The sequence below is a fragment of the Pangasianodon hypophthalmus genome, chromosome 9 (assembly GCF_027358585.1).
Source record: "Pangasianodon hypophthalmus isolate fPanHyp1 chromosome 9, fPanHyp1.pri, whole genome shotgun sequence".
In the NCBI taxonomy this organism is placed as follows: Eukaryota; Metazoa; Chordata; class Actinopteri; order Siluriformes; family Pangasiidae; genus Pangasianodon; species Pangasianodon hypophthalmus.
In genome coordinates, this window is record NC_069718.1 from 24,070,058 (window position 1) to 24,141,234 (window position 71,177).

The 71,177-nt window shown below is 38.9% G+C and overlaps 5 protein-coding genes across 7 annotated transcripts in view; 1 reads left to right on the forward strand and 4 right to left on the reverse strand.

Annotated features, from left to right (window-relative positions):
* The first annotated feature begins 1,728 nt into the window (after nucleotides 1–1,728).
* ppib (peptidylprolyl isomerase B (cyclophilin B)) lies at nucleotides 1,729–6,781 on the forward strand. Its single transcript, XM_026919395.3, has 5 exons — nucleotides 1,729–1,914; nucleotides 4,921–5,034; nucleotides 5,158–5,251; nucleotides 5,890–6,074; nucleotides 6,383–6,781. Exons 1-5 carry the CDS (start codon nucleotides 1,780–1,782, stop codon nucleotides 6,503–6,505), a joined length of 651 nt encoding a protein of 216 aa, XP_026775196.1. The 5' UTR covers nucleotides 1,729–1,779; the 3' UTR covers nucleotides 6,506–6,781.
* A 4-nt stretch (nucleotides 6,782–6,785) lies between these two features.
* Nucleotides 6,786–22,180, reverse strand: snx22 (sorting nexin 22). The gene is made up of 6 exons (XM_026919396.3): nucleotides 21,856–22,180; nucleotides 12,555–12,740; nucleotides 12,365–12,459; nucleotides 11,503–11,541; nucleotides 10,303–10,370; nucleotides 6,786–8,180 (listed from the first exon to the last, which is right to left on the reverse strand). The coding sequence occupies exons 1-6, from the start codon at nucleotides 21,934–21,936 to the stop codon at nucleotides 8,002–8,004; spliced, it is 648 nt and encodes a 215-aa protein (XP_026775197.2). The 5' UTR covers nucleotides 21,937–22,180; the 3' UTR covers nucleotides 6,786–8,001.
* Nucleotides 22,181–26,015: 3,835 nt separating this feature from the next.
* On the reverse strand, nucleotides 26,016–36,618 carry snx1a (sorting nexin 1a). The gene is made up of 15 exons (XM_034307473.2): nucleotides 36,413–36,618; nucleotides 34,778–35,450; nucleotides 34,261–34,397; nucleotides 31,973–32,042; nucleotides 31,524–31,567; nucleotides 31,225–31,366; nucleotides 31,048–31,126; nucleotides 30,861–30,936; nucleotides 30,057–30,170; nucleotides 29,847–29,940; nucleotides 29,261–29,466; nucleotides 28,801–28,944; nucleotides 28,303–28,383; nucleotides 28,092–28,163; nucleotides 26,016–27,956 (listed from the first exon to the last, which is right to left on the reverse strand). Exons 1-15 carry the CDS (start codon nucleotides 36,530–36,532, stop codon nucleotides 27,906–27,908), a joined length of 2,103 nt encoding a protein of 700 aa, XP_034163364.2. The 5' UTR covers nucleotides 36,533–36,618; the 3' UTR covers nucleotides 26,016–27,905.
* A 6,701-nt stretch (nucleotides 36,619–43,319) lies between these two features.
* Nucleotides 43,320–53,316, reverse strand: cpeb1a (cytoplasmic polyadenylation element binding protein 1a). Its single transcript, XM_026918599.3, has 11 exons — nucleotides 53,048–53,316; nucleotides 52,722–52,919; nucleotides 51,755–51,960; nucleotides 50,423–50,672; nucleotides 50,148–50,261; nucleotides 48,579–48,668; nucleotides 48,273–48,409; nucleotides 46,830–47,028; nucleotides 46,649–46,743; nucleotides 46,437–46,517; nucleotides 43,320–44,587 (listed from the first exon to the last, which is right to left on the reverse strand). The coding sequence occupies exons 1-11, from the start codon at nucleotides 53,073–53,075 to the stop codon at nucleotides 44,477–44,479; spliced, it is 1,509 nt and encodes a 502-aa protein (XP_026774400.1). The 5' UTR covers nucleotides 53,076–53,316; the 3' UTR covers nucleotides 43,320–44,476.
* A 3,588-nt stretch (nucleotides 53,317–56,904) lies between these two features.
* cracr2b (calcium release activated channel regulator 2B) overlaps nucleotides 56,905–71,177 on the reverse strand; it is a 19,573-nt gene continuing 5,300 nt past the window's right edge. The window contains exons 3-19 of one of the 3 annotated variants that reach the window (XM_053236713.1): nucleotides 69,389–69,615; nucleotides 69,180–69,291; nucleotides 67,891–67,984; nucleotides 67,598–67,753; nucleotides 67,364–67,454; nucleotides 67,162–67,257; nucleotides 66,886–67,073; nucleotides 66,070–66,141; nucleotides 65,046–65,100; nucleotides 60,720–60,799; nucleotides 59,929–60,037; nucleotides 59,503–59,629; nucleotides 59,311–59,392; nucleotides 58,831–58,945; nucleotides 58,549–58,656; nucleotides 58,380–58,456; nucleotides 56,905–58,269 (exon numbers count right to left, since the gene is read on the reverse strand). In XM_053236713.1, coding sequence (XP_053092688.1) covers nucleotides 58,182–58,269; nucleotides 58,380–58,456; nucleotides 58,549–58,656; nucleotides 58,831–58,945; nucleotides 59,311–59,392; nucleotides 59,503–59,629; nucleotides 59,929–60,037; nucleotides 60,720–60,799; nucleotides 65,046–65,100; nucleotides 66,070–66,141; nucleotides 66,886–67,073; nucleotides 67,162–67,257; nucleotides 67,364–67,454; nucleotides 67,598–67,753; nucleotides 67,891–67,984; nucleotides 69,180–69,291; nucleotides 69,389–69,613 — 1,875 coding nt within the window. In that variant the 5' untranslated portion in view covers nucleotides 69,614–69,615 and the 3' untranslated portion in view covers nucleotides 56,905–58,181. The remainder of the gene's footprint in view (nucleotides 58,270–58,379; nucleotides 58,457–58,548; nucleotides 58,657–58,830; nucleotides 58,946–59,310; nucleotides 59,393–59,502; nucleotides 59,630–59,928; nucleotides 60,038–60,719; nucleotides 60,800–65,045; nucleotides 65,101–66,069; nucleotides 66,142–66,885; nucleotides 67,074–67,161; nucleotides 67,258–67,363; nucleotides 67,455–67,597; nucleotides 67,754–67,890; nucleotides 67,985–69,179; nucleotides 69,292–69,388; nucleotides 69,616–71,177) is intronic. The other 2 variants (XM_026919773.3, XM_026919774.3) reach the window with 2 other exon arrangements.

Below are 71,177 nucleotides of genomic sequence, written 5' to 3' on the forward strand. Positions count from 1 at the left end.
TGCTACTTCCAAAGTCCAGATGTTGTGCATCATTACATCTATCTAGTTGCAACCTTTTTTTTTCCCCCCAAATGTATTATTGGATTTTCTTTCATTTAAGTACAAAATATGACATTCTTTTCAGGACATCACATATTTGATCATACACTAAATGTAATACATCCAAGTACAAACAACAATTGCTGTAAATAACCATAACAGAAAAAAAATATATAAATAGACTGGCTTTTTAAATGTGACAGAATGGACTCCAAATGTCCAGAAACATATCTGATCTCCCTTTAGTTGCAAATGTTAATTTCTCTATTGTAAGTGAATTTTTTTGTATTATTATTAACACTTGATAATGTTATTTCTTCAGCGAATATGCTTGAAATGCACAAACGTGGACAGAAAGGTTTTGTGCTGGCAGTGATTATGTGAATATGTGTTACATTACTCCTTTGGGCACAAACTCACAGAAACTGGACAGTTGAAGACTGGAAAAAGACCAGGTGATTTTTCCCTAATCTTCATCTGTCCAGTTTGGGTGAGTCTGTGCCCATGATAGCCTCAGATTCCTGCTCTTGGCTGACAGGAGTAGAACCTGATGTGGTCTTCTGCTGTTGTAGCTCATCCACCTCAAGGTTTGATGTTGTGTGTGTTCTGAGATGCTTTTCTTCTCACCACGGTTGTAAAGAGTGACTATATGAGTTACTATATCCTTCCTGGCAGCTCAAACAAATCTGGCCATTTTCCTCGGACCTGTCTTATCAACAAGATGTTTCAGCCTGCAGACCCTCTGCACACAGGATGTTTTTTTGTTTCTCGCACCATTCTGTGTAAACTCTAGAGACCGTTGTGTGTGAAAATTCCCCAGAGATCAGCAGTTTCTGAAATATTCAAACCAGCCCATCTGGTACCAACAACCATGCCACAGTTAAAGACACACAGATCACACATTTTCCCCATTCTGATGTCTGATGTGAACATTAACTGAAGCTCTTGAACTGTATCTGCATGATTTTATGCATTGTGCTGCTGCCACATGATTGGCTGATTGGATATCTGCATAAATGAGCAGGTGTGCAGGTGTTCCTAATAAAGTGGATGTGATTGTACATATTGTATATTATATGTATCTAAAAATTTGCTGCATCAGGTGCGGCAGAGAACCAAATAATGACTAATCTTTAAAGAAAAAACATCCCAGAAGATATTTTTTGGAAAATTTTGTACATCCAGACGTGTGTTAGTTTGAATTTTACATCAAACATTTTAATCATTATCATGATTTTACCTTTGCATACAATAAGACTTTAGAAGTGAATTTCCCTGTTTCTAGCTTTTCCACAAACAAACAGTTCACTGCAGCAAAAGGAAACCAGCAAGTGGTGGCACAGGAGCTCTCAGGAGTGCATTTGTTTCATTCCTGCTCATTTTCTGACCAATGATTTCTTGTTAAGACCATTAAAAGCTTCATATTTGCCATTTTGGGCTTAGCTCAATTTTTGTTGCTCAGGAGTGTAGACTTAGCTGCCAAAGTAGTTTGCAGGCAATAAAGGAGCAGTGCTTCATTTCTGACTCTGACATTCACATAAAGCCAGTGATTGGACAGCACACAAACTACCAGCCAATCATGGCGCAGGAGGCGGGACTTGCTGGGCTGAACATGGATTTGGCTGTGTTGAGGTTCATGGCTCCTCCCCGGATGCTCAGGCTCTCCACCCACCTCCCCGGTGTTCCCCCTGCAACATTTACCCCTTTCACACACACACCACGTACAGTTTTGGGTGTTTCATGGTGCGGGCTTGTGAGAGGAAGATGAAGTTCTTGGTAGCGGTTACGATTATTGTGGCTTCAGTGTTTTTCCTGCTGCTGCCCAACGGGTCTCAGGCTGATGAGAAGAAGAAAGGACCCAAAGTCACAGCCAAGGTAAAGAAACACTGCAGACAAAACCTCCTGTGATGCTATCTATAGGTAAAATCTAGTCGCAACACACACACACACGCATACGCATATATGCACACATACACACACACACACACACACGCACACACTCCTAAGCATTATATAGCATATAAAGCTACTAAACATTCCTCCAAAAACTGCTAAACATATCTTTACATGTAACGCCTATATGTCTACTAGATTCTATTTTATTTTTATTTTTACATTTTATTTCATTACATTCTGCTTTATTATGTATCACTGTTGCATTGTGGGATGAGACACTAAGGAAAAACATTCCTCTACATTAATACCTCACATGTATGTGACAAATCAAGAACCTTGAACCTACACACACACACACACACACACATATACAAAGAGAAAGATTGCACACACACACACACACACACACACACACACACACATATACAAAGAGAAAGATTGCACACACACACACACACACATAAACACTGATTGTCTTTCTCTAACATTTTGCCTGTTTATAATCACTCTATAGCTCATGACCCTGTGTGCTGCTGGTGCATGTGGATGAGGTGTAGTGAAGCTTGTAGCTTGTTCGCTGATGCATCAGTAAGTTTATTAGTTAATAACAGTGCCGATGGTGAGTGTGTGAGCCCATGCAGCAGGCCTGTCCCTGGGTTTGTCAGTGCTGTGTAATGGCGCGTGTAGGCCACGTCTGCGTTAACCGGCTCGTGCGCAGTGCGCGTTTGCGCACGAGCCGAGTTTCCTGCTTCGCTCCTGATTGGACTGAATGCATTCATGCTGCCTTCACGAGCTCCCGGAATTACCGTGAATACGCGTTTCCCACTAGGAAACTGGACATGAATGACTCCTCGAGTCTTGATTATTTATTTATTTATTGCAATTTTTCGTGTGCAACAGCAATACATTGTTTATATTAGAACAGTAGGGTCACGTGCATGAAAGGACAAATCAAAACAAACAAGAGAGGAACAAAAATCATTAATAAATAAATAAATTAATTAATTTAAGGGGCTTTTTTTGTAAATCATGTTATTCTGTGTGCTAAAAAGATTTATTGCATTTTTATTTTTCATCACCGTTTGTATAAGAAAGAAACTCATTATGAAATACACAAAACCGAGGTTTCACTTTCAGGTGCTTTGATTTGTGTTTATAAAAATTTTACCTTAAGTCGTAATTACGACTGGGAGGAGATGGGCGGAGTCTTTAGTTGTGTTCCAAATGACTTACTGTGCACTTACACTATACACTATTTACTCACTCTACCGTCTAGGGTATGAATTTTAGAAGGGTCTCAAATGGAACACTTAACGGTTTTTTACTAACCGGAAGTACAAGCCGTTTCCCCGTCGATGGTAAATGACGTCAAACGCACGTAATGCGACGCTGCTGGCTTTAGCCTAGAATAGCCAGAGTCAACGAAAGTGAATTTCTTCATTTTACTGTTTATGTCAAAGTTATCTTTTATACCCAACATGACCTTTTTTTTCTGAGCTGAGCAAATCTGTGCCAACGTCAGCGCCTGGTAGCCCCGCCCCTCTTCCCTTACGTAAGCAAAGCTGCGACCGTTGAGTGCATGAAGTGTTTTCGGTTGAATAAGTGCATCATCCGGGTACTTGAAGTGCACTTGTTCTGTTTGGAATTTTCAGTGTGAACACACTACTCACACTAGTTAAACTACAAAATGGCGCAGAATAGTGCACAAGTATGCGATTTGGGACGCACCCGTAAACTTTCAACATGGCGGAGGAGAGGATAGTTTCTGTACTGACTGACAGGTTTGGTTCGTTTTTCTGAATGCAGCTAATTGTTAGCGCTTGCAGTTTTGCTCTTTTTCATATATGTATATATTGTGTATATTTGTACAGCAGTCATTCTGTGCATTTTTACACTGAAAATAGCTTGTATTTGATTATAATTCCACTGTTTTCAGCAAGCCAGCAGTAATGTGTGTTATGGTGTCAAAATAAAAGTAAAATATTAAAAACAGAGAGAAAGAGAAAAGAAATATGTATGAATGATGGTAGTCTATTTCTTTGTTCCATCATGGTGTAATAAAACTACATATCCCAGAAACACCCGCGTTAGAGTATGGCCCCCAAAAAAAAAAAAAAAACTGCTAATTTGCAAGTCTCACTACTTCTTTCCTTAGCCACCCTGAAAGTGAGCTTTGATCCACTGTGTGGAGATACAGAGATTCTGATACCCGGATGAGGTTGCTGGAGACTGGACGTGTAGTTCGCAAAAACAGGCTACTACTACTAATAATAATAATAATAATAATAATAATAATAATAATAAAGTGTAGCATTTTGACGCCTTTGAAGAAACATGGACACTTGAACATCACATCCATATGTGCTTTTTGAACATCTCATTCCAGATTTATTCCCTCTTTGCTGTTAGAATAAGCTCCACTCTTCTGGGAAGCTTTCCACTAGATGTTGGAGCGTGGCTGTGGGGATTTGTGTTCATTCAGCTACAAGAGCATTAGTGAGATCAGGCGCTGATGTTGGTGAGGAGGTCTGGGGTTCAGTCAGGGTTCCAGTTCATCCCAAAGGTGTTCAGTGGGGTTGAGGTCAGGGCTCTGTGCAGGACACTCGAGTTCTTCCACTCCAACCTTCACACACCATGTCTTCATGGAGCTCGCTTTGTGCCCAGGGGCATTGTCATGCTGGAACAGGTTTCAGCCTCTTAGTTCCAGTGAAGAGAAATTGTAATGCTACAAAATACAGAGACATTCTGTACAATTGTGTGCTTCAGACTTTGTGGTAACAGTTTGGGGAAGAACTGCATATGAATGTGATGCTCAGGTGTCCACAAACTTTTGGCTATATAGTTTATGTCTTGGAGCGTCCCAGCTCATGAAATTTATCCGGATTTGTTTTTGAGCACTCCTTCATCCTGTTCTGAAACGATCCTGTAGGTTCCCATTTCTGTACATGACATGCTTTTACCCACAACCCCTCTGTCCTGTCTCAGGTATACTTCGATATCCGAATTGGAGATGAGGACGTAGGGCGCATTGTCATCGGACTGTTTGGAAAAACCGTCCCAAAGACCACCGAGAATTTCATGGCCTTGGCTACAGGAGAGGTGCGAGCTCTCATCCTTACTTACTCGACCAAATTCACTTACACATTAAGATTATTGTCTGTTATGTAATGTACTGAATAAATGCAGAAGCGAGTTACACTGAGTGCTCTTGTGCCTCAACAGAAAGGATTCGGTTACAAGGGCAGCAAGTTCCACCGTGTGATTAAGGACTTCATGATCCAGGGGGGTGACTTCACCAGAGGAGATGGAACTGGTGGTATGAAACCTGTCCTCTATCTACACCTTTAACATCATTAAATATTTATTTTTGGGTGATGGATATATGTATTAGAGCATATTTTTGCACCTCTTTACCTCTAAAATAAATTAAAAATCCCCTTCGCCACAGATTTATCTAAGGAACATATAAATATAAATGAACACAGTCCAACATTTCACATATTAGAGCATTTTATTCCTGACCTTTCCACCTATAGAACACATTAACTCTAAGGTGACATTACTTATAGTCTTACTTGTCTTTGAGTTTTAGATTAAACACACTCAATTCAAGAAACCAGTCAAATCAGCTAATATATAAGAACTCAGTGATGAATATGAATTTAGTAATCGTAGAGTTTGATTTCCACCCAAAAAATTCAGGCCATCAAGACTGTAATTTGAAGACCACTGCATTAGATTTGAAGACCACTGCATTAGAGCACTTTTAGGTCAATGTTACAGATCATATGTTGTTAAAAAAAACAACAACTTTATTTTACAATTTAAGTGCATTAATGCCCCTTAGCTTCTCTACAGGCCATGTCTAGTTTAAGTGTGGTCTAGTTGAAGTGTCAGATTAAAACGTGATCCCATTACAAGTGTGTAAGCGGTTCTGTTCTGCTGTTTTGGTAGGAAAGAGTATCTATGGTGATCGCTTCCCTGATGAGAACTTCAAGCTGAAGCACTATGGCCCAGGATGGCTGAGCATGGCCAACGCAGGCAAAGACACTAACGGCTCCCAGTTCTTCATTACCACTGTGCAGACGCCATGGCTCGATGGGAAACACGTCGTCTTTGGCAAGATCTTGGAGGGCATGGTGAGTTTTCTTCATTTATCTTCAGAATCTCAGTAAAATGTTATAGGAAATGGATTTATCATCCTTTAACATCCTGTAAAACCGTTATAATTATTTGTCAGTGATAAGTGGTGATGGAGTCTTGTCTTGTTGGAGTCCAGGTCCAAGTTGCACCATGGACCTGGAGAAATCGCATTTTGTTCCAATGTATACAAGCTACATAGCGGAATAACAATAAAAACCCACTTGATTTGACTTGGAGTACCAGCGTTTTTGCTGCTCCTGTTTATTCCTGAATCTTTGTATTTACTTGGCCTTTTTTCCCTCAGGATGTGGTGAGAAAGATTGAGGGCACAAAAACAGACGGCAGGGATAAACCTCTGAAAGACGTCATCATCCACGAATGTGGCAAAATCGAGGTGGAAAAGCCTTTTGCCGTCCCGAAGGAGTAAATCACCCCGAGGGGAGAAACAGGACTGTGGGGTTCTGGGGTTTTAGCAGGTGTGCTGTACCACTAATATTTTAGTGGCATATATATGTATGTACATGTGTGTGTGTGTGTGTGTGTGTGTTTGGCACTTAAACCCAACCCGACTCACACTCCTACATCTGTAGCGGTCCACCTTGGGTCCATTTCGAACAGGCATTCCACGCGGTCACACACTCTGACCCACTTAACACCTGCTTTTTGTAAACAAATCTTCAATAAAGGATCCAGGTTTTGTTAACCGCTCTGTGTGCCTCACTTTAATATTCACACCACAGACCATGAACACACACTCACTGTTTCTTTTAGGAAATATTTACACAAGAAACCACATGGGTTTAAATATAAGTGAAGTGAGTGGATTAGTTTATGGATTAGCAGAGTACTGACTGTTAAAATTAGTACAAACAGACTAGGAATGAAATAAATCAACATTCATTGATTCGGATGTTACAGTGGAAGTCTTGTAACTCCTCCAAGTTACAACAGAGACGTTCTCTTACCCTCTTGTTCTGTTAATTCCATTATCCCAGGCCATCTTTTTTTTTTATTTTATAGCAATACCAATTGTAAATGTACTTAAAATACACAAAATAAAACAGTAAACATAAAAGCCTCTTCACATGCTTGAGGATCCTCTGAATGTCAGGTGTGTGCAAATACAATATAGAGGTAATGTGGTGGACAAAAATGCTTTCAAATTTATATTTTCTTTTGTAAATGAGTCATTTTTAAAACAATTTTGACCAAACACTGGTCAAAATCACCTGAAATATTCTTTCTGTAATATAAATTATATATTTAATGTTTACTGAAGTGAGCCAAGCTCAGGTTTCACATTTCACATTTCTCAAATTTTAGTAAAACTTTAAAATAAAGATGAAAGAACATTGAAGATAAATTACATCAATATCATATGAATGTTAAATTAATCATAAATCAGATTCAGCGGGTAGCACTGTAGCTTCACAGTTCCGGGGTCCTGGGTTTGATCCTGAACTTGGGTTCATGTGCATGTTCTCCCCGTGTCCATGTGAGTTTCCTCTGAGTTCTCCAGTTTCTTCCTCTCTTCCAAAAATATGCTGGTAGTTGGATTGTCTAAGATAAAGGTATGAATGTTTGTGTGCGCATGCATGGTGCTCCGAGATGGATTGTCATCTCATCCATGGTGTATTCCTGCCTCACACCCAGTGCTTCCAGGAAAGGATCCACCGTGTCCCTGACCAGGATAAAGCGCATACTGAAAGTGCATGAGCGAGAGATACCAAATCTCCAGAACACTCCAAGTTCCAAACCTAGCAGAATATGTAAACAGTACTGGCTTTCCCCTTCCTGCCTTACAGAGATGACCCTAACAGAAGCCATATCAATGCTGAGGGATTTTATTCCAATAATAAAAGCACCATTTCCACCAGCCCTGGTCAGTCTGGTCAGTGTTGGAAAAGGTACCTGTCCCGTGTCTCAGGTTGTCTGCGCTTCTGGTAATGAGCTCAGGCTGGCTCTGTCTATGACGATGGAGGGAATAGAAGGAAGTCTGCGAACATGCCTAATGCTGGGCTTGGAGCATGTCCTAAAGCCCACCTTATTGTCTCTGGGGAAGAAGCCCTGCAGGACACCGGCTACAACCACGTCCGGCAGATCTGCAGGAAGAGATAGAAAAACTGAGGTGATGTATTTCATGAGTTTTCATGAACTTGATTTATCTTCAGCAGTATGCTACTTAATTAGAACTTTTTTTTAAATAATGCAGTTATGATGCTCTTTACAGAAACTACACGATATTTGTCAAACTTGTATACAGTACATTCAAATATTGATCAATTTAGCATCTGTACGATCAGACTCATGTCTGGTGTACATTTGAGTGTAACCTGAAAAAAACTCTTGTTTTGCAGTTAAATAATAAAAATTATCAAAAATTACAGCAAGTACAATATGTAAGCCTAGTACATATTAACAACGACAAAACAACAAAATACGCTGATAATCACAATTGTGCATGCGGGGACATCGAACTAAAATACAGTCCAAAATACAATGTGGCTTAATGTGAACATGTGATGTGTAAATGTTAATCAGAAAGCACAGATGTGGATCATTATTAGTTCCTCTGTTGACTAATAGGCGCCATTAAGCTCTGCCTAGGATGCAGATGGGTGTTATGTTTATATGAAATAAGGATTTATTTACTTGTTCAGGATAGAAATTGGCTCCCTGGTGCACTACAGCACTACACACCTTCTTAACTACGATTAGAAGTAGTTATATATAGCTTCCAAAGCTAATTTAAACACAAGTTAAACCATGCACTAATCATTGTGAAAATTGGGTTTCTGATTTACACGTTACATATGACGCTTTATACTAGCTTCACTGGAAGATTAGCACAGCAGGATAAATGTACTAGTTATGTACACTCACCAAAAGCACTAATGATCTCTGCTAATTCCTTTTCATGTTTCTTTGCTCATTTAAAAAAAGAGGTTGTATATTATAGGATAAGACGAAACCACAGTTATAAGTCTTTCTCAGTTTTTTTGTGTATCAAACAGTAAACAGGAACTAATTGCAGGTAGGAACTAAAGTTGTGCGTGGGGAACTGAAGAAACATCAGACCACATGAGCCACAGAATCGGTCCGAGGAATCATTCGAGCCAAATTTGGTTTTATTGCTTTACTGCGTCATACCTAATTTGCACAGAATTGAGAAAATCTCAGTTCATACGCCACTTGTTGCGATGTCACATTGTCGCTTGCTGGTGTTGCTCCGTGTCACACACGTACATAGAAAATGAATGATCACCTGCTGTTTAGTTGCTCTTTAGTGTTAATGTATGGTAAATTGATGTTGTATATTCTTTACACATATGACATGTGGACAGGATCTTGTGTCCATGCAGCTCAAGCTGATCATCAGTCGCATTCAAAACACTGCTCATTTTTATGTCGTGCAACTGTCATGAGTCAGGAGCAGATTTCTTTCGCAGGTCTGTACTCGTTTCAACTCAAAGTTGAGAAATAATAGCCAACAGCACTGACTGACGTTCTGTGTACTCTTTAAATATTTCACAGTGTAAGATAAAATGGCAATTGTATCAACGTCTACATTTCAAAATTCCCATAATTGTGACGTCATTCTCTAGGGAATGTTTTTATTGCTCGTTTTTACGTCATGCAACAGTCATGAGTCAGAAGCAGACTTCTTCGGAGGTCTGTATTCATCGCTACTCAACGGTGAGAACTAATTGCCAGTGTATAAAAGATTATCCGAGGAATGACTGGTGTTCTAGGTACTCATTAAATATTTCACAATATAAGAAAAATGGGAATTGTATCAATGTCCACATTGCAAAATTCACATATTTGTGACACCATATTTGTGACACTGTTCTCTAGGCAATATTGTGTCTGTAAAAGATTCTGTTGTGTCTGCAAATGGCAGTTAATACATTACAGCACTCAGTGGGTGCACTCAGTTTAACCTACATTGCGTACCAAGCCTAACCCTAACCCAAGGCGCTCGAGTGCTGCATCACAGGATCTCTGTTCCACTACAGCAGACAGATATTCACAAGCATTTTTATCTTCACAGGCTTATAAACTAAGCATGTCTAGACACCTAGATCTCCTCACAAGTGCACAAATTGTTATAAGCATTCATTCAAAAATGATGCTTAAAAAAATCTATGTACCAGGCAACACTGGCTCTTTCACAATGCCAAGTAAGACATCTAGTGGTGATTATATTAATGTATGCATTACCTGACTCGGAGGCAAGGAGATAGGGGTCACATGAGAAACCCACCACTCTCTGATGGAGCAGCTCACAGCTAGAAGAGATTAATTATACGAGTGAGGCGAATTTTACACTGCTACTTAATATCATTTAACAATTTACCAAAGTGTACTTAGGGAAGACAAAATGAAATGTCAAGCTTTTAATGTGTAAGGTACACCGAGGTCCTTGGTTACTGATGGAAAGGTATCAGGAAAGAAATGGTGGTAGTCATAGTAAGCACAAAAAAAAAATAATAAAAATTGCTGCTACATAACAATGCTTAACAATTTACAAAATTTCACTTAATGCTTAATGGACACGAGACAAAGAAGCAGTCTGTTCTGTTCTGAAAAAGCCCAACCAATTACCGTGTAAAAGTTTTTTCTCTTGCTAAGATTAAACTTAATCTGTTCAATATTTTCATGTTATCTTCCTGAAATCTGAATCTAAGGTCATGAACAAGTTTCAACTTCCTGACAAACACATTTTTCCCAGATACTCATCTTTACCAGAACCAAAGCAAATCTGTTCACAGAAAAAAACAAGGTCTCTTTCCTTATAGCTACCCAATGAGAGCTGTGTGGATCTGAGCAAAGCAGGCAATTACAGTCTGAGATTTAATAATGTACACACTCCAAGAAGCTAATTTAATTGTTTTCTCTTTTTAAGAGGTTTTTTTTTTTGCAATGTTTTAAATCATCTTACATGCATGCATGAGCACACACACACACATTTTAATTTCTGCTACTGGTTTAAACAATTATATATTTTATGTTTATGCAGGTTATGCAACTCAACAAAACCTCAACAACAATTTGGCAGCTCTTTTGTTTTAATGTGATCCAATGAAAGAAATACTAAAAGTTACATAATGTTACAAAAGTTACATAAAGTTACATAAATGTCTTTATGAATAGGATTTTATTCTGGTTTTTACTCAGCTTCATTCATTTAAAATACTGGTGCCAAACTTTTTTCCTTTTTTTCCCCCTCAGAGGACAATAAAGTGACAAAATTGAATAAATGAATGCATGTAGTTGGGAATTTGTTTCTGAATTTGCCGTTTTGCTCATTTTCATTAAGCATTCCTATATATCAAATTCTGCACCTAATCCTCTGCATCAGTATAAGTGATGAAACCATGTCCTGCATTTTTCATAAACAGTACTCCAGAAGACTCTTACCTTTTCACCTGTTCTTGTGTGTCCTTCTGCTGTTCTTCACTAAAACAATAATAATCACAAAAAATGTTATTACACCTATTACACTTAATCCTAAAAATGATTAATACACATCAGGTGGTACACAGTGCTTGGAGGTCAGTTGTCGAGCAGGGCAATTCCAGCATTAATAGATGGTTATATTTGGACTGACATTCGCTAACAAATGTCTCACAGCAGAGACAAGCTTAGGGTCAATGAGTCAATCTGTATATGTTGTCATTTAACCTCTTGAGAACAATGTAGAGAAATCTTGAAATCTCATGCAAGATAAATCATGTCAGAATTTTTCCACCCTCACTTTTCACTTGATTTTTTATACGTTGTAATTTCACATTGAGAGTGGAAAAAGTTCTGACATGATTTATCTTGATTTAATTTGTTTCATCACAAAAATCTCCCATTTTAACAGGGGTGTGTAGACATTTAATAACCATTGGACATGGTAATTTATCAGCATTATGGATGTGACATCATCAACAACTTTGGAGGGTGACTACACATTTTCTGAATTTTACCCTGAATTTTAAAGACCATCGCAGAATTCATCATACAGTATGTATAACATGAAAGATCACAAAAAAGTATAGATTTGAAAATATTTCTTGTGTTAGGAATACATTAAGATTAAGAAAATCTGGTGTTATGGACATGACATTTTTGCATCATGGATGTGACTCGTCTGAACTGTTTGTTAAAAACAGTGAAATATAAACAAGTTAACATTTCAAATGTCCTTTTTTGAAGGGAGAGGTTGACATTTGCATGGAATTGCTGTGCAGCTACACACAGCGTGATAACGTTACTACGTAGGTGTAGTACATACCGAAAACCACAGATCTTGTTTGCCGTGTGGAAGTGTTTCACCTCCAGGAAATCCAGCAGCTCCTGAGGAACCATTTCATTCTTATACAGGATCACCTACATGCAGAAATCATTACTGTAACATTACAACTATGCCCCAATATTGTACAGGCAGCATATAGAGGAGGTAGGTGTGTGACCTCCTGCTCTACCTGTATGTAGTCCTCCAGCTCCTGCCGTCTCTGCTCCAGGGGTTTAGTGCGCAGCTGGGTCCTCTTGCTGGGGAATTCAGGCAGCTGCAGGATCTTCTTGAGTTTCCGGTGCAACATGTGGAAATCGCTCTGCCGCCGCAGAACAAAGTGCTTCCTTCCATTGAACAAAATCTCCAACCTGAAGAGCTGTGAAACAGAGAAACTACAGTTCTGACACAAGTGGACGACAACAAACACACTCTATAATTGTCCTTTCCAAGGGATTTTCAAACAGTGCCCTCTAGTGAACTGACATGTTTATGACCACACGGATATCCAGACTTCTGCATACTGTATACCCAACTAATATTAACACATGATAAATATGGCATCGCTGTCAAATGTGCTAATGTCTCCTCTGATAGTTTTTGATCTCTTATTCATGTAGTATGAATGCTATGATGATGTGGCAGCTAGCTATTCAGCAAAACCAGTCAATAGAGATCAGGACTCGTCATTGTAGCTCAGTGAGACAGGCTACTGAGTTCTGACACATCTTTCCCGATTATATAAAGAGAAGGAGCTAAACGTGCTTGTTTCTGGGCCTCACCAGTTTTCTGTTTCAGGGGCATTACAAGAAGTGGGAGCTATTCTAGTAAGTCTGCCAAAAAGGAGAAGCCACAGTTGCACCAAACAAAAGCAAAAGTGTTCTGGATTACTTTCCAGTTACTAATGGGCACAGACACATGGAGTCTTAATCAAGACACAGGAGTCTTAATCAAGTTAAACAGAAAATACTCTTGAACTTAAAATCTGCGTCTAAAAGGCTGTAGTGATTCTATAGTCAAAGAAGATAGAGGCTGTGACTTGCCAATCTATGATCTGTGGCCCTATTTGCATTGCAAATACACAGTCACAGTCACTAACACCTAGCTGCAATCATGCATGAATCCAAATAAAGGTGTGCACTGGGACTGGGATCATGCAACACCTAACAGAAGAGTCAGCTGTTACGTTCATGAGTCAGATATAAAGCTCGTGGGACAAATAAAGGCTATGTTCATCAACATGGGACTGTATTGGACGCAGCGAGGTGATCACATGGTGCTACGTGATGTGTTTACTGTGTTCATTCAGTCATCATCAGTAAATGCTTTAGTCAACCGAATTAAAAAAATATCAAAATCCATTAAAGAAAAATTAAAAAGCAGGTACAAACAATAATAATTCAATTTCCACTTCAATTTTTCAATATTTATATAGCCCAATAACAATGAACATTGTCACAAAGCAGCTTTACAGAAATTCGGATATAGATATATTTAAAGAAGGGGTGTCCAATCTTATCCTGAAAGGGCTGGTGTGGGTGCAGGTTTTAATTCCAACTAAGCAGAAGCCACACCTGAGTCTATTGAAAGCCAAGATCAGCTGATTAAACAGGTTGAATGAGATTTGGCTCCTGCTTCATTGGAATTAATACATGCACCCACATCGGCCCTTTCCAGATAAGATTGGACACCCCTGATTTAAAGTTATCCCTAATGAGCAAGCCACAGGCGACAGCAGTGAGGAAAAACTCCCTGAGACGACATGAAACCTTGAGAGAAACCAGCCTCAAAATGAAACCCATCCAAACCCATTACTCTTCTACAACCATATACTACAGTGTCAAGCAGTGCTTGTTGGAAAGATCTTCAGTATAAGCTTCAGGGTCATTGTTGATTTCAGTACAGTGTAAGCTTTAAGACTATAATATCCTGATGCAGTTATCCACTGTATAATGAATGAACCTTGAGCATAATTCTTAGCAAGTGGAATCATTAGACGGTCCAATTGAGAACATCCACAATTATATTTAGGGTATATGTGGTGTACCATCCACAAATACTTGGGCCTGCACACGTCCAATGACCTCACATGGACCATGAACACAGCCAGCATCATTAAGAAGGCTCACCAACGCCTGTATTTTATGAGGAGGCTGAAGCAGGCCGGCCTCAGTGCTGCTGTGCTGACTTCCTTTTACCGGTGTGTGGTGGAGAACGTCCTGACATTCTCTATAACTGTCTGATACGGCAACTGCTCTGTGGCTGATAAGAAGGCGCTGCAAAGAGTGGTTAAATCTGCTCAAAAAATGACCAATAGCAGCCTCCCTTCTTTAGAGGACATCTATATCAGCATCTGTAGAACCAGAGCAACGAACATCATGATGGACCTCACCCACCCAGCCCATGAACTGTTCACCCTCCTCCCCTCAGTCAGAAGGCTGCGCAGCCTCAGTTGATGTGCAGCTTCTTCCCTGAGGCTGTGAGGCTCATGAACTCTGTGCCATAAGCTGTTCTCTGCACATTTTACTGCACTTTATCCCAACATCCAGCTTGGTTTTAATAATGTGTTTTATATATTATGATTTTAGGTTTTTATCATTGGTCTTAGGTTATGTATTATCTATTTATTATTATCTTTTTTTAACGCTGAAACAGTTTGAAGAAGAAGGTTATATGACTGAGCAACAGCCAACGAATGTGATGCATTCAATCATGGCAACAAAAGGTCACTGAAGTTCACCAGAATCACACAGAAGTACGCACTTGAATTGCATTTTTATTTTGAGATTGATTTATATTTTGTTTAGTAATTACAAACTGGAACATTATAAGCTAATCACTTAAACTTCAAATGTTTAATAATTACCATTTCTCAAAAATTGTCTGAACATGTATTACCACAGTGCTTAGGTATTCAAACTGTGGGGCACGTCCTCGCTGCAGTTTCTTCAGTGATTGACATTGAAAGTACCAGAAGAATCAATATTTAAATTACTTTATCAGACCTGCATACCTTCACGAATTTTAAGTAGGAGCACTGCAATTTAACATCAGCGTACACTGGAAAAAATATGCCAATAGAGCAGTCTTCTTTTTTTTTCCATAATAATAAGAACAGCAGATGAGTCAATTGACATATGAATCAGGAATAATTGAATTGTGTAGGTGTTTTGAGCTCTCCAACATGAACGTGACATCTCTGGAAGCCCTGCCCCCCTTCGCCCATCTCATTAGTAATTTAATTCCATTTCCTTACACTGCGCACTCGCTTTCTGTCAAGGTAAATGGAGAATACAAAGAAATCTATCAAGCTGATTGAATCAACATTAAATAAGTATATAGTTAACATCAGTTTACTATATTTTGTAAGAAAAAGGATGACAGCTTCCACCTTAATGAAAAAAAATGCAAGTCCTTCTTACAATAAAGAGCAGCAACAAAGCACGAAAAAGCACTCTGGGTTCAGCAGCGTCAGACTGAACCCTAAACATCCGCAAAACCATAAAAAACAATATATATAGCAGTGAAATTGTTGTTTTCCATGTAAATGAAGCCAGCCGGCCCCGACTCCTGCTTTTCTTGAAGATAACATCCATAAAAGAGGAATGCTGCTTCTTTAAAGTAAACGAGTAGTTTGTTCCCCTTTTGACGGTAATGGTTCCTGAACTCTCAGCCCTAGACTCTCCAGCACTTGCTCAGTTGCTCTATCTCACATCCCACCCTGGGCAGGGCCTTTTCTTATGATAAGTACGCCACTGAGAGAAAGCATTAAAACGACGACTCACTTTTTGGGGCCCCCACAACTTTAATATCTTACAATGTATTACAGATGCTACCGAAAAATGGTCAAAAACACCACTTTTGGTTTTCTTTCTCTCTTTTTTTTTTAATTAAAAACAGTTAACTACACCTACAACAATGTGTCAAATCTAACACATTACAAGTCTTGTTACCGCTAGTGATCACTGGACACTGCTTTAAAACGCTGTTATTCTGCTTTGCTGTCCCATGCCGGTCAGCACTCAGACGTGTTCAAACAATTTAAACAACAGATCAACAGAGAAAATGTCAGCCATTTCACAGTTTCTAATGTCACTTGTCATTAGACAAGCGATTTATGTAAGTATTATACATTATAAGGAAAATGTACTGTGTTACCTTTTTTTCCACTGTTTAATGTGGGACTACATATTATTCCTTTTTGGGGTTGGCAGATCTGCTCTATTATAAGACTCTTATTTTCATGTGGGAAAATGGGATGACTAGGTTGACTTGGACCTGTTATTTATAGCCTATGTAGACACTGCTGTAGTCTGTGTATTGACAAATTTATTTAAGATTGGGGTTGGGGTACAAGTTCTCTAAACTTTTGAGGGCCTCATGGGGAAATATATTTGCTATGGTGTACAGCCTACTAACTAATCAGTTTGTTAGACTTCAAAGTTTAGTAGTAGTAATATAACAAAAATCTCATTTTTAGGAGCCAAAAATATAACTCAAACACATTTCAGGTTTCTGAACATGATTGCAGATCTTTGCTGTTATCAGGGAAACATTTTCAGTTTCCGGTAAACTTCAACTGAGGATTTCACGTCCTTGAAGTTTCCCATTTTCCCTAACAATACCGGAACTAGCAGTACTCACTTCCACTTCATAACTGTTCTCACTCTGAGCAAAAGGTTTCACTTCTCATCTGCCTCACCTCTGAGAGAGGACAGGTCTTTGACTTGTTCCTTGTTGAGAGAATGGGAATGTAAGAGAGGCCTAATCGAGCATGCTTTGACAAGTCAAGGTGAAATGTACCTGTGTGATGCAACACTGGGTCCTAAGGGTGAGAGGGGCAAAGATTTACACACAAAAAATTCTTCTCAGCATGTAAGAAATGGCAATTCCTTGTGAGGTTTCAACTCGGCTTGCAATAAAGTAAAGTACACAGATTTCCCAAACTCCAGTGTAAATGTTACACATGATGAGTGGTGTGTTCTGTCGACTTTATTAGTTAAGTGAGTTAGTCTGAGAGGAGAGTCTGTGTAACTCCGCGTGCTCTGGAAACCCAGCAGGAATGTGAGAAACAGCATGACTCTCATCAACACCAGGCTGAAGTTGCCCTTTCAGGTTAGAGCAACGTGGTCTTTTTGAGCCAAATCCTGAAATCTGTTTCACACTAGATTTCTGCGTCCAAAATAATAAATAAATATTTTATTTTCCTTTATATAACAGTTAGTTCCAGTCCACTAATTTGATTAGTCAAGAGTTTCAAGAGTGCTTATATTTAGTATAATGATTAATTAATTTTATAATTATTAATTTCTTATTTATATAACTGTTGTATAACAGCAATATTGCACTCGCGAATCACGGCTGTGCCGATATTCAGTTTAACTCTTGCTAGTGCGATATTGCTTAAATAACAGCTCATCCCAAAGTGTTTTATTCGTCTTATACCACAGCAATATGCCAACACTAATAATTTATATTTATTACAGAATGATATCATACATGGTGGTAAGAGGGTGGCAAGAGTAACTTCACCTCACATCCCGTCAGCACGCCTTGTCATTTTTATTCTTTAATTAACATTTAATCCATTTACAGTTACATGTTGTGGCATGTCTGTGAAACAGGTTAGTTCCTGTTATCAATCATGTTATTTGTTTGTTAATAAAACAAAAAAACACAACTTGACAACTCCTCAAGAATCTCACAGAAAACTTCACCATATCAACAATTACACATTTGTGTGGATCGCCCACTATACAAGTCCCTGTGTAAGTTGTTACTACAGAAATGATTGTGTATCAGAAATATATATAAACCTGTGATTTGCCTTAAATCTTTTTTATAATGTCTTTTAAAAACTGCTGCTGCATAATCTTGCTGTAAAACATATCCTACATTAAAAGGGAGGAATACAAGCTACAAAAGGTTGAGTGGAATTAGTTTTGCATACAATTTACTTCCAATTAACGTTTATATTATTTGCTATTGAACTTGACTTGTGCCGAACTAAAACTTATTTTTTTGCTTCAGAGTAATACGACTGAAGAATCTGTTGGAAAGCGTCCTTGTATTACTTAAATAGTGAACATTTAACAGGTCCCTGTTAGTAACAACCCCATAAATAGCTACTGTTCTTCACTATTCTCTATTCAAAGTCTCCTCTATCACTTTAGAGTGAACCAATGAAAAATTTTGGTATTACCCAATCATGATCCTAGGTGAATCAGTGAAAAAAGACAGCTGCTTCAGCTAAATTACACCTTCGAGTTTAATAAACATAAAAATAGACTCGAACAGTAGGTCTACAACACACAGACAAACACATTATGTCTATAGTACACAGACAAAGACTTTTAAGTGCACTTATTTCATTGGAGTGTAGCACAAAACAAGATTTGGATTTAAATGGTTTGAGGAGGCAGGTTTACAGTGGCACTGCTGCTCCCCACTGGTTCATCTTATAGCCTCCTCTGTACCAACACTCATTTATTTAGGTAGACAGGTAAAGATTGTAACTTAAGCTGCCCAATATTATACAGTTAGGCTCATCAGTCAAATCCTGGCTGAACAACTGAGCAGGTGTGAGGATGTAAAGTAACTTTCCTTCTCTTGCCCTTTGGTCAGAGGATTATGGCAATGTCCAAGGGACATGGACAGCTGGCTGAGGGTGGAACCCAAATGGACTGTGTGTATATATTGGTGGGGACCAAATATCTGCACAAGAATAGATAAATATGACATTTGGCTGCTCCCCACAAGGATTTTTTTTATTTTTAATTTCGTTTAAAAAAAGTAAAGGAGCCACTAAGGTTACTGAGATTAAGATGAGGGTTAGATTCAAACGTAGCAAAGCATTAATAATTATACCAGTAGAAGTTTCTTACAAGGATAGTAAGGAAAATGTGTAAGATTTCGTGTGTGTGTGTGAGTGTGTGTGTGTGTGTGTGTGTGTGTGTGTGAGTGAGAGAGAGAGAGAGAGAAGAATAATGCTAATATTCTAAAAAGTAAATAACAGTAAAATTTAAACTGTGTCAGAACAGCAATCACAATAATAAAATAGCTATGAAGGACTTGATAATACATGACACATATCAAGTCATCACATGTACAGTTGTTAGTGTCAAACATGTTTTACTCAATCATAAAAATATGATTGTTGAAATACATTTTTAATATGAATTTTTTTTATTAAATATTAAATATCACTTCAGAGTTTCCCATGTTCATGTTTCCTGTGTTCAATGGTTTCCTCCAACCTTCCAAAAACATGCAGGTAGGTAGATTGGCTGTGCTAAATTGCCCTAGGTGTGAATGAGTGGGTGAACGTGTGGGTGCATGGGGCCCTGCAATGGACTGGCATCCTATACAGAGTCCACAATGTTCCTGGGATAGCCTCTAGATCCACTGAGACCGTGACCAGGAATAAATGCTTACTGAAGATGAATGAATGAATATTAATGTTTTTTATTAGAAAATACTTTTACACAAAATTTAACCGTGGAACAGAAATACAATATGCCATGTGCTTATTAAAACTTAACATTAATATATCGACACATTTTTAAATATGTTAAACCAAACAATCTTATTGTGATGTTCAGCCAAGTAGAGCTTTTTAAAATGACCTCACAGAAGGTGTGTTTGTGTTTGTGTGTATGTGTGTGTGTGTGTGTGTGTGTGTGTGTGTGTGTGTATATGTGTGTGTGTATTTCACCTGTTTATCTGCGTTTGTGAATTGCACTGCTATAGAATTGTGCCAGTTGCGATGCTGAGAACCTCAAACCTGCTAAGACAGAACCTTACTACAACAGTGATGAATCCTTTGAACGCAATGGAAAAGGCACAGCATGGTCTACGTTGTTCTTAACCCCTGGGGAGAAAGCTTTGAGGGTACACACTAGCCTGCAGTGTGTTTTGGGTCAGAAGTACTGCCTGCAAAGAGCTCCATTCAGCCTCTCTGTTTCCTTCCATCCCTCCGTGTCTCACTGACACACTCTCACACACTCACTCTGTCTCACACACTCACAGAGCAGCCATTGTCACTGACGGCATGGTTGCGTGCATTCGCTAGAATGAAGTCCTAAGACACAGGACCCCCGTGTCCACACAGGCACTTACACACAAGGCCAATGTGTTCAACATGCCAGCTCAGAGTGGTCCAACAACACACAATCAATATTCCATTTATGCTTTTCTCCGTCACACACAGACTGATATGTCTGGCTTTCTCAAATTCAGGAAAAAAAAAACATTCATGATTTGAGAAATCCAAGAAGTTTTTCAGTTCATCGGCTCGGAGTGTAATAACGTTCCACTTTTTTTCCTATAAGAGCACACCTGTGTTGTGTTTTATTCCCCGCCGTATACATTCTAAGACATACATAGTACACATCTGAGTTTACAGTGGGCAGTTCCTCTGCGTCATCACAGTGCTGAGTGTGTGCAGCTGGTGCATGGCTTTTGGTGAATGGCATTTGAGCTTTGAGTGACATCAACACCTTTCAGCATGCTGTGATTCAGCTGACTCTTATAGGATTCTACTTTTAGCCTGAGAGATAAACATCAAACACACACACACACACACACACAAACTAGATTCTGGCATATTGTACTGAGCTGATGTGTATTACTGCATCAGATGACACATGTCGCAGCATGTTCGACTTTACATGCCAAAAGTCGGTGTGTGTTGGAATACCAATTAAAACCCAAGTTGCTTCATACAAAAATCATTCCATCGGTATCACCTCATATCCTGGATGGTGTGATTGAACATGTACTAGAGAGCAAAGGAAATGTTTCTTCATTGCCTTCTGGGTGAGAGTTAAGGCACTGACCCGGTAACATGGTGGACAGGTGCCTGGGTGTGAATCCCAAATGGGCTGTGTGTGTGTGTGTGTGCGTCAAATTAGTGGCACAGACCTCTGTGTATATAAGTCAGAACTGTTTCAGAAAAATGCATGTGCCTGGAAGGAGGAACTATTAAAGCAGCACACCGTTGTAGTTTAGTCATTCAATCATTCAGCTTGATGAGCGAATTAAAGGTGGATTAAAGTCGCACTATACTTTACATCTTTGGCTGCTTGTGTTCTTGTGAAATATAGATGTCTATCAAGAAGTATATGATATATAATATATCTCTATAATAGATCTCTATAATAGATCTATAATATATAAAATCACTTGGCAGGTTTAATGGGTTTGAGGCTTTAGAGATGTCCTGTGTGATGTCCTGAATACTAAATAATAGGTTTGATATCTGATAGGTTTGTGAGTTATTGATATCTGACTGGTGTAACTGAGAACTCTGTTAATAATAATCATATTATTATGGAAAGTGAATAAATTAGTATCGATTAGTGTGCAGGATACAAGTGGAGCAGATGCTTTATCTCCAAGAGGATTCATTATCACAGTGGTAAAGTGGTTTGTATCTTTATTTAGACTTTAAAAGCACACACTCTGGCATGAGTGAGAGAGCAGTCAGTACTCACTTTGCGTGACTTCCCTGACTCGTCCACTTCCCTGTGCAGAGACGGGATCGACACCTCAATCATCGCGGGCAGGTTCAGCATCGCCGCACGAGCGCCTGCGGGAAAACCGGCGTCTGCTCCCCGCACAAGGTCGAGAAAGAAGAAAAGCAGTCCGGCGTCCGTTCAAGCGCACGAGCCTTCCGCCATCGCCTGAGTGCGCGGGACAAACTTCCTCCTCTGTGCTGCAGTGACAATAAACACTAGGGAGAGATTTTCAAAAGAAATCCCACAGCAGGTAGAGTCTGAGAGCTCAGGACCACAACGTGAAAGCTTTAAGGCACAACGCTCCCAAACTACAGCACAAACCCCGCCCACAAACAAACACTCCGCGCGCTGATTGGCGCTTTCCCACGTGCTCCGCCCAGAAAACAAACAAAAACACGCCCTCGTGATTTTTCTTTTAAACATAATTCAATTTACACTTGCAGAATGAATGCAGAATGGCTGTGTGAGTCAGTTTGGTGTTTTTGTATAATTTTTTCTTCTTTATTTATTTATGCTTTGAGGAGAGGGTTGTTAAGTAATTTATGTACCTGTTCTCTATAATTTCCCTCCCTGTTTTTTTCTCTGATATTTTGCTTTGGCACTTTATCATGTTTGGCTGTGAATGAACCCTTAGTTATAACCCATTGGCACATGTTCTGTCTACAACCCCAACACAAGAGGTAACAGTGGTTCCTTGTGTTATTGTTATCTTTAATCACATATATAAATAAATAAATAAATATTTTTTAATAAATACAATCTATAAAACTTTTATGCATGTCACAATTGTTTTGTTTTCCTTTAATAAATCACTATAGGTTGCACCTCTTTAAAAAAAATAAAAAATATAATAAAAAGAATGGCTATATGAATATTATATAAAGCGTCTCATTGATGGAGCGAGAACCACATAGAGTTTAAGTTTCATTTGTAATGGTGTGTGTGTGTGTGTGAGAGAGAGAGAGAGAGATCATGAGAAGAGTCATGAGCACTTCTAGACTCTGACTAATCACTGGAGGCTGAAGCAGCAAATTCATTCATCCTGTCAATGATTAACTGGTAAAAAAAAAAAAAAAAATCCTAAAGATACACTATATGGCCAGAAGTATGTGGACACCTGACCATCACACCCATATGTAGTTCTTCCCCAAACTGTTACCACAACGTTTGAAGCATGCAATTGTCTAGAATGTTGTTGTATGCGATAGTTTTAAGATTTCCCTTCACTGGAACTAAGAGGCCCAAACCTGTTCCAGCATGACAATGCCCCTGTGCACAATGCGAGCTCCATGAAGACATGGTGTGTGAAGGTTGGAGTGGAAGAACTCGAGTGTCCTGCACAGAGCCCTGACCTCAACCCCACTGAACACCTTTGGGATGAACTGGAACACTGACTGCACCCCAGACCTCCTCACCAACATCAGCACCTGATCTCACTAATGCTCTTGTAGCTGAATGAACACAAATCCCCACAGCCACGCTCCAACATCTAGTGGACAGCCTTCCCAGAAGAGTGGAGCTTATTATAACAGAAAAGAGGGAATAAATCTGGAATGAGATGTTCAACAGGTACATATGAGTGTAATGGTCAGGTGTCCACATACCTTTGACCATGTAGTGAACTTTCTAAATTACTACAGTGTTTTATTTTTAACATTTATTTAAAAAAAAACATACACCACCACCACCAAGACGTCCCCAATAGGCTACTCTATCTCTCCTAAGTCCATTTGATCTAAAGCGAGAGTAAATGACAGACTCCTAATGTCTTGAGACAAGGTGATGTCACTTAGACTGCCAGTGTTTTGGGGCTTCTGCTTTTCCAGCTCCTGACTGTAAGAGAAACCACACAGCTGGTTGAGGATCGACTGTTCATGACGTGCATCCTCTGTCCTTTTTATACACATCACCACACTTCACATGACATGCGGTAATACTCGACTCACATACGGATTAATTTTTACTGCTGACTTCAGCTGCTTGTCTGTGAATGAGTGGCAAGAAGATACCAGATTGAACAATCCTCTTCATAACATTATCTACCCCCAACTCTCCCATTTGGTTGGAGACAAATCACACAGTCAGTCAGCGAAAGCTATTATTAGAAGATAGGTGAATGTGAATTTGAGTATTTCAAACAGCAAACTGGCCATGTGGAGACTAGGAAAAGGGGAAGTTACCTAAAGACTATTCAGACTATTATAAAGAAGTTACCAAACTATTCAAACCATAACTTTTTCAGTAATACAAACCTGACCACATGTCCTACAGTAAATAGATATACATACAGTAATTCTGATTGGTCAGGAGGTGTTGATTAATTTTCTATATCAGCAGCTCTGAGAAGCAGTTCCAGCTGCAAGTCAAATCACAGGTTTATATTAATACACTTTTTCTAATACATTATAGTTTCAATAATAACATCTCATTAATAGGAACTAGTATTGCAGATGCTCAATATAATCTAAGGCTAATAATAATAAAAATTTTATTATTATATATTATTTAGTTCACAAAATGTGTTGTTATACAAGAAAAGTTTTTTTTTTGTTAGGCAAAAAAAAAAAGTTCGTGAACAGAACAGAGGACTTTGTGCTTTCTCAGTAACAGGACACACTTCTTTTTTGTCTCATTAACTTCAAGAAAGAGAACAAAAAGTGCGAATGACTGTTTACAGCTGCTATAACATGAGTGATAACAGGAATTAACCCTTGTCATGGATTTAATTATAAACAGTTTAAAAATTAACCAATTAACAATTGTAATTGTGGGCAAATTGATGTAGTATAAGAGGAATAAAACACTTCAAGACATGATATTATTTGAAAATAATCAACTTTTTGGTGGTAAGAGTAACTCCACTTCATTCTGGGTAGCATTACACCACCCCGTTGTTGATTACTGTCCTTTAACAGCATGTCCCGTTGTGTTTTATTCCTTAAATATCTGACTGAACACCTGAGGTGTTTATTTGAGAGTAAGAAGTAGGTCCTTTATGCATATTTGACAAATTTGCATTTGATACACAAATATCAAAGGAGGAAAAAAAAAAAAACAGACTACCAACAGGTACTACAAGCAAAAAGACTTAATTTGGGCATTTCAGCAATGTGGGAAAGTTTTGTTTTTGAAACAGCAAACCACTTCAGTCCTCTCTTGTGGAACTGTGACTGCACAATGCTCAGCCTTGTTGGAGAACAGGATTTTTTCTACATGAGCAAACAACCAGAAATGCTGCCATTAAGTTCACCTGAAGCAATTCTGTGACCACAAGAAATAAACACAATACCATGTCCATTTCTCAACAGCAGATTAGCACTAGATTATGACAAGAAACAGATTAAGACATATTCTGTTCTTTGGCATCATTTGATGCAACAATTAATTTGAGGATTTTTTTTGTAGTATATGTAATTAAGTGGTTCAGCTAGTTCGAGATTCATTGAGATGAAACAAGTTGTACAGTAGGGACACAGAAGAGCTGTGTCTATATATATATAAAAAAAATTCAGCAGGAAACATGATTATCAGTTGTCTCATTGAGGTTGTGTGTAAGGTCCTTATCAGAATAAGGAACAAAATTTAACTGAAATGTATCCAAGTGATTCAGTTGGATAATTATATTGTATATTAGATTCATGGTGTATTACTTTGATTATAATATAATGTTTTATTGTCATCATAGTTTTTATTCCTTTGCTCTATACCTAAACACCATATTGTAATTCCAATTAGAAATTTAAAAACACATATGTCTTTAAATAGTAAACTTTTTATTTTTTAAGCTTGTTGTACTTGTGTGGAGAGAAAGGTAACCAGTGCCATGATGCAGCATTTTGCGGTTACAGACATGTCCAAAACCCATGGTCTCATGCGTGATTGGTTAAAATAACGCAATGAAAATGAGTTTTGCACAAGATCAGGTTGGTGGATCAGCAGTCGAGGGCAAAGACATTTAAGCCGCCATCCTGAACGTGAACCCACATGCCCCAAAATCCAGTGAGCCAAACATCCCTAACTTTTTTTTCGTGTTTGTTTCATCACAGCCACAGCACTCTCCTGTCTGTCTTTATTAAACTTTAAAAGTGTAAAAGACATCCACATATCCACAGCAGACACAGGACAACTGAGAGATATTCTTTTAAAACTATCTTTATTGTGTTTCTCAACAGAAGGTGTGCATAAGCAATATCTACTAGCTTGGTTGAAAGATTAAAAAAATACAGACTAACAAATAAACCTTTACAAACATTTATGGCAGTTCAAAAGTCTAACATGTCAGACAAGGAAGCACGACCCTTAGATTCTCACTCACAGGATCCCACTTGCATGTCCAACATTACAATCTGGGAGGGGGGAAAAAAAAGAAAGAAAAATCCCAACTCTCTTTATTATTCATTAAAAGGTGGAATGATATGCAGATGATTCTTATCAAATACAACATCCTCTGTTAGCTCAGAGAAAAACTGACTGTCAACCACCATAAAGATAATCATTCCAAAATGTCACATACCATGGTTATCACTTTTGGGGGTGAAAAAAAAGGTGACCTAAAAAAAAAAAAAAAAAAAAAATAACAAGCTCATGTGATAAGTGCATAATGGATTAAACTATACAATTGAAAATGTTAAGGCCTATATCTCTGCTTAAACAATTATTGAACAAATTCACTTGTATTGTAACACTGCCTTAAATGCTGTTTCATTAATTTCATGGATAAGAGTGGCTCGGACCTAAAATGTGCAGCACAAAACAGACACGATTTTAGGAAAACACACTTAAAGAATGGACTCACAGGCAACTTTTTCAGAGTAACATTGGTTGGTAGCATAAGTGCTAAACCAGTCTGTATTTAAGTACACAATGTATAAATGCAATTTATCTCAGATTTTCTTTTAAAGACAAACATATGACCTCTCTACATCCAAAGTGCGGCCAAAGTGCGGAATGTCTCCTGTAGGAACAGATAAAAGCCATCATAAATGGACATAGGGTTTCAGCTTCTACTACATTGCTTTATTGTCTGGAAGAGGGAAAAAAAAAAGAAAGCTGAATTCATGTGAATTAACTAAAAGAGAATCCACTATGGTCTTCTCAGTCTCCATTCCATTTTGGTTAAGTTAGATCAATCAGTGCACACCGCTGTCACACCTCATCCTCCAAATGACAAACATCAATGAGGAAATGAATCATTCAATACTTAACTTTCCATGGAATTTGATTAATATGTGTTGATTTGAGATCAGAAAACAATTTCCATTGCCTTTTCTTGCACATTTACACAATATAGCTTCCCTAACACCGTAACCTGTCGTCATGATGTGGAATTATTTCAATCAAAACATTTAACACGTAGCAGAAGCTCACAATGCGCAGTTTCCAAACTCCAAACGAGCGCCTCTCATTAGTCAGAACGCATGTAGGATTAACGATGGTTACACCAGGCACAAGAGAGGCTGGAATGGAGACAGGAGGGAGTGCAAAGGGAGGGAGGACAGAAGACAACCCAAACTTAGAAAGTGATATCTTTCTTTTCGATATCTTTTACGTTCGGAGGCAGAGGGCCCACTACTGTAAACCATTAGCACTGCAGACGTGCCAAGTCTCCGGATCCAACATGCCCTCATCTTCCCCTGGGTGGTGTGAACACTATTCACATTAATGGCACCTACTATTTCTGAAAACTACCAATATTCTTTTTTTTTTAACAAAAAATTAATGTGTCAGACCGCTCCTGTCCCATCACCGTGCATACACACCCCCTAAAACTAGTTCTGTCAAAAAAAAAAAAAAAAAAAAAAAGGTGGAGGTTAAATGGAAAAGAAAAAAAACAACTTAACAAAAGAGTTAAATCAAGGAGTATAAGCTTCTGATGATTAATGAACAAAAAATATATCGATTGTTTCTCTCTTTCCCTTTGCATTACGTCTCTTGGTTTATAGGCAAGAGGTAAAGTGTATAGAAAAGGCAGACTCAGTCTTAAGCAGGCCTGTGTATGCATGTGTGTTTATTTGTGTACACTGCCATCATGCAATTGCTTTTGCTTCTGGCAAGAATGCCTCCCAGTACTTGATCAGCTAGATGAGAAAAAGAGAGACAGAGATAGAGAGAGAGAGAGAGAGAGAGGAAGAAATAATGAGTGTTTGTTCATAATTTCTGACTAAACAGTAGTAACAGGCATATGGGAAAAAAAAAAAGTTTTAAATTTCTACCTGTTGCTGTGAATTCAGCAGTGAATCCAGATATCTGACGACTTGTTTCTTGAAATCCCGAGCCTTCTCTTTCTGTTGCAAAAAAAGTTTAGACTAAAATAAAAAACACCTTAATGCTGGTAACTATAAAGGTGCATATTTACAAACACTGTACAATTATTGTCCAAGATGTCTGCAACTCAGTGCACAAAAAGCTGTAGTTCATGCCCACCTCAAACCTCATGACTTCCTTTCGTACAGTGGCAGATACTCTCTCAAAGTCTCTCTCGTACTGACTGACTTTAGACTCCCACTGCAACACACATCAGTCACATCAGGCCATTAAGTGAACAACGATTAAATTTAAATGGTCTGTTGCTTCAAATCTATACCACTCACGCACCACCAAAACTCACACACTCAGTCGGACACACACACAAGTACTCAATACATGGATCTAAAAATACTGCAAGGCAAATGCTGTATTCAAATATTACGAGTGTCTGCTTAAGCGTAAACAGAGATAGAGGACAATCAGTCATGTAAGTGTCATCTGATTGTAATATCTTCCAATGTCTAAATTTTATTAAAAAATATTCAAAGGATAGGTAGAAAAATACGGGACAAGACCGAGCCTCATTCAGCTGTAACTGTAATAGGTTTTGTTAAAATAGTGACGCGTCCAATCCCAGTCGTGTAGTACGTTGTTTGGTTTTCATGTCAGCGTTACCTCCGTGATCTCGTCCTTGGCTTGCTGAAGTTTGTCTGGTTTGTTGGCCCACAGCAGCTTGGCCTCAGTCTCTCGTTTCTTCTGTAGCATGTTCTGAGCGTCCTGCCAGCGCTGCCATGCCTTCATCCGCTGGTCAAAGCAAGCCTGGACATGCGTGCACACGCAGACACACACACACACAACTTACTTAGAGCTAAAGCACTTTAAAGCTTTCAGCAGTAGCTGATAATTTGTGAAACTTGTCTGACCCTAGAATTAACTCTGAACTTTCTGAAAGTATGATGCATGCCTTAACTGTAGCAATTTCAAAAATTGCCTTGCCATCTCCAAAGTTCATAATAAAGCTTTCAAATCAGCGAACTGGTGTCAGTGCTGAAACTACATTAAGAACCAGGTTTAACCCTGTTCTTCAATGTGAGTGAGTGTGTGTGTGCGTGTGTGTGCGTCCGAGTCTCCATACCCTGACTGCCCCGAGTAAGCGGATGTAGTCTGCAAGATGCTCGGCGAAAATGAAGAAGTCATTAGAAGCCTGGTCCTGATGAAGCTGCTCGATGCGGTCCTCCACTTCGGCCAGCTGGGACAGGGCTCGGGAGAGCGCAGTGTTATCCTCCGAACTGCCCAACATTGCCACGCTCTTCGCAAACACTGCTGTGTTCATAGACAACTCTGCAAACAGAAAACTCGTTTATTATTATCCTATACACATACATGTGCAAACTGGAAAAACATACTGTCTCCATGCAAGCGAATATAACAGATAATGGATACTGACTACAGACATTTCCGATTGCATGGCAAACGTAAGAGTGATGCAAAATGACAAGTACAGAACACCACAATGCATACAAACGACAATGTACATGTCATTAACAGTAGTAACCAGCAACTAACACTCACTTCATCTATTCATTACATATAACCTGACTTTTATTTGCTTAATATAAAACAACCAGCCATCACCAGAATGTTTAGATCTCGAGCTACAAACTGGCTATGTGCTGATTGATACTATGTACTCCAAGGAGTTCAAAAACACATGAATCTACCTTTCCTGTGGTTAACAAGAGACTCCACCATGGCGTGGAGCTTTCTCAGCTGTTGGTCCTCACTCTCAACTTCCTGCAGCTTCTCTTCAAACCACTGACAAGCATATACATATTAACACACTCAACCACACTCAAAGAAATGAGAGATCTTAAATTGTGGTAGCTTGAATAAGAGTGAGTCATCACTCTGCCAGCAGCAGAGATACTCACAATGTCTGACTCATTCATTTTGATGGTCATCTTGCTGACTGCATCAGTGGCCTTGTTGATCATCTTGAGGAATCCAGCTCCACTCAACGCCTGGGTACTAACTGCTCTGGGTAACTAATAGAACACAGAACATGTATGCAGGTATGTTAGGGTCATACACAAACTAAGAATTTCTTCTGAGAACACTAACTACATTTTGCAGCCAAAAGTATGTGGACACCTGAGCATCACAACCCATATGTGGTTCTTTCCCCAAACTGTTGCCACAAAGTTTGAAGCACACAATTGTATAGAATGTCTCTGTACGCTGTTAAGAACATTAAGAATTTCCTTTCACGGGAACTAAGAGGCCCAAACCTGTTCCAGCATGACAATGCTCCTGTGCACAAAGCAAGCTCATGAAGACATGGTTTGCCAAGGTTGATATGGAAGAACTTGAGTGGCTCAAGCCCTGACCTCAACCCCACTGAACACCTTTGGGATGAACTGGAACACCGACTGCACCCCAGACCTCCTCATCAACATCAGTGCCTGATCTCACTAATGCTCTTGTAGCTGAATGAACACAAATCCCCACAGCCACGCTCCAACATCTAGTGGAAAGCCTTCCCAGAAGAGTGGAGCTTATTATAACAGCAAAGGGGGAACCGAATCCATGTTAATGCCCATCGTCTTGGAATGAGCACATACTAGTGTGATGTTTAGTTGTTCACATACTTTTGGCCATATAGTGTATATCGTGGAGTGTCTTACTACATAAATGATCCAACAGTTAAGAGCGTGTGCGAAAGAGATCTCTCTTACCTCCTCTTTCTCTAAAAACTCTCTCACATCTGGGTCTTGCAGTAGAGATGGATGAGACACAAGTCTCTGGAGGTACCTAAGCATTAATTTGATGGGTGAAACCCCATTAGAGAAACACCAATCACTGTCATAATTGAACAATCGGTATAAAATCCATAACTAAGAATGAAATTGTAGAGAGAATAACCTTTCAAGAGCAGCTCTCCTCCTTTCAACAAACTCGGCTGATGATGGATCTTCTTTTCCCACCTTCACTTTGGTCATTCCTTTTCAAAAACAGTACACGTGGCAGATGAATTTTGGTAAACCTAACTAAGAAGGAAAAAAATTTCAAACAATTTTTGTTCTACAAAATCCAAGATACCCAGAATGCTCTTCTCTGGTGGTGGAGGCACAATGTATCCGTTCGGTGAATGCTTTTCGTAAAGTTTCTCGTAGAGACCCAGAAAATCGCTGAAGCGCCTGCGCACTGTGAACTGCTTACTGCGGAACATGGGCAATGTCGTCTGTGCGTATGTGTGAGAGAGAAAGATATACGGTCAGAGTTAGAGTCAAGCTGTCACACACACACACACTATTGCATGTGCTTTCACACTATAGTGAAAAGACTTTGCTTATACATTCACAATAAAAAGACAACGTTTCAAACATAAAGGCTAATACCTGTGTGGAGACTCTGTAGGCCATATAGGCATTCATACCATCACCTGCAGGAAAGAGGAAGCAGTGAGTGCATCAGATAAACCACCCTAAAACAAGTAATGTTTTATTACGTCAGGCGTTATCTGCTAAAATGTTTTACGTAAATCACAAAGCCAGTCATAATGGAGATACAGCTAAAGGAGACTGGTTGCAGATCTCCAGCAATGGCCTACTTTTACCCACATGGGGGAAGGGCAGAGGAAACAGCAGCTAGCTGGCATAAGGCAAAATAGGGAAGTGAAATATTCTCAGTGTTTGTTGAGCATTGTCTCACAGATCACATATATCAAAAATGTAACTGTCGTCACAATGCTGATTTTCCACTTCCCACTGCAATACATGGTAGTATGTTCTCGACAAAATAACTTCCTTTGAGGTCAACCACGAGGAATTGTAGGGGATGGACTTACCCACTTTCTCTGGGTTTGTAACTGAAATGTTCAGATCAAATTTGTCCTCCTTCTCCTCTTCCTCCTCCAGCTGTATTGTGTGTACATGAGACAGAATAAGAGACAGAAACACACACTGTAAGCAGGCTTGGAAATTCTCTCAAATGACCATCCAAGGGTTTCCAAAGGCTGTTGATATTACAGTCATTAGTACTGTTCAAGTCAATTCCATTTTATTTGTATAACGCCTTTAACAATGCCCACTGTCACAAAGCAACTTTACAAAAATTTATAAATTCAAGATATAAATTTAAACTTATAAATTTATCCTTTGTATTTATGTACTTTTGTTACTACACTTATCCATCCAACCACCAGAGAAAGTAAAACTACTTCGATTTAATTTTGACAAAAAAAAACTTTCATTCTTTTTCAATTTGTTTACGTACTTCTTCTTACTCTTTTCCAAATCCTACCATCTGCTGCTCTACTCACACGGTCTGGTGGTTGGTAGAACTACTTTAAGCAAGAATGTTAATTTGCTTGAACAGATACAAGACAACATAATCCAAGATCAAGAATATGGAAATATTGAGGAACCTGAGCAAAACATAGTAGAGTTTAAATACAGTAACTCTAATGCTAGCACAACACGCAGTCACCTCGTATTTAAACACTTTGAGTGAAAATGAAAACACTAAACAGATAATGTTTTTACATGAGAGGAGAGAATACTACAGCTCACAGCTGAAACATTATCCGAAGAATGTCTGCCTTTTTGCTGAGGGGGCAAATACCATGCTACTTCACCAGGAGTGGATAAAGACCGGCTACATAAATTTACTCCTCACAAGAATTCAAGTACTCACTCATTTTCCATAACCTGTATTAATTCACAGGACTGACCCGTCATATTTATTTGCCACATTTTAAGCATGTTACTTTGACTTCCATGTCACCCACTGCGTGGGATTGAGCAGCACACTGGAGCTTTCACTTGCTCGATAAGATAGCTAATAAATGTATAAGTTGTCCAGCCTTGTACAAAGTCATGGAAATATCTTTTAAGAACTTTTGTATATGTTGTGCTTGTGCATTCCTGGGTGAAAAAATGGTCCAAGCCCAAGATGGCAAATATGAAGCTTTTAATGGTCTTAACAACAAATCATTGGTCAGAAAATGAGCAAGAATGAAACAAATGCACTCCTGAGAGCTCCTGTGCCTCCATTTGCTGGTTTACGTTTGCTGCAGTGAACTGTTTGTTTGGGGAAAAGCTAGAAACAGGGAAATTCACTTCTAAAGTCTTCTTGTAAACAAAGATATAATCATGATAATGACTTAAATATTTGATGTAAAATTCAAACTAACACATCTCTGGGTGTGCAACATTTTCCAAAAATATCTTCTGGGATGTTTCCCCCCCTTTTTTCCATTAGTCATTATTTGGTTCTCTGCCACACCTGATGGGCCACAAGGCTTACACATTTAAAGAAATCAAAGGGAAAAGCTTCCCATACTAACTTCCTTTATCTACTTGTTTAATTTTCTGACCGGTGATTTGTTGTTAAGACCATTAACATTAGCTTAATATTTTGCCATTTTGGGCTTGGCCCATTTTTTATTTATTTATTTTTTGCCCAGGAATGTATATACACAAGCTTGAGATCATATTTGAACATTTTTACCAGCATTTATACTGAAGATGGCTGCAGTAAAGACCTGGCAAATCAACTCAAGGGAGGAAACTCAGCATTTGGTGATGTCCATGGGGTCCAGACTTCAGGTAGTCATTGACTGCAAAGGATTTACCTCCAAGTAATAAAAATAATCCTAATATTTATGATTATATTAGTTTGTCCCATTACTTTTGAGCCTGTGAAAATGGAGGAACTCTGTAAAAAATGGCTGTAATTCCTAAACGGTTAATGCGATATTTTTGTTAAACCCCTTCAATTAAAGCTGAAAGTCTACGCTTCAGTCACATCTTGACTGCTTCATTTCAAATCCACTGTGGTGGTGTACAGAGGCAAAATTACCAAAACTGTGTCACTGTCCCAATATTTATGGACCTGACTGTATATTATATATATATATATATATATATATATATATATATATAAAAAATATTTTATTCTAACACAAAAAAATTGCACTGTTTACATCTTAATTTAATAATGGTTATACAATAGCAACCCTAGCTTGTCGTTATGGTGATACAATGATGCTGTCGAATTTGCAAAAATTGGTACTTAATCTAAGAATATACTCTGATTGGCTCTGAGAGATTTGTGTTGCGCTGGATTATATACCTCTTCTAGTGTTTTAGGTTGAGGTTTGGAGGCACTCGCTGAAGCCGAGAGAGAGGAAGCTGGCGCTGAGGCCTTCGGTGTTTCTCTCTTCCTGCGGTCATTACGAGGACTGTCCAGAGAGAGCTCAACAGTGGCCTCTGGTAAGGAGGGAGGGAGGAAAAAGAGAAAGAATGTTGCAGATCGCACATGACACATTGCCTCAAGTTCCCAGGAAGTGAGCAGAGGGTTGAGGTCACTTCCAGGCCACATCACCATCAAGTAAAGCCCAGGCCTTGAAGCTAAAATGCCTCATCAGCACAGCAAAGACCGGATCAGAATGAAAAACAACAGCAAAAAAAAAAAAAAAAAAAGCTGCCCTTGCTCTTCCTAAACTCAAAGACTCACTGCTGAAACTGCAGTTCCTTATCATACTTTTCCAAGAAGAGCTACGAAAGTACTAAATAAAACTCCAAGCTCAAGGTTGACTACATCTACAAAAACAGTCCTATCAAGTTAAGTCACAGCAAAGACAGAGTACCTGTAAACAGATCGTCCTCGTCCGAGTGCAGTCCGTTGGTTTTGGAGCTGGTGTCCACGCTGGGTTTAGCAGCAGCAGCAGCAGAAGCAGCAGAAGCAGCAGCAGGTGGGACTCTGGTGACCTCAGTAAAAAGATCAGGACCGGCATCTTTAGACTGGTCAGCATGCCCTTTACTGATTTCCTTTGCCTGAGGTTTCTTCACCGCAGCTTGCAAAGGCTCCTCGAACAGGTCGTCACCATCGTCATCATCATCTCCAAACAGGTCAGGTCCTTTCTTACCGGCTGCAGCGCCATCTAGAGGTTTGGGTGCTGTTTTAGTAGTACCGTCTCTTGGTGGCTCTTCGAAAATGTCCTCGGACTTTCTGATGTCATTTTGAGGTGCACCAAATACCTCGCTATTGACATCACCCTGTGCAGCTGAACTCTTGGTGATGTCGCTCTTCAGTAAAGATGCACTGGTTTTATCAGGGACTGGTTGAGCTCCAGACTCGCCTAAAGGATCAGAAAACAGGTCGACCTCCACAGAGGCAGCTCCTTTAGTGTCCTTCTCGGGTTCAGCGTTTGGGCCACTCGGGTCTTTCAGAGGATCTTCTAGGGCTTTACTGAAGACGTCTTTAGGAGACTCGCTAGCGCTGACATGAATTAGAGGATCCACTGGTGTATGAGAGAGCACCTGCATAAAGAAGGCAGAGAAAAACACGGTATAGACCGACACAAAACAGAATGCTTGGACTGATTAGGACTTGGTACTTTAAAGATTTCTGTTCTTCTTGCTTTTTCTTTTTAAAAAAAGAACAAAACAAAACAAAAAAAAACACAAGCTCACACAAAAACTCACATGAGCAGGGGTTGAGAACTTTGGCCACAGCTTTTACTACACTCCTGCACAATACACTACACCCTTGCTATTGAGTCACAGCTTACAAAAGAGCCAACAAATGTCTGACAAGAAGGAAGAGAGATGAAGTTTTGCAGAGCAGCACTTCCTTGAATGAATTTGCATGAGCTTTTCTGCATCTGTCTTCTCATTTACTTACAGCAGTCCACCATTTCCCAAGCCTCAGTGATCATGTTCATCTGTTGCACTAACCCATCTCAGACTAATTCACTTCTCAAGCCTGGCATGATTAACACACAGGCCATGTTTCTATAATATTTACACAGAAGGCAGATTTACAGTTGACTGCATTAACCATGAACACATCAGGCAGCCCGTGATTGTTTACACTGCTGTGTCTTCAGGAAATAGACTACACCAAGCTTGAAACTTTTCGTTAATTTTTTAGGTGTTTTGCCAACCAGAATTTGTGAAAGCTGCCATAGCTAGCGAGCTAAAGTTTCTCACAGCTAGCTTATCTTATTTCATCTTATCTTATCCGTGTTCGGTGTAAAGCGAACAGATTAAAAGTAAGGCTAATGACTGCTGTGGAGTTAGCTAAGCGCTAGCTGACTAGCTAGACAAACATTCTGGCTAGCAAGTCGCACTAGCCAAACAGTGAAACTACACTGGAAAGACGAGTTCACGCCTAAAGTTTACAGCCTCGCAGAGAGCTAGCATTAGCTTAGCCAATTAGCGGAGACACAGGTCTCCGTGTTGATCTAATAGAGGCTGGACACACAACGTAGTTTACTCACGCTGCCTGTGAAAATGTCCGCTCCTTCATCGCTGTCCTCGTCCTCGCCTAACTCAGGCTCCAGGTCCTGCTCCTCTGAGTCGGGAAAAGGAGGCGGACTGCGCTCCGAGCCGGCCGCCATCTTCACTCTCAGCCTACTATAACGAAACACAAGGAAAGCTGCGGCATAAAACTTTAGCTCAGGGGAAAAAATTGTAAGAATCGCAAACTGTACATCAGCGCCCTCTACTGACAGCTGTACTGAACAGCACTCAGATCATCAGCGCCCTCTACTGTTAGCTGTACTGAACAGCACTCAGATCATCAGCGCCCTCTACTGATAGCTGTACTGAACAGCACTCAGATCATCAGCGCCCTCTACTGATAGCTGTACTGAACAGCACTGAAATCATCAGCGCCCTCTACTGACAGCTGTACTGAACAGCACTCAGATCATCAGCGCCCTCTACTGACAGCTGTACTGAACAGCACTCAGATCATCAGCGCCCTCTACTGACAGCTGTACCGAACAGCACTCAGATCATCAGCGCCCTCTACTGACAGCTGTGCCGCACAGCACTCAGATCATCAGCGCCCTCTACTGACAGCTGTACTGAACAGCACTCAGATCATCAGCGCCCTCTACTGACAGCTGTACCGAACAGCACTCAGATCATCAGCGCCCTCTACTGACAGCTGTACCGAACAGCACTCAGATCATCAGCGCCCTCTACTGACAGCTGTACTGAACAGACAGCACATCAGCACCCCACTGACATCTGTACTGAACAGAGAGCATATCAGCGCCCCCTACTGACACCTGTACTGAACACACAGCACATCAGTGCCCTCTACTGACACTTGTACTAAACACACAGCACGTCAGCACCCCATTAACATCTGTACTGAACACAGAGCATATCAGCGCCCCCTACTGGCACCTGTACTGAACACACAGATCATCAGTGCTCTCTATTAATACCTGTACTGAACACACGGCATATCAGCGCCCCCTACTGGCACCTGTACTGAACACACAGATCATCAGTGCTCTATTAATACCTGTACTGAACACACAGCACATCAGTGTCCTCTACCGACACTTGTACTGAACAGCACTCAGATCATCAGCGCCCTCTACTGACACCAGTACTGAACACACAGCACATCAGTGCCCTCTACTGACACTTGTACTAAACACACAGCACGTCAGCACCCCATTAACATCTGTACTGAACACAGAGCATATCAGCGCCCCCTACTGGCACCTGTACTGAACACACAGATCATCAGTGCTCTCTATTAATACCTGTACTGAACACACGGCACATCAATACTCTCTATTGACACCTGTACTGAACACACAGATCATCAGTGCCCCCTACTGACACCCATACTGAACACACAGTACGTCAGTGCCCCCTATTGACACCAGTACTGAACACACAGATCATCAGTGCTCTCTATTAATGCCTGTACTGAACACACAGATCATCAGCGCTCTCTATTAATGCCTGTACTGAACACACAGATCATCAGCGCCCCCTTTTGACACCCATACTGAACACACAGATCATCAGTGCCCTCTATTAATGCCTGTACTGAACACACAGATCATCAGCGCCCCCTTTTGACACCCATACTGAACACACAGATCATCAGTGCCCTCTATTAATACCTGTACTGAACACACAGCACATCAGCACCCCACTGACATCTGTACTGAACACACAGCACATCAGCGCCCTCTACTGGCACCTGTACTGAACACACAGATCATCAGCGCCCCCTATTGACACCCATACTGAACACACAGCAAATCAGTGCCCCATACTGACACCTGTACTGAACACACAGATCATCAGCACCCCCTACTGACACCTGTACTGAACACATAGCACATTAGTGCCCCTATTGACCCCTGTACTGAACAGCACACAGATCATCAGCACCCTGGAATGTTCTGTGTGTCTTTGTGGAGGTGAGAGAGTCAAGGCTGTACTGACAAAACAAGGCTGGGGTGTGAAAGGAGTTGGCTCTTATCTAGACACTTACCTTCGATCCATAAGGTTAACTGAAGGACTTGATAAACTGTCCTGTTTTATTTATTACTGTGTGTTTAATGGGATTTAATACTTCATTGCACCACTCTTGTTGATCCAGATTCTGTCCTTTCGCTCATATTGGGTTCTCCTACTCAGGTTTTGGTGTTATGGCCCACTGGTGCTGGTGCATGGCTGGGCCAGTGCCAGAGCCATAGTGGAGTAGTGTGTGTCCTTTCTGCTATTCACAGCCTGCTGGGAAAGGGACAGAAATACAATCAGCAATCTGTTACTTTTCTGAACTTTGTTCAAAGAAGCAGCAATCAGACAATCTGGTAAGTCTCAACATCTTCAACATGACCCTGAGCCAAGCAGCTTTTCCGGTGGGCTTAAGCATGACCACCATCATCCCTGTAAAGTAATTTCCTCCCCAAAGAAATTTTCTGTGTCTTGCCTTAATGACTGTTGGCCCATTACACTCACACCTGCCATCATCAAGTGCTTTGAGTGGCTAGTCATGAGACACATAAAGAGCAGTCTTCCCACCACACTGGACCCATTTCAATACACCTACCACCCTAACCAGTCAACAAAGGACACCGTATCTGCTGCCGTCCATCTGTCTTTGACCCACCTGGACAAAAAAGACAATTATGTGGGCATGCTGTTCATCAACTTAAGTTCAGCATTCAGCACAATCATCCCACAGCAAATCAGAGAAAAGCTGAACCTGCTGGGCTTCACCAACTTCCTCTGCAACTGGATCCTGGACATTCTGACAGGGATGCTCCATTCCGTCACCACCTCCAGCACAACCTCACTGAACACCAGTGCTACCCAGGGCTGTGTGTTCAGTTCACTGCTGTTTACTCTGCTGAGTCACATCTGTGCTGCAAAGTACAGCTCAAATCACATCATCAGGTTTGCTGACGATACTACATTCATGGCCAATGATGAGTCAGCATACAGGGAGGAGGAGAATGGTGCAGAGACAACAATCTATCTAGCAATGTCGACAAAATGAAAGAGTTGATGGTTCTCTTGCAGGAGGACCTGCATGGACCATTCACCAATGCACATCAACAGAGTAACTGTGGAAAAAGTAAAAAGCTCCAAGTTTTTGGTACGCATATCACAGAGGACCTCTCCTGGACTCTCTTCACCATCTGCCTAGCCAAGAAAGCCCAGCAGCGTCTTCACTTCCTGAGGAAGTTGAAGAGCACAAACCTCTCCCTCCCATCCGTACAACCTTCTACAGGGGGATAATAGAGAGTGTACTGAGCAGCTATCTCACTCTCTGGCATTGACACCTCCTTCCAAAAACACTGCATCTGCAAAGCCTCCAGCATTGTGCATAACCCCTCCAACCCCTCTCATGGACACTCCTCTCACCTGCAAGAAGGTACCGGAGCATCTGTGCTACCACCACCAGAGGCAGGTAGAATATTCAATACACTGCTGCTTCCCAACACTTACCTAGACTAGTCAACAGCCACCATTGTACAACCATTACTGCACACCTGCATTTTATGAGACACTTTTTTTTTTACTTGCTGCTACCTCTCACTTGATATTGCTGCTACACTGCTCTTCGCAGTTAGTAGTTTTACAGACAATTGTTTGCACTGGTTCTCCCATGCAACACTGCTCTGTTTGACTGTCTAGTTAACATGTATTGTCCTGTGTATTTATTGATCTGAGTATTGTATATTATTGACTATTTTTCACTGTTGTGTATTTGTAATTTATGTAGTCCTGTGTTCTGTGCTACTGTATTGTTGTGTTGCATCATGGTCCTAGAGAAATGTTATTCCATTCCAATGTATTCGAGCTATAAAGAGGATTCACAATAAAAATCCACTTGATTTCACTTGACTAGAATACAAAGTGCATTGAAGCATTGCATCATTATGATGCATCATTTTGAAGTAAACAGAAGATTACAGTATGTTATCTCAATCTCCCATTGCCCCTCCCCAAACCCATGCCATTATTTCCTGACACAACTGTGACCTGATGATTTCATTATCAATATTCATTGCAGGTGTGATGATCATTTGGGTATTTTGGTGTTGCTGTGTATCTTATGGAATCAGGCATAGTCCTGTCAAATATTAGATCACACCCTCTCGACCCCCACATTTCAGACAGACACTAATCTCAAAGATCTGAACATTTTTTTTTCATTTACAACTAGATTGTTTGCAGTAAAAAAAAAAAGTCACAAATTCCCTTAATTTGATTTTTTTTATTTTAAAATTTAAAATTACCCCAACAGATTGAAAGTTAACTAAAGAATGTTGGATGATAGTGTAACCCAATATAATCATGAAAAAAAAACATTAAATAATGTCTGTTCCAGGGGATCAACTCTGACCTGATATAACTAACCATATATAACTGACCATATATAATGAAGGGCATAGAAAAAACACACCATAGCAGGTTTTATACAAAACATATAACATCACAAAAAAAGTCACATTGTAACCATTACTGAAATATGACATATGACACAAATGGGAGCTGCACTAACACACCACATTCAGTTCTTCAGAGACCAGAAGAGCATCTAACTCCCATGAAAATGAGAAAGATATGTTAGGTTAGAACTAAAATCTTAGGTTATGAAAGCATGTGTTCTCTAAAACTTTGATCTGTGGAGTTGCATCCACTTTAAGTTGGCCAGCTAGTTAAAGTTAAGGAATTTAGTGAACACACACACAACATGCCTGATATCTCCCTCATTTGCTTTTATTTGCTTCTTTAGTCTCACTGTGTCTACCCAAAATCTCAGTAACATTAATGGAGGCCTAGTGAATTAATGTCATTATGTCTTAAATCATCACGTCTTGAAGAAAGGGAAAAGCTAATTCATGTTCTGGATTCAGTTTAATGTGTAATCAACTTTCACATAATGTTTAAAACAGAAACTCTGTGTTTTTTTAGTGTACAGCTCAGACTGTGAGTCATGTAAGAACCACAATAAAGAGTATTGAGTGGGTGTCTTAAGCCTCATGTCTTACTTGATCCATGTCCTACACAAAGAAACTACATATTAGTACATACCACCTTCATTAAAACTAATGAAAGCTTTAATCTAAGTTTAGGTAATGGAGCATCTGAAACCAGCACAGCATCCCTGATTTAATTTCTTGATTTACCAAGACAGTTAAAGTCAGTTTGTTTACAACTTTCAAACTAAATAATTATCATTTATAATAATAAAAAAAATAATAAACCAAATACAAAATATGTCTTCTTGGAAATGTTTATACATGACCACTGTGGCATATTATTAACATAAATACATTGTTTGATCCTACCCCATTTTAAGTGAGCACACACAGACAAGAATTGTTTTTTTAAGTAAATACAATTGTAATAAAATGACCAATCGTTCTCATGGTGGGGTCCATGAAATATAGCTAGGGGTCCCACCAGAACTCACCACTTTCAAAGTTATTATATTTACTATTTAGTTTTTATAATTATTAATCTGTTTGACTGGTCATGTAAATTGAATTGATTTAATTCAAATCTCAGTAAATCAAAAATATAAATAAAGCCATATATGTCAATAATGCCTATAAATAATGTTAACTTGTTAACTTAAAAGGCAATTTTAATAAAAATGTGTTCTGTGAGTTGACAGATCTGGAATAAAAAACTCTACAGCTCAATAGTCAAAATATAATTGACTATATACAATTTAAAACATGAGCCTAATATTCAAATAATTGAATTAAAATTGTTCCTGAAATAAATCTGTACTGAGAGATGTTGCAGTTAACAGAGTCTGTGCTGAAAAAATTTCGAGAACCCCTATCTTAGATTATAGTCCATACCTCACGAAAGTTAGCCTACTTTTTTAATAGATATTCCGCTTCCTAGCAGTGGATTTATTTACCAAATTGCAAAGATATAAGAAATAAATATAAGTTTAAACAGCCAACACATACACATACATCTGACACAAACAGTGCCACAGTTACAGCTGAAAATTTACTTCTTTCTCCAAGGTGTGATATCAGGAGCAATTTGTCCCAGTATTCAAACCAGGAAATGTTGGTGTCATCACTGTAAGAGGTGAGGATGTTTACAATAAACCAATGGTTACATTTTTTATTTTAAATGAAAGGTCTCTTTAACTTTCTCTCTCTGTACAGTGAATATTCTTTCTGAGATACCTGGCTTTCATCATACCGTTACAGTAATGGCATATTCAGTACAATGAATAATTGTATATAATATAGAATACATATCCTCTCATATGACTCTGTAGTGCCTAAAACATTAAAACATAAGTAACAATTATTTCATTGTTTATACCAATAATTTTCAGAATAAATTTACATTTATTAATTTGTCAGATGCTTTTGTCCAAAACAACTTTTTTGACAGGATACAAGTATATAGCCGAGTTGAGGGTCATGAGTTCAACCGTAGCTTTCTGGTAGTCGGGGTTGGTTCTGGTGCCTCAGGGGACTTTACAGCATCACCATTTCATCACCAGGACAGCTCAAGTTATTTAACTACCAGCAATTAAGACAAAAAAAAAACAACAACACAGGGCTATCTATGGAGAAAAAAAAAACAAAATACTATAAAATAAACAAGTTCAATATGTTCAATATGTAATATCGTTAACAAGTTACAACTACGTACTGTGTTGAGTGATTACTACTTCGACTTTTTGTTTTATGCTTATAAACTTGCATTTGTACACACAATATAAAAGTACAAAATGCTAGTTTTCAAACTAAATTTAATTTAGTCAACGAATTTCCTCAAATGGTTTGAGTAAACAAAACTGATCAGGGTTTACAGTGTACATCTTTTTTTTTTAAACATATATAAAAAGGCCTTTAAAGAAATTAAGCAGACTTGTAATGCTTCAACAACTTTTATTTGTGCCCAACTGGAACAACCTCGAAGTTATGTAACCATGGCAACACTCGCAGACCAATGAGGTAGAGATTTTTAGACTCTAAAAAAGCAGTTGGATCAGGCAACAAGCTCAGCACAACAAACCTCAAAAGAGATAGATAGAGAGAGAGAGAGAGAGAGAGAGAGAGAGAAAGGTAGAGAAAGACCAGATCTTTCTTTGGCACAGAGCCTTAAATCTGAAATAAAACTGGGAGTTAAATTGCATTTGATCTAGAATGGTTTATAATCAATAGACCTTGAATCAGAGTTAGCTCAATTCACTAGGAACAGGACCAGAAACAGTACCAGTAAATTAAACGACCATGCTTAAACAACTCCCCCATTCAACAGTTGTACATGAGTAGATTTAAAACTACAGTTTTTCCCCCCTTCCCCGAAGTGCAAATGAATAAAGTGCAACAATTCGATTAAAACTATGTACAGTCCACGATCTGACTATTCCTAACTAGCAATGGCAGCAAAATATGGGATGTTTAATGCTGCTGCACATTAACATTTCAGAATGGTTAAGAAAAAATTAAAAATACCTACTCCAGGTAGTTAGAAATGATCCACAGGGCAATGACATCTACATCTTAATCCAGTAAAGCCAGAAAAATGAGTGTGTAAATAAAAAAGTAAATTAATCACAAGATAAAAGGGTCTTTGACCTAAGATTAATCAGTAATAATACTAATAATGTACTGACAAAACTACCAGCATAAAGGCTACTAGACTTGCATGATAAATAATAAATACAGATGCCATGCATTTGAAAAATTCAAACACAAAGATGTGGGAAAAAAAACTCTAAAAATCAGGGAGGCATTTTTCTATTTGCCACCCGCAGAAATCTGGGGTTATCTCCATGGTGATGGTTGCCCAGGTAATGGTGCAAATGGGCCGCCATCACTCGCCACCTCACTCTACATAGTGCCTTAGTGAACAAGTAAACAGCGAAAAGAGAGAAAGCAGTGCAACACATGAACTTTCTATAGTCATTCTCTGTCTCGGCTCCGTGAGCTGAAGAGAAGATGGCACAGTTAAACCTCTGTGGTTCAGGTGAGCCCATAAACCTCTGGGCTAGCAGCAGAGTTACCGTTTGCATCGGCTGTTTAGCTTGGGTTGAGACTCTTCTGGTTGCGCATCAGAGGCCGGTGACTACTCAGCATGTCCACTGAGTGATGCCAGTGCCAACAGGAGCGGCAGTAGTACTGAAAGCAAGTCTGAGAGAGAGCCATTAAATCATTGCATTATAACAGATTAAGTAAAAGCGAGTTCAGACTGTTTTCATTAGTGATGTTTAAAGCCAAGGTGATGAGTGTAAGGTATGGCTCTTTTTGTGATTCACTTTGACCTGGCAACATTACACTACAAATTAAGTTAAAATGCAAAGTTCAGTGTAATCTATTTAAAACAATATGCTCTCAATGTAAACAAAGAGCTAATGAAATATTTTTGATTGACTAACTAATTAGATTTTCATTGGTCAATGTCTTTCAGGTTGAATCATTTCCAGGTCACAGTGATGAAGCAATTCAAAAACTACAACTGTAAGCTAGTATCAGCTAAAAATAGCAGGAGAAAAGGGTGGCAACTATTGATTTTTCCAAATTGACTGAGAAATTTATATTGGGGGGAAAATCAGAACGTATTGCGCTGTTTAGAAAATCAAATGCAAATCTGTGTTTTTAGACCCTCTATGCGGCATCTGGCATACAATGACCTCAGGTGGACTACAGGAGAAAAGTCAGTGCTAAGCTTAAGCATCAGCTGTAAGAACAATATCTGTTTTATCTACCTACTACCCATTATTATTAATTACATCAATAAAATGTGTAATGCATTTGTTTATCATCTGATTAATTATTTATTGAAAAGATTCCTGACTCTTAGACGAGCTACTTCCTGTTCTGAAATTGCTTTTAAAATACAGGCGGGTGACAAATTAAAGGAAAAAAACAACATAAATTGTCTTAGATGCTGGGACATAACCAGCTGCCAGAAGATTCTACAAGTCTCTGGATCTGTACTGAAGGACGGACACCGTTCTTCCAAAATATATTCCCTCAGATGGTGTTATGATGATGATGATGGTGAAGAGAGCACTGTCTAACACATCACTTCAAAATCTACTGTAAGTGTTCAGTTGGATAGAACACCATATTTTATATCATTTTCATCCACATCAAACCATTCAGTGAGCCCTCGTGCCCTGTGGATGTGGACGTTGTCTTCCTGAAAGAAAGCACGCCCATCAGGATAGAAATGTTTCTGCCGTAAAGGGGACAAGCGGAGCCTAACCTTGCCAGCAAAATGTCTCCCAAAGCATAACTGTCATGTCAGAGTCCGTGCCTGCCCTTGAAACTACAAACGATCAAACAATCTCCATTTCCCAAGATCCTCTGCCAACCTTCATGTTTGCTGGCAACCATGCAGAGCACACCTATACAATTCCCAATCACCAGATTTCTGATAACATGCAACTATTTACAATTTCTCACACTCGTTCAAACACACCTGTCTAGGTATCAACCCTCTTAGTCTCACCTACTTTACTGCAAACTGCCTGAACTTCTGCCTGTTTATGGTTTTCAATTACTGCCTGATTCTTCTGGTTTGTCTGCATCTAATACTTTTAATAAACTGAAATCTAAACCTGTGTTCTCCTGTTTGCACTTCATGAGAAAACATGGCTACAATTGTTTTCCTTTAATTCATCACCCATCACTTCACAGAAGACAGAAGATAGCCTTTTACTGTTATATATATACACATGTAAAGTACTATTAAATTGTTTTTATTTTGCAATCCCATCTTGTTAGGAAGCTGGGGTCAGAGTGCATGGTCAGCCCTGGAGGAGAGAGGCCCCTCGCTCAAGGGAGCAACAGTGGCATCTTTTCAGTGCTAGGGCTTGAAAATCATAAGCTACAAGCATTAATCAGTGCAATAACACTGCTCCGGTCATATATAACCATATACTGACTTTGCACTTCATTGTATCATTCTATTGGAGCCACAGACTATAAAGCAGTGCTAACAATATTTAATAGAGCGCAGCATTTATTCTCTCACCTGATCTCTACAGAAGAATGGGCCTGGTTGACAATTACATATTTGGCACATGGAGTCATCAAGGTATGGATCAATCTGAATCTAAACCAAGTGGAAGACAAAAGCATGAACAGGTAGATGAGGTTGATAGTGAAAATTATTCTAATACTCTTCAAAAAGTGGACTGAAAATGATGCATGAATATTTCTGTCTATAAATAATTCCCATCCTACCTTCTTTGTGAATTTGGTGGTCTTGATTTCCACAAATGCAGCAGTCAATGCTTTTAAGTAGCTCTTCTGGTTCCTGAATGTCACACGTCCAGACCCTGCAACAGCCGAAGACAAACTCAACTGTAATAATGTAATGTTGATGACAATGGGACATGAAGCAGTCAGGGATGTGAAGGCAGACCTATTGGATATTTGTGCTTGTCCGTGTCAAGCCCTGCGTACACGACCTCCCCGAACAGTTCCTTCATGATGTGAGCCAAAGCTTCAGCCGTCAGCATGCCGTGCAGAGCCCCAACGAACACTGTTCTACTGGGGAAGAACCGCAGCGAGGGGGAGCACACAAAACTACTGTCTGTGATCACCCATGGGATCACCTGCACCTATGTGTACATAAGAAAGAAAGGGTTTAACACAATTCTTATATATCTCAGTCTATCCTGCTCCAGAATGTAAACATCTGAGGTGAAAGAAATCTCAGCTGACACAGTGTTACACCAAACAGCACTCAGTAGTGCCATTTCCATCCACTTTTTATACATACAGTCAGGTCCATAAGTATTTGGACGGTGACACATTTTTTGTAATGTACACTACCACAATGGATTTGAAATGAAATAATCAAGATATGATTGAAGTGTAGACTTTCAGCTTTAATTCAAGGGGTTTAACAAAAAACATTGCGTCTACTGTTTAGGAATTACAGCCATTTTTTATAGAGTCCCTCAGTTTTCTGATTGTATAAGAAATCTCAGCTGACAAAGTGTTACACCAGACAGCACTGAATAGTGGCATTTCCATCCAGCTGTTACACACATATTGAATTTGTTCACAAGAAAAACTGAATATAAATGCAAGAAAGAAGTAGCTGGCATACTGAAGAGCAGCAGACATGATAAAAATACATGGAGTTTTTTAGCAGTATGGTTACTATGGTAGCATATGGTATATCTGAAACCATATGATGCCATACTAATCACAGTAGTTCCAGGTTTTAGTAAATGTGTTACCTAAGCTAGTTAGGAGTGCCTTAGAGGAGTGCAATATGACAAAAATATCATATCATGATATTTCAAGACATTTCGATGGTACACGATGTATATATCATGATATGTAGGTTTCCTAACAAACTGCCATCAGGATAACAGTGTTGCATTTAAAAAAAAAAAACATTACAAATTAATTTGATGATATTTTTATTTAATGTGTACAAAAAAACAATTTTAGAGAGTCACACAGTAGAAAAATTCATGAAATCTACTTTTTGTCATTTTTATTTAAAAAAAATTCTAAAAAAGATATTACGACACCCACAATATCTCCGAAAAGTGTATCATGACATCACAATATCGATATTACATCGACATATTGTCCAGCCCTATCTGTGTATATTATTGTCCAAAACTATACTAAACTGCATGTCAAAACAGTATGCTACCTATGGTAACCATGTGGATGTAGCCCACAACGTTTTTTAATTACATAATCTGGCTGATGATATTTTCATTGCAGTTTAGGAAAAGCTTCTTTTGCTTGCTTTTTGGATATTTGCTTAAACGCTGTAAGACATCTGGTGGGAGGCATACCTCACAAAAAAAATGAATCCATGCCCGTCTGATATACTCACCACCTTACAGCGTATCTTCTTGCTAGAAATCTTGTAGTAGTACTCCAGGTAATCTGTAGGATGCAGGTGACGCTGGCTGCAGGCCTGCAGCAAAGCCTTCACTGATTTCTCCAAATCAAACACTAGGTACACATAACCTACAGAGAACATTATTATTCTGTAATAATTCTGTAATTATTCTGTATAATTCTGTAATTACTGAGTATCTTTAGCTGGAACAGTCTGTTATTTGTTAACTAACAACATTTCCTAAGGTAAGAATGTGTATGGAAACTGTCACAACTGCATTTCCACTAGGCTGGTTACCTTGAGGTGGGCATTGAGAGTGTTTACCATCCTTATCAGGCCACTCCACTTTTAGAGATCCAAACACACTAAATGTGTTCAGTAGACTACCTGCGGAGACAGAGACATGCAGTTACATGCTTTTGTTTGCTCATAAATTCAGGGTGCCTGCTGTTAACCTAAATCCCATTTAAGACCTTTTTAAATGCTGCTTCAAATAAAATTGAAAAAAAGATCTACTTGGATGTGATGATATACCAAATGCAAAAATTCACATTTCCAGAGATTTAGGGAAAAACTCATCCTTATAATGGAAGCCCTTACAGATGTTGGCCACTGTTGCAGCAGCAAATTCATAGAGTGCAAACTAAATTTGGTTAATTGGTTGATTGAGTAACTGTCAATTACCTTTTTTTTTCACGCAGGGTCACTTGGTATTAGATAACCCTTTTCCAATGAGAACTGCATTTTGTGTTTATTCAGATTGTCTTTGTCTTATATTATACTGTCACAGTACAATTATCCAATCAGCCAATCATGTAGCAGCAGTACAGTGCATAAAATCATGCAGATACAGGTCAAGTTCACTGTTGATGTTCGCATGAAACATTCACCAAAACTGGACAGCTGAAGACTGAAAAAAGATCAGGTGATGTTTTTCTTCCATTCTTGAACTCTCCAGTTTTGGTGAGTTTGTGCCCACTGTAGCCTCTAATTCCTGTTTTTGGCTGGCAGGATTAGAACTCGAGGGATTTCTGCCCACAGAGCTGCCGTCACTGGATGTTTTTAGTTTTTCTGGATCAACTTAAGGGACTGTGAATTTCCAAGAGATCAGCAGTTTGTGGAATACTCAAACCAGCCAGTCTGGCACCAACACCCATGCCAAGGCCAAAGTCACTGAGGTCATATTTTTTCATAGCATTCTGACATTTGATGTGAACATTAACTGAAGTGCTTGTCTTGTATCTGCATGATTTTATGCATTGCACCGTTGCTCCATGATTAGCTGACTGAATAATTGTATAAACGAATAGAAAAATAATAAATGACAGGGCAATATGATGTGAAGTGGAGAGGCTTTACCTCCCTGGAGTTGATCATTTTCCAATAACAGCATGATTTTTTAGTTTTCAAAGAATGTCATCATTTTATCAATTTATAGCTACACTCTGTCTCTCTTTTTTCACTCTCTTGAAGTTAATAAGACAAAAAATGCACTGTCACATCACCAAGAATCCTCCTAAAATGCTAAAAATCTCCTCACCGAAAACATACCATATCAATAACTGCACATTTTTAATTTGTTCCTGTGGAGTGTCCGCCATACAAGGCCCTGTGTAAGATGTTACTATAGAAACGATTATATATTAGAGCGAGGGCGTTAATATAAACATGTGATTGGCCTTGTTACTACAGCCTGAAGCATTCTGTTATGAGAACATTAATTAACACCTTCTGACCAATCAGATTCAAGATCTCAACAGATTTTATAATTCAAATCTCACACATATATCATCTCCTGAAGTTATGAATCAAGAATTACATTCCAATGTAGATCAATTAATTTGTATGTGTTTGTGTGTGAATTACTCTCTGTGACGTCCCATGGCACTCCTCCCAGGAACACTTTGCAGGAGTAGATGGGGTTTTTGTAGATGCGTGGAGGCAGCTGTCCAGCCCAGGTACAAGTAGCTTCATTTGTTGCTATGAGAAACAGAGACTTTCAATAAATTTTCAATAAATCAAGGCAGATTAGCAAATAAATTACAGCACCAATCAAACTCAACCACTAATACGCTTACACCAAACAGTGATTTTGCTTGACACTGGTGTTAGTTGATGTTAGCATGCTAACTGAACACTACCTGCAGCCTGTCTGTGCAGCTGAGCCTTCGTCTCAATGCTGAACGAATGCTCTCGTGCATTCGGGGTGCTCCAGCTGGGCCAGGGGGATGTTCTGGTCCAGCATTTAGCCAGTGACTCTTCAAGTACAGCAGGGAGGGTGGGAGTGAGAGGAGAGATGGAATCTTCTCGCTGCCCTATGCTAGGCAACAGAGCCTCTTTCTGAGTGTCAAACAGGTGGAATTTCATAGGAGGAGAGATCCGTAAACTGGTCTAGGAAAGAAAGGAAACTGTAATGATACTTTGGTAAAAGCAATACTGCAAACTAAATGCATTAAGCCATCACTGTGGTATTTAATCTTTTAATCCTCATCTATCTGTACATCCTGCCAGTGATCTGATTACAGTACATTTAGCAGATAGTCAGGCTAGAGGAAGCCTTTCCTTCCACAAGTATATCTTATTAATGGAAGATTTTACCTTGAAATGAATGTAATGGCATGTTTCTTGCAATGACTTCCCCAGTTCACATTCTGACTCCTTAAATAATCAATCAATAAATTAGTACCATGCTAAACAGCTAGCAAAACTCATTAACCCTTTCAGATCAACATAAAGGCCTTAAAGTCATGTATAATCTGTAGACAGATGGTCATGGAACCAACCATAGTTCTTCATGTCAGATTAAATACACTCTAATTTAGTAAATTATTATTGGATATAAAATATGGCTGAGGTCTAAATAAGACACTACTTGGCTTAATTCAAGCTGCCAGACCCTACAACAAACATCTAAAAACATATTCATCATCAGTTACCATAAATAGTGGATTAAAACAAGGGATGCATCAATACCATCTTTTTCAGACTGATTATGAGTTCATGTTTTTTTGGTACTCGGTGATATAGGTGTTAGGGTGTCACTGTTTTTTGGTTGGTCAGGGTATATGATCGGCACAATACACCAGTCAGCAAAACAAATTATGTGTTTTTTTTTTTTTTTTTTTTGCCAGAATCCACATGGTAGTTGGATGACGGTAGTAGTAAATGGTCCAGGGTTTGACAGTTATGGCTAACATACGTCCTCTCTCATTCAAACAACTGAGAAGCAGTTATGCTCTACAAAGATGGATATTAAAAAAAAGATGAACTTGAGTCCATTCTAAAGTATGTTAAATTGATTCCACAGATTGAATGAATACAATTCAAGGTTTAAATGCTTATCAAAGGGATATAACTATCCACCAAGCCTATAGTTCATTTACAAGCAACTAGTTGTGCACTAGGAAGCCAAACATTAATCCCTGTTTGAATTGCTTCTTCATTTTCCATTTACTCTACATAAGACTACTAACCAGGTGGTCAGATCCAGACGAGATACCGCTGGTCTCAGAGTCGACAGGACTGCTCGATCCGGAGTTTAGCAGTGAAAGAGACTCTGTCATGCGGGTCAGGCTGGGAAAATATTCCAACAGGTCACCTCCACCCAAAGAGCCCTGGCTCTGAAAACCCTGCAAAGTATCCAGAGCACTGCCAAGAGGACTAGGCCACAACCCCAGCACTGTAGCACACACACACACGCACACAATATAGAGAAAATATTTCATATAAATAAGAAATAAGGCAAAACATATATCAGATTTCAGACAACATTATGGAATTACTATTACGTTTTTGGTTTCACGTGCAATAATGAAGTATGTTGGGACAAAGAGCAATGTCCTGGAGTGACACGGCCCTGAATGAGACAGCAGAATTGAGAGGCTTTGGGTGCTGCACTAGCTTCTGTGTCATCTGCTCTATATAAAAGAATTGGGGCAGAGCAAATGTGAGGCACACAGAGACTTTAATCTTGCGTATATAATTTTTGCGTATAAAAATTACAAGCGTTTGTTTAATATGAGTAAGAGACTCATATAATTAAAACATGGTGCATTCTCATAAGAATAATAAGCATTGTTTAATTGAGCTGAACAAATGCTAGCAGATCGATAGAAAAGCTAGTGTTTGAGGTGAGGTGGTGTGTTTGAGGTGATTAGTCATGCATGAGTTAAAGGTGTGAGACAGACTGAGCTCAGACCTTCCAGAATAATCTATCATTATAGTAGAAAATATTAATTACACACACGCTTACACGCACACACACACACACACACACACACACACACAGGCTTTTATTTAGGCTCTTATAAAAGGCTCAAAACAAAACTGTTAAAAAGGATGAGAAAATAACTGTATTATACACTGATTAATATATTCTACCAGAAACTATTTGAGAAAATCAAAAATTGTATACAGTGCCACACTGACTGTGGTACTCACTGTTTTCAGGAGAGCTAGGCCTGGCTGGAAGTTCAGGCTCAGTGCAGTTCCAGGGCTTCTCCCAGCAGGGCAGGCTGAGTGACTGCAGGCCCAGACTGAGCTCAGCGACACTTAGCAGGCCGAGAGGAGACTCTTGCTCCTCCTGACTGCAGAACGACATCCTGCTGGCCACAGCGGAGCATTCTGCTTCTGGCAGTTCTCCAGAAATAAAACAGTAATACAGTTTCTGAGCATACCACTTAACATCACTTAACACATGCACAAACAGCTTAGAGAACACACTAACCAACAAACAGTTAAGCACAGATTGAAACTCAGATGCCAACCTGCTGTGCTGCCCGTTGAGGCTTCCATGAGCCCTGCGTGTGCATCACTGACACGTTAAACATGTGACTATAACGGTGACTCTCTTGCTGCTAAAGTCATTTCCTGCTCCGGCACATTACTCTCTCAATTCACACACGCACTCTACCAGTCTGCATAGTTACAAATGCCTAATCTAGCTCTGTATGGTGTCAAACTCTCCGCTGCACTGCTCTCGGTAGTCTCGTCACATGGATCTCTCTCTCTCTCTCTCTCTCACTGGCTTCCTCCCTCCCTCTTCCTCTGCTGAGTCAGGCCTGAAGCTGGAGCTGGGCCAGATGATGAAGGGAGGGGGACGCAGAGGTGTGTGTGTCTGTGTGTGTGTGTGTGTGTGTGAGAGAGAGAGAGAGAGCTAGTTTCTATAATCACTGTGATTCAGCTAGTTTCAATGAACAGTTTTGTTTTTTTTTTCCTACTGAGTGGGCAAGACACACCCCACCTTCACTCAGTCGGCACACAAACACACATACAGACGCCCAATCATGCTCGTTTTACCTTATCCATTAATATCCATTACTGAGGAGCTAAAAGGAGCTGCAAAGAAATATTCTAAATGAGGACACACTGCAAAAAAAATGAGTGAAAATATTTTGTATATTGTCAAATTTATCTATTATTTCCTATTATAAGATTACAATGAACAGATATAAGATTATTAAATGTATTTTTAGACTTTTTTTTAAACTAAATTCAGACTTCTACTGCCAGATAATTTTGCTGATTTTAAGCATTTATTTTTGGAAAGAATAATATAATTTAATAATCCTATATTTGGTTTATGGTAATGTTATAATAGGAAACACTAGATACATTTGACTATATTAAAGATGTTTTCACTTAATAAGATGAAATTTTTTGCAGTGTAGTATTCTAATCATTATCACAGTTTTTGGTGTTCATAATTAATTACACATAATCAACTGTGATATTGATTAATTGGATGTTTTTATTGATCTTATTTATTTAGCCATCTATTTATTTAAAGTATAAATGTGTTTATATTTAGCATTTTAAAAATCTGCAGAGTTAATGTGAGTAAAGACCAGTCTTATTTTGATTTAGAGATTTAGACATCGGAAGGAACACAGTGGAAGAGAAAAGCCAATTTTGGTCATAAATTGGTTAAATAACCGGGATAAATAATTTCAACTTCAGATGTCAGTTTGAATAATTAATACATTTTATACAGTGCTAGAGGATTCTCGAAGCTCTGCCTTTAGTATTTTTTTTTTTTACCTCACAGCACCAAGACGGCCACAGAACACACACAGGCATGCTGGGTCTGTATGCATGTGCACACACCAACAAGGATGTGTGTGTATCTGGTGTGCCTGGAGTGAACTACAACGTGATTCAGCAACATCTTAAAACAAGAAAACCTGCTGACGCTGGCACTCTGGCAACAGATGGAGCCATTTACATAAGCGCTAGGTGGAGGAAGCACATGTGCAAACATTGGAAAAGGTTAGACTAAGAAAGTTAGGTGTATACATGGTGGCCTTGCTGTGATGGCAACTTTTCTGACTGTGTACATAGTCATTAGGAGATACAGGTTGCGCAGGCAGAAAAGTTGCATATACAAAAGAATTAAAACAGTGCATCACCTGGGGCTTCATTACACATATATCACATTGCTATGTTTAATTCATGAATCCAGATTATACCTTAACTATTTAATACTATATACTATTTAATACTTTCAGAAAAGCAAAAACGAGATTACTTAGATGTAGGCTGTTGGTTATGGCCTACTGAGACCTTCCTTGACACTTAAACATCTCTATTTCACAGTAATATTAAATATATTACTATTGTATATCTTACTATTTGTTACTCATCAATGTAACCTTTATAGCAATCTACCTTGGATGGTTTGTTTTTATATAAGGTTGAAATAAGGTTGAAAGTCTGGTACATGCAAGATTCTTATACATCGGTGTGTTTTATTGAACCACATAAAATTGGGTTAACAAAACCTACACCAAGTTGCCATTTTATCAGGTCTACTTACCATACACATGTACTTTGTAGGTCTATAATTGCAGACCGTAACCCATCTGTACTATTCTACCCTGTCCATTAATGGAAAGGGAACATTACAGGATAGATAGTATTTGAGTGATGCATCATAGTGTGTGTGCCACTGGTGCGAGTGTATCAGGCACGGCAGTGTTGGTGGGGTATTTAAACACTTCAGTGTCACCGCTGGCTTGAGAATCAGTCCAGCAACCAAAAAATAAATAAAAAATCTGTTAGACACTGACACTGTTGAAGGGTGATGAAGAGAACGCTGAAAGGTGCATTAAGTAAGATTTGTGGGGAAAAAAGGTCTTTAATGGTTAAATGGGTGTTAATGGAATAACATTTGAATGATTTTTTTTTTACTCATTGATCCTGTGTTTATTAAAAAAAACAGTATCAAACTGATGATTTCTCCAACAGCAACATACTGTTAAATTTATAGTGACTCCCTGGCAACCCTGCTGCCACTTCTTTACTGTTGTATTTTATCTATTTATTTATTTTTTACAGTTTGATCTTGTATTCATAAAAACAATATCAAACTGTTAATTTCTGCAACAGCAACATGCTGTTAACTTTACCGTGACTTCCTGGCAACCCTACTACCTTCTTTGCTCTTTTATTTATTTATTTATTTATTTATTTATTTACAGTTTGATATTGTATTTATAAAAACAGTATCAAACTGTTAAATTCTCCAACAACAACAAACTGTTAACTTTGCCGTGACTTCCTGGCAACCCTGCTGCCATATCTTTACTATTGTTTGTTTGTTTACAGTTTGATCTAGTATTTATAAAAACAGTATCAAACTGTTAAATTCTCCAACAACAACCTACTGTTAACTTTGCTGTGACTTCCTGGCAACCCTGCTGCCATTTCTTTACAGTTGACAGTGATTTTTTACAGAGTGTGAGCTGATGATATGGATGTAGGCTTTCACCTGTGTTTGTATTCCAGCTCCAGGTCTTCATCAGCAGGCTGCTCATCACCACCACTTCATCACTGCAAGTTCCTGAAGACTCTGCATGATATCCAATGTGCTTATGAACAGCTTCCCTCTAGTCAAAAGTCAAACCATATAGTTATGGACCAACTTTTCACATGCACTTACTTAAAACCTGAGAAATGTGGCTGCGGCACAAGAGAAGCGGCTGCTGTGGGGCTCCTGAAGCCTTAAAGGTGTGGAGGTGATGGGCAGGTGAACATCCTCATATCAAATGCAGGCAGAAGTTTTGCTGGAAGCTTCCAGGGCATGCTAACTTACCCACACTGTCATTTCTTGTTGAGCTGAAGACATCCTGCTTCCTCTCACGACCCAACACACACCATGATTAATTCCCACAACGCTTTAAAAAGGACAGTCTGTCAGACAAACCTCCCCTATAAGCATCACCTGCGGTTCAGCTTTCACAAATAAAGAGCATTTTAGAGATCTATAGTGCCAATTTCACTGATATAAACTGAAAGAAAAGGAAAAAGTCACGAAAATTCAGTCACAGTAGCTTCCATGAACGCATGAAGGAGCTGTCTTTATATACAAATATTATAAATACCATCATTTTATTTATTACCAAGTCAACAGGGTGGAGGAAAAAAGTTGTAGTTTTGGGCCAGATCATTGTTTTTCTCCCTCTGTAGAGCAATGGAGTAATAATTCTTTCTTTCTTTCTTTCCTTCTTTCTAAATCCATTTTGTTTTATCATACAGTAGATAGTAAATGATTAATACAGTGTACTTAAACCTGTGTTCATCAAATATCTGCCTCACAAAGCTGATATCTCTGACAGGAGTATTGATTTCAAGACAAAAAAAATAACATCTGAATCATTTAGTTTAATTAAAGAAATGTACATCCACCAAATTATGTTGTAAGTCTTTTCAACTTACAAATGTAACAAACCAAAAGGTAACAAAAAGACAGACGGCTTTAGCTACCATGTCTTTGTATGTTGGGTTCAATTTTTTTTTTAATATTTCTTTCCACTTATATCAGTTACAGCATTGGAAAATACATTTGAGAGTTGGATGAGCAAACTAAAGGACCATGATGATAGAAAATAATCTTCAGTAGTAAACATGTTGAAAGCAAACAAGAGAAATATAGTATGTAAAGTATTACAAGAATGATTTAAAAATGACCACTACCAGGTAACATTAGCCTTTTTTTTTTCAATATTAGGTGTCTAATGGTTAGGTGGGTTTGACATTTGAATTATTCTTGCCCATTTTCACAAACCTCCACTACTAGGATCTTAGGTGGCCCATATAGTTTCTACAGAATGGTTGACAGGATGTGTATCCAAACACAAGCAAGCATTCCGGACCAGAACTTAGTTTTCCAAACGGTTTTCTCAGCGACTTAATAAATCTTTGCTGAAGCAATGGCTTAACCCATTGGATTTTTGATTATAATGTCCTACATATCTTCCAGGTTATTTGCACAAGTAAGGAATTAAAAATAATCAACTTCTGCACCTTTAAGTGCAGTAGGGATTATCATAGATTATCCATGATTGTGTCACACTTTCCTTTACATTCTCACCTGAGGCAATTACATTCCCACCTGGAATCTCATTCCAATGTTCTGCCTGATATTTTAAAGTAAAGATGTAAAATTTAAGGGTAAGGTGATCCACAATAATAATACCAATAATAATATCATACTTTTGTTGACTGTAGGTTTATACATGCTATTGTATATTCATATTTAAATATTTACAGAGTGAATAATTAATGTGAACATATAAGGATTGGGTGTTGTACTGAAAAGACATGCACATTCACTACAGTGATTTATTATATCAGTCTTATATCACTGTTGCTAGTGATATAGTTATGGCCATGTTTGTTCAGTAATGGCATAATTCTTGATCAGAATTTACTGGAAAAAATGACAATAATAAGGAAACACCGTCCAAAATAGTTGAAGTCATGAGCATAGAGTGTTCTTGTTGCATTAGTGCAGTGAGATGTTCTTTCTGATATGCTGCAGGCAGTTTGGCAGCAGTGGCATGACCATGTGACTGGGTTTTATCAGTGGTATGTCCTCATTTGCTGCTGCTCTTTCTCCACCTATGTGCAACAGTGCCCTCTACGGCTTGAGTCGTCCAGAGAGTGAAGTACAGACTCGCACTGTTTGTCTTGCTGAGCCCCCATCAGTCTAGAGGGACAGAATACAGTGATCAGGTATGAAGCTGTCCTCATACGTTTCTCAGAAATATGCAGCGTATATCCATTATACTATGTTAAATTTTTATTCTGGAGTCTCACCTAGCCAGATGTGTCATAGCCTCTTGGATATTATGGCCACTTTTAGCACTGCATTCAAAGAACTCAGTCTGGTACTCCTGACACACAAACACAACCACGTTAACAGACGAAAAGAGAACCTTAAAAATAATAGTTAAACAAAACTGAAAAGTCCTGAAGTGTTGATTACCTCAGCCAGATTCTGTCCCTGCATGGTGGTCACCTGTCTCCCTCCACCATCCTCCATATCCATCTTGTTGCCTAGCAGCATCACACATGCACCATCAGCCTTGTTTTTCTGCCAGAAGGATGAATTCACATTAGAATATCCAATCGTAAGGCAAACAAGCTTGTGCTTGTATTAATATGGCCAAATCCCTGGGCTTGTCCCATTTCACCGCACCTTACTACTTCACCTGTGGGAATGCAAACCTCTTCAGAATGGCTTATTTGCATCACAAATTGGCCTCACCTGCACTTGGTCAAGCCAATCACGCACTGCCATGAGCGAGGTGGTCTGAGTGACATCATACATAACCAGGATCCCATCTGCTTTACGGTAATACTGTGTTGTGATGCTGTGGAATCTGACCGAAATATGACCAAATAATGGTCATTTATTATTAAATTTCTTTTTATTTGTATGTTGAATTTTGAAATAAGATTGATTTAAGTGGATAGATTGAAGTTTCTTGAACCATTTTATTACTTATATATTAATATATTACTATTACAATGAAATGAAAGTGTTAAATACTGTATAACTGGTCTCTTGCACTAACACCTGCCATCAGGGTGCTGTCCAATTATGTGAGGGTTTTTTTTGTATGGCTGTAAATATTGTTTCCAGTAATTGAACATATATGACATATTGAGTAATATTAATAAATTTTACAATTGCTTTGCTACTAACATTTTACATTGACTGCTAAATAGTAATTTTTTTTCTTACCTCTCCTGTCCTGCTGTGTCCCAAAGCTGAAGAGCAATTTGGGTGGAGTCGAGCACTAGACTTCTCACCTGGAAGTCCATACCTGTCAAGCAAATGCAAATGATATTTGGTGTTGGGAGAAGCTTTCAAATGCTGCGGATCTAAACCCGATTTTATGCGTAAGTGCATTAGCAGAGGCTAGATCCGGCTTACCTACAGTAGTGCTCATTTTATTAGGGAAGTGCCCTCTGCAGTAGTGATGGATGAATGAGCTCTTACCCACTCCGGAATTGCCTATAAACACAACCTTAAACACACGCTGTGGGCCGCTTACTCCAGCCTGAGAAACACAGGAACAGGGTTATTTTAAAAAACAAAACAGTAAAAGCCAGATCAGGCTGACTGATTAAAGAAAAACACACCAAAAATATAACTAAAATCAGGACCTGCTGCATCACCACACAGAGGGTTCTACCATGCAAATTTCTCAAGTCCTATATTTGCATCATACACATCGACCTAGCAAGCTTACAGTCCATTCTTCATACATTCTATCCTTGGTGGAGAAGAGCATCATGATCATCCCCTTATAAAAGAAAGCAAGATTGCTTAAAAATACCAAAACAATCTTTACGATACCGTTTTGCTGTATGTATCCTCTTTATGGTTTTTCTCTGAGAGCGTTAGCTCTGCATCAGCAATCACATCAGGTGAGCTCTTCTTCATCTGACCAACAAAACTGACCTGTCTTAAGTATTGATAATAAAAAAAAAATAATTCAGTGAAACAGATCTCCAGGTTTATATGTAATGACAATTTTAACCCGTTAAACCTCTATAACACATCAGCAGACTTAGATTCTTCTCTTTCATGATTGGGATATGTTATTTCCTACTAGTTTCACTATAGTAATTATCATTAATATGTTTAAAGTTGAATAATAAATGGTAAGTACATACTTTAAGCAGTTAAAGGTTTAGTTATTAAATTATAATTGTACTCTGTTGCAGTTGTTAGAAGCTAAATGATGCGCTAGTCTTACAGAAAGATGTGTGCTTCATTACTGCATAAATAACCAGAAATGAGGCTGAAAAGAGGCTCACTTGATCCTGCCGTGAATTTTTTTCTGGACAAAAATTTTAGCAAAACATTTTTGGTTCACTGCTGCCAGATATTGCTAAATGAATGCATTTAAAGCTGTTATTAAAGCCAAGATTCATTATTTTGATGAATCAAATGTTTCATCCAAAGCTAATAATGTTCTTATTTTAAACACTATGTGAAACGTTATGAGTTTATAAGTATTCAGTTAAATACTGTCACCCTACCTAGTTGGCCTCCTTCCCAGCAAGCGCATTCAAATGATTAATGTGCATTCCATATATAAAATACTATTTAAAAAATTATTGATATGAATTTTAGTGACCCACCTGTTGCCAGGTTTCTTGGCCAGCATATAGTCTCCGATTATTGATCCTTTCTTCTCTAAAGGTCTCTTCATCTTAGGTGTCTATGGAACAGTCCATGGAATATTTTGGCTTTAGAAGAAATTAAGAGCTGTATGTAATGCATGCACAAAAAAGGTGTACCAGAAATACCACATTTTTTGATGACTTTAAATCCTCTTATTCTGTAAAGAACTTGTTTCTCTTGTATAAGTGGGGATTAAATGCTTGTTTCTGAAGTCACAGCCTTTGGTTTTATGTATAGGAGGTAGAGAAGTGTTTGCATGCGTTTATACATTTGGGTCTTGTGCAATAAGGACACAGATAGGATTGTGTACCATCAGTAATGTCTTTTATTGTGTACTGTGGTGGTGCTAAAAAACACACCCATTTGTTCATAGCCTGACTTACAAACTTTTCTCCATTTTGTTCATGATCTTGTGAAAAAAAAAAAAAAACAGAAAGGCACAGAAACTGGTCACAAAAAAAGACTAAACATACATTAAATGCAATAAATTAATCCAACTTTACAAAAATATACCACATATTGGTACAGACATTAAATTCAGACAAAAAAGGATGTAGTGATAAATAGATTCGTCCTGTGATGTGGCAAGTTTCCTAGCATGCAGACTTTCAACATTTTACTCAAAAATCATTTTCTGCACAGCATTTTAAAAATGACCACAAAAGTAATAAAAGAATTTTAAGAAGAGATCTTTGGTTATTGCATATTTTCATGATTTAGAAAGATACATTCACAAAAAGACCAAATCATTTTAAAATACTGAAATGTGCAGAAAATATGCCTTTTTGAGGAAATTGTCAGTGGCACGTGCTAAAATTTGCTTCCATAAATAACAAGAAAGAAAAAAAATCTGATTATAGAATTAACTTAGAAAAGCAGTAGTGCACAGCACACAATCCATTGCATAAGTATTCATCCCCCTTGAACTTTTCAACATTTGCATTGTCAAATGTTAGACGTACTGAGTATATCAAATGGTAAAAATCCCACATAGGTCCATTTCAATTCCAGCTTGTGGAAACTAAAAAATGTGGAAAAGTTCAAGGGGGTGAATATTTATGCAAGGGGGTGAATATTTATGCAAGGTCCTGTAACTACAGCAAAAGGTATGGACAGTAAGTCATTAGGTATTATGATCTCCTGGGTTCAGTGGAGTTAAAGGTGTGCTGAACTGCAACATGGCTCAGAGTAAAGTTGTGTGTGCGGGAATGGTATAATAAAAAATATCCATAACGGACTTCATTATTTTATCTTACACAAATAAGAGCTGAATGTGAATCAGACAGCTGACATGCAATTCTGCACAGAACATATGTATTTAATAGAAGCTATAAAGTGTCTGTGAGACTCACTAGATTTATAGCCATCATAAAGACGAGGCATTATAAATAAAACTACACCTGCTATAGATGAAATATACGCTCTGTCCTAGAGCACTCATGTGAGTGAACACCCACAAAAGTGCACAGTTTGTTGTAAGTTCTGCTGGCCTGCTGCTTATTTCTACCACTAAAATGAAATCTATCTTTATATACTTATGAACTGTCACTGCACTGATCTGCCACAGATCACATAATGAGTTGATTAGATATCGCAGAAGCAGAAGATCTAACCACACCTCTTGATAACATCTTCGTTTGAACCCCCAACGTTTTTACAAGTGCACCGCTCTATCTACACCAGGTTCCCTCCTGCGCTGACTGTCACGAAAATACCAAGAGTATGGCTTTGTTCAAAATGACCTAACTACGTACAGTATACTACACAGTACACAACGGTAATTTCCGGTTCACTAATTTGATTGTATAAGTGGCGTTCCAAGAGTGCTCATATTTAGAACAACAGAACTGGTACATTTCACCGTTTTCTGTGTGCGTTAAATAAAACTTCCAATTTTAGGAATAGTTTGTTAAACTGAACCTATTACTACACTTACTGCGGGCTCTCAGTCGATCTGCGCGTTACCATGGCAACACGCAACGCTCCATCCAGCTGTGGCTTCTTTGGGAACTATTTTTGTTCATGCAGCAAAAATAAACAGGCCATATTGTGTCTTCAGTGTCAGTTACTTGATATTTCTTTCTTATTTATAGACTGTACTGTTGTACAGAAACAATATCTCACTCGCAATCATGCTGTTGTACTGAATATCAGCACGGCTGTGATTACCTACAGCATTTTTGCTCTTGCAATATTTCTGAAGCATGAAGTACACGGTATAAATAGTACAGCAGTATAAACAGCCAGCATATTCTCAGTATGCTAAAGATTCCTGACTGACATACAGTACAACATGGGCCAAAGTTCCAATTACGCAGACAGACCTGTATCCATGGTGTAGTGCATCCCACAGTGCAACATGATCAGTTCATTTCCAAAATAAGCTGGAAAACTGTGATAAGAAACCAACTATATACTACATGTATAGATAGATAGACTGATGTACTTCATTAATCTCTAAGTGGAAATTTAGGAAACACAAACTGTCCTTCGGGCCAGATTTGAACCAGAGACCTAAGGGTTGCCATTTCAGCACCGACAGCCCTCCACTCTACAAACTGAACTCTCACAGGCTTTTAAACGCTTACTGTTAGAAGCTGGTCTAATGGTTTCCATTAACCATTATTTCCAACGATTTTAATGGTGAACAGAAACCATTAGGCCAATTCCTATTAGGTAATGTTTTTTCATCCAGTTTATATTTCCATCTATTCCGTACCTAATTAAACAAGTTAACAAGTAACGCTAAACTACAAATATTAGCAACCAATAAATACACTATATGGTCAGTTGTTGGTGAACACCTGATCATCATCATCATCCCATTCCAGATTTAGTCTTTGTTTGCGGTCATGAAAACCTCCACTCTTCTGGGAAGGCTTTCCAATAGATTTTGTAGTGTGGCTGTGGGGATTTGTGTTGATTCAGCCACAAGAGCATTAGTGAGGTTGGGCACTGATGGTGTCTTCCAATCCAACATTAACACACCATGTCTTCATGGAGCTCGCTTTGTGCACAGGTGCATTATCATGCTGGAACAGGTTTGGGCCTCTCAGTTCCAGTGAAGGGAAATTGTAATGCTACAGCACACAACGACATTGTATACAAATGTGTGCTTTGTGGCAACATTTTGGGGAAGAACCACATAAGGGTGTGATGGTCAGGTGTTCACACACTTCAGGCCATATAGTGTATCTTGTTACTCTGACCTCAGCTCTGTCAGTTATTAACAAACCGACATATTTAATATTTAACTTTTGTTGTGCCATTATTGTATTTACTGTATATTCCACTCCTGTTCCAAATTTAGGCAGAAACATTTTTTGACTGTCTTAAAGCCTTTTATCATGACCCATTGCATCGTTTTTTGTTTGATTCAACCACTAATAGCTAAGAGTACAGTGGAATTTATAGAAATACTCTGAACAAAAATGAAGCAGGCTAAACAGTCCACAAGGGAATTTGACTGAAAGGTGGTCACATGACTCACATACAGCACAGTACAAGCATGGAGTAGTACAGTGTATGCTAATGTAGTACACAAATACAAGCCATTTTGACACCACACCCACAAGCTGCAGTTTTATGCCTTATTTTGACATTTGCATTATGAGCATGGAAATTGGTGTAACTTCCTATGTTGTGCTTTTTTTGTAACAGACACAATAAAGAAAGGCGTTGTTGTTCATCTATAAAAACAACATGTAAGATTTTAACCTGACAACCAGTTTTTCTTTCACATTCACCAAACTGGCCTTCAGGGTCCACAAAAAGAAACCCATCATATGATTGTGAGTAATCATCCTAACAGCTGTGTGTTCATATTCTCATCGTTGTTCATTCATTTAGATTAAGGCTTTGAACTTTCTTGGAGATGAATAGTGAATAGCCTTTCTGAATAGTGCAGCAGAAATGTGATATCGAACTATTCACAATTCACCAGACTTGAATATTGGAGTCCATGTCTGAGTAACCATTATAAAGTGTGAACCTGCAGTAGATAACCAGTTTAGTCTAACCTTCATTAGGACAGAAGCCCCGAGCACAGCCACATGCAAAGGCAGAGAAAGCAGGTGAAGATTCGCTGGTTTCTGCTGAACAGTCATGCACAGTGCTGCCCAGAGCTTCACACCAGTCATACCGAGCAGCCGCATATAAAACACCAGCGCAGAGTCCAGTCAGTACGGGTAAAAAGAGTACCCACCCCACGGTGGGGTGTCGTGGCCACAGTTGCATTGTGGGCAAGACGGAAGAGGAGGCATGAAGGATTGTCTGTGACTAACCCTCTTCTGATCCTGCTGTGCATCCTTCTCATCCCGCAGACGCTTGTTCATGTCCCTGAGAAAGACACGTGATGAAACGAATATTTAAAGAAATTCTAAAAATAAAAATCATTTATAAACTGTGTGTCTGGTTTGTAATAGTGTTTTAAGCTAACAGTTTTCAGCTAAATTCTAGCAAAGCACTTTCCCTCTCTCTTTAGTGTGCTATATGTTTTAGAAGTATTGCTAGGCCGTGATCTACAATGACACCCTGAACATCTGTATTACAAAATATTTTTTCGTGTTTTGTACTTGATGGTAAAAAAAACTGTATATTTTGTATCAAGAAACTACTGTGTTCTGCAATTCTGCATTTTCAGGTTTTTTTTTTTTTTTTTTGCTTATCTCTATCAAAGACAGCTCATAAACAGTTCTTCCAAATGCTTGCGCTTGTTAAGGAGGAAACGGAAGAGTAGCGTCGACTGACTTGCTTCTGTCTAGCATGCTGCAAAATTTGTGATTGTTGTTACTGTATGCATTTACAAGATTTTCCACAATCAATAAAGTCCTTTATTATTCATTATAAACTTCATTAGCTACCATGCTGTGATCTCTTATATATGATAAGTCAACACGGGAGAAAAATATACAGCAGGCTACCATTTAACAGAAACCAAAGAGACAGTATAAATGATGATAACATTAATATGAGATATAAAATTAGACCCATTAGACCCACCAGTTGCACTACTGATCCCTTATCCAGTTTAACAATATATTTTGGTATTTTAAAAATTAAAAAAAACCCTTTGTTTTACATTTTGGATTGTAGATTATTTTGCTGCATCCGTATCAAAATGCATTCTGACTTCCTCGTAACTGCTTTTTCCAGTTTGACAGTATGTTTGTGTGTGCACTGTGCCACACTCCCTGCCTTATCTTCAATCTGATATCTGTCAAGAGCAAATAAACCTGAAATGGACAATGACCTGGAGACACGCCCGGAGAAAGATTCAAGTAAGGCTACACTTGCATGCAGTCTTACCTGAGCAGATCCAGCTGCCTCATCAGGCTCTCTCTCTCTTTCTGCATGTTTCTGGAGACCTTCAGCACTTGCCTAGGTATAAACAAAACCACACACACAGTTATAACTACTGTGATAAGGGCGATGCTCGTGTTTAAATCAAGGAACGACTACAAGGAAAATAAAAGCATGAAAAAAATAAAATAATTCAATAAATCAAAGTAAAAGTGTGGGTCTACATGGGTACACTACAGTAATTCTCAGTCAGTAGTTTCATAAACCATACATCAGTGGTTTTTAGAGCCAGTGTTGTTATAAAGTCTTACATTTGGATACATCAGTTTGGGATAGTTTAACGTTTTAAATATTATCAGTTTCTCCCTTTGCAAAAATGCAGCTTTCAACTACAGGACACAACTCGTAATTCCCATAATTCACCGACCAGGAAGAAAACAAAGAAAACACCCCCTCAACTTGGGATTCTACTTGAGATCTTGGGACATTCTCAGCATGAACAATATACAAAGCAGCATTTCTTACCTTTAAATGAGTTATACTGTATATATATATACTGTTATACTGTATAATACTGAGTATTTGCTTTAGATCAATCAACTTACAAACATATTAGCTTCTTAAATCTATAGCATGACCAGATAAATACACATCACTCACCACAATTAGCTGGCTAGCATGTTACCAACAAAAGACGAACATTTAGGCATCCATGTTTTTTCCCCACATTAGCTCGAATCTATAGAATTTGAAAATGACGTAATTCTGAGCTCCGGCTTCCCACTTCTGAGTTAGTCGAATGCAGTAAAAGCGACGTCTCACCTCTGCTTGCCCTCCTGCTGATCCTTGAGTGTTTCCTGCAGGATCTGCAGCTGGTTAAGGGCCTTCTGTAGCTCTTCCCGGCTCTCCTCCAACTGTTCCCGCAAATCTGCGTTCACGAGCTGCAGTCTTTGGTTCTGCCCCCGAGTGTTCGACTGGTCCTGGCACAGAGCTTTGATCCTAGCCTCTAGCTACAAGTCGCAAGTAAAGTACGTTATAGAATAACTTCTAGGCAAGAGCTGTAATGGCCCTGAATTAATGAAGAATTGTAGGGTTTACCTCTCTCTGCTTAGTCAATGTGAACTCCAGTTCTTGCTCTCTCATCCTCAGCTCCTGCAGTAGCTGCTCTCTTTTGTCCCCCTGTCTCGCACTGTCCTTCATCAGAAAACCATCAGCACCATCTTTACCATCATTGTGATCATATTCTCCATGCCAAGTCAATTATATGCAGATTATTGACCTCTTTTTCATCCAGACTTACCAGAGTGAGTCGTTTCTCTCGCTCTTCTTTGAGTTGGTTCTCGAGGTCTTCGTAAAGCGAGCGCACCACTCTGTCATGGTCGTCTTCTCGTCTGTGTGTGAGTCAACACACCCACATACACACGCACACACACTGCTTTATAGACAAATCCAAGCCCGGTACTATAACACTACACGGCATTCCAACTTTAAATTAATTCCTACCCAAAATCAGGTGTGCAATGTGTAAGCTGACCTGCGTAGTGTCTCTTCCAAATTGTCCCTCTCTCTCAGCGCGTCCTGAAGATGAGCTACGGCGTGAGAAAGAATTTCCTCCAACAGATTCAACATCTCAGGCCTGTCTTTCTGCAAATCACACCAAAGAGAACACAGCTCCCACTGACTACACTCACTCACACACACACACACACACACACACACACACACCGAGTCATCTTATATACTTGCTAAATAGTAGTAATATTAAAATCATGGTGTATTAGAACTGCTTGGTGCAGTTGGTCAACAGTGCAGTTGGTCAACACTCACTCTTTCAGGAGTTTATCTGCTCCAAGCTCTATAAGAATCTGTGTGAATCTGAGCTCTGCTGGATCTTTCTCCTCACACTCTTCTACCAGCTCACCTGAGAAAAAGAGATGGTTCTATGAATATCCTGTTAACCAGCCTGTGGCAACACACTACATGTGTTAGGGCCAATGCTCCTTGATGAGCAAAACCTATTTCTTCTGCCATTTGAGCAGAAATATCCCATGCACCTCACAGATTGCGGAGGCTCTGCTCCTGCCTGGTTAGCATTAGATGGTTAGCCTTGGAAGACATCTCTTGGCAGCAGCTCTATGCTAACAATATTTAACGGGCGATTGTCAGAGGTGCTGAAATGTTAACATGGCTTGGTAAGCTCACAGCTAATGTAGCTAGTTGGCATTATTTGTGGTTGGGACTGAATTTGGGTGGCAGCTAGGGCCACACAATATATCGAAATTATCGAAATATCGCAGGTAAATATACATGTTGCAAGGGCTTGAGATAACTGAATGATTTTAATACTTCAGAAAGTTACGAAAAGTCAAAGTTCTAGGGCAATGCAGATACCAGAGAATGCTTATATATATATATCACTCATAGCATTATCGTATCGCATATCGCAATATTTTTCTTCAATATTGTGCAGCCCTTGTGGCAGCAGAACTGTATTGGTTTTGATGTACATTCTTGTTTAGGCTTTTAAAAAAAAAAGAAAAGAAAAGAAAAACGCAATACTGTTATGAGAGGCAAGTGTACCTGGGTCAGGTCTGAACTGCCCTCTAATTATCTGTCAGTTAACTACAACTGACTATCAAATTTTTGTGTCAGAATTCTGAGTGGATTAAATTTTTCTGCATGGAAGCATCATCAGCAGTGCGTGACTGTGCATGCACAGAGCTTAGAGGGAAAAGTGGTTAGGGCTAGGCAATATGATGATACAATATCATGATAAATCATGCTATAGTACACATTTGTGTGATATTGTATTTTGTCAAATTTTATATGTTTGGTAACATTAACAAACTCTGATTATTAGCAGCTATTGGTAAAATTTTGTACTGCATCTTTAATTTTGTCTAAAATGTTTCATTTTTCCTCTTCATAGTAAGAAATAATTTATTGTGAAATAATACATTTTTGTAGACAATAAATAAAAGTGTCATAGAACTTTTTTTTTTACAGTTTTATTATTACTACTTCTTGTTGGCTGTTTTTTAGCAAAACCAGTATATATTGTGATAAATATTGTATATCATAGAAATGTCTTCAAGTATCGTGACACAAACACAAACCTAGGCCTGTGTGAAACTCGAGAGGTGTGAGGAAGCCATTTCTGTCACGGTCCAAACTCTCAAACACAGACTCGAGCTGCTCCGGGGTCAGGGGTACCTCTCCTTGCAACCGCTGGCATACAGAAACACAAACATACACCAGTCTAATGGTGTTACATTTAGGAAACCAAACCATTAACTGCAAACATACTTAAAGCATTTGGACACACCTGCAAGTCTCTCTTGGTGATGAAGCCCTTGTTCTCTTTGTCACACAGTCCAAACAGCTCTTTAGCTTTCCTCATTGTGTCCTGTGGGGACCTGGAGGCTGCACTGTCAGGTGAGGGCCTTGCTCCTCTCCCTGATGTTGGGGTCCTAAATCTAGGGCTACGAGGAGAGGCCTGGCCACTGCCCTGACCCTCCAGCACCTCTCCATCTCTTAACCAGCCTGACATTACTGAGAAGATAGAGAGAGAGAGAGAGAGAGAGAGAGAGAATAAGTAACCATTATTCACTAAACATTAAACTCTCACTGGTATTATGTACTTTTTACTCAGTATTCCCAAATGGACTGGAACTTGTGAGTTAATAATTTGACAGTAGTTTTAGTAAATTAGTAGTTTCCTTCATTCAAAATGTTCTCTGCTGAAACAGCATACAGAGTCTGGGAACACATCAGCAGGTTGAAAGGAACTCTCCACCCTGAAACCCATTAAGTAAGTTTATACTGAAATATTTGTGATGTGCTTATCAATCTTGGTGCAATTTTTTGATTGGTGCTGTATAGAGTTTTGTGTTGCTTTGCCATCACAAGGAGACACTGCTTGCACAGATACAATGGTGTTTAATAAGAGAAAACAATCAATAAACAATTAAACAATCTCAAAGCTAAAGAGTAACTGTCAGGTTTCTTTGTTAGCCCCTAAAAACAAAAAGGCATTCACCATTTACCAGTGACGTTCAATGTCATACTAATGAGAAATCCAGTGTAGATATAGTGGAGAGACTGCAAACATTGGAGTCCAGAATGCAATGCAGCTATACGACAGGTGCACTGAGCAATGGTGGAGACTCAGACCGGCTATAAAAGCATGAGGATAGTGATTGCGTATTAGCATGAAAGTTGAAGCTTTGGAGGCTAATCAGTTTGAACAGACTGTACAGATCAGGAGGTGAGACAGCTGGACAGAATAGAGGACTAAAGTGCTGCATTGCTTTCTTCAGGTATAGACGAAACGTGAATTTCTGACATCCATCTAGGAAAAACCAAAGAAAACACCCCCTCAACTTGGATTTCCTATTCAGAAAGTTGAGAAGGTCTCCTCAACTTCAGCATATGACATCATGTCAACATGGCTGCTCACACTGTCAACAGTAAATAAAAAAATATCACCTCGCTTACTTAAAATCTATCACAATGAGCACAGAGTTCACTAAAAACAAAAAAATCCATCCATTTTTTTCACACTTAATAACAATAACTCGAAAGTGATGTAGTTCAGAGTTCATACTTCCCAATTCTGAGTTAAGTCAAATGCAGCACCACTTTCAAAAGGTAACCAAACAACATTGCGCCTCATTTATCAACATGAACTGATGAATATGAATCTGGATATGAACTGATTTAATTGTAAATCATACCAGCATTTTCACAAGAAATTTGTATTCATGAAAATCCTGTAAATTCGGAAAAACATTTGTATCCTACTCATCATCCTGTATGTGTAAATTTACACATAAGAATAATTAATGTAAACTTTGACTTGATCGACTTCAAATCATATAATTTGCAATTTTACTCAAAGACTCCTAAATGTGGCCCATTGCCCAAAGTGAAAATAGACCAACATGTCCATGAACGAAGTTTAAATTTAAACTCAGAATTTCACTACAATATAAATCTTGGACACCAGTGACGATGACATGTTAATTATTAAGATTAATATGCATTAGCACTTGACTGTGCTAATCTTATGGACCCTAGAAACTCCCACTGGTGTAATACTGATAGTTGGTACC

What these genes read in the sequence shown, in the direction of transcription:
- ppib (XM_026919395.3), top strand. Translation starts at nt 1,780, where the DNA reads ATGGTGCGGGCTTGTGAGAGGAAGATGAAGTTCTTGGTAGCGGTTACG. An exon ending in TGGCCTTGGCTACAGGAGAG is followed by an intron (nt 5,035 to 5,157) that starts GTGCGAGCTCTC and finishes GTGCCTCAACAG; the next exon opens with AAAGGATTCGGTTACAAGGG. An exon ending in CAGAGGAGATGGAACTGGTG is followed by an intron (nt 5,252 to 5,889) that starts GTATGAAACCTG and finishes CTGTTTTGGTAG; the next exon opens with GAAAGAGTATCTATGGTGAT.
- snx22 (XM_026919396.3), bottom strand. Translation starts at nt 21,936, where the DNA reads ATGCTGAACCTGCCCGCGATGATTGAGGTGTCGATCCCGTCTCTGCAC. An exon ending in AGCTGGAGGACTACATACAG is followed by an intron (nt 12,460 to 12,554) that starts GTAGAGCAGGAG and finishes TTCTGCATGTAG; the next exon opens with GTGATCCTGTATAAGAATGA. An exon ending in TCTCCTTGCCTCCGAGTCAG is followed by an intron (nt 8,181 to 10,302) that starts GTAATGCATACA and finishes CTCTTCCTGCAG; the next exon opens with ATCTGCCGGACGTGGTTGTA.
- snx1a (XM_034307473.2), bottom strand. Translation starts at nt 36,532, where the DNA reads ATGGCGGCCGGCTCGGAGCGCAGTCCGCCTCCTTTTCCCGACTCAGAG. An exon ending in CGGACATTTTCACAGGCAGC is followed by an intron (nt 35,451 to 36,412) that starts GTGAGTAAACTA and finishes TTCTTTATGCAG; the next exon opens with GTGCTCTCTCATACACCAGT. An exon ending in AGGAAGTCATGAGGTTTGAG is followed by an intron (nt 28,164 to 28,302) that starts GTGGGCATGAAC and finishes TTTTTGCAACAG; the next exon opens with AAAGAGAAGGCTCGGGATTT.
- cpeb1a (XM_026918599.3), bottom strand. Translation starts at nt 53,075, where the DNA reads ATGGAAGCCTCAACGGGCAGCACAGCAG. An exon ending in CTCAACGGGCAGCACAGCAG is followed by an intron (nt 52,920 to 53,047) that starts GTTGGCATCTGA and finishes TTATTTCTGGAG; the next exon opens with AACTGCCAGAAGCAGAATGC. An exon ending in GCCTAGCTCTCCTGAAAACA is followed by an intron (nt 51,961 to 52,721) that starts GTGAGTACCACA and finishes TGTGTGCTACAG; the next exon opens with TGCTGGGGTTGTGGCCTAGT.